Genomic DNA, 72,089 nt, shown 5'->3' on the forward strand with positions numbered 1-72,089 from the left:
GGTGGAGAGCTGGACCTGGGTGTTGTCAGCAGAGATGTGGAGTAGTTGAGGGTGGAGAGACATGGTGGAGAGCTGGAGCTGGGTGTTGTCAGCAGACATGTGGAGCTTTGGAGGGTGGAGAGAGATGGTGGGGTGCTGGAGCTGGGTGTTGTCAGCAGACATGTGGAGTAGTGGAAGGTGTAGAGAGATGGTGGAGAGCTGGAGCTGGGTGTTGTCAGCAGACATGTGGCATAGTGGAGGGTGGAGAGAGATTTTGGAGAGCTGGAGCTGGGTGTTGTGAACAGACATGTGGAGTAGTGGAGGGTGGAGAGAGATGGTGGAGAGCTCGAGCTGGGGGTTGTCAGCAGACATGTGGAGTAGTGGAGGGTGGAGAGAGATGGTGGAGAGCTGGAGCTGGGTGTTGTCAGCAGACATGTGGAGTAGTGGAGGGTGGAGAGAGATGGTGGAGACCTGGAGCTGGGTGTTGTCAGCAGACATGTGGAGTAGTGGAGGGTGGAGAGAGATGGTGGAGAGCTGCAGCTGGGTGTTGTCAGCAGACATGTGGAGTAGTGGAGGGTGGAGAGAGATGGTGGAGAGCTGGAGCTGGGTGTTGTCAGCAGACATGTGGAGTAGTGGAGGGTGGAGAGAGATGGTGGAGAGCTGCAGCTGGGTGTTGTCAGCAGACATTTGGAGTAGTGGAGGGTGGAGAGAGATGGTGGAGCGCTGGAGCTGGGTGTTGTCAGCAGACATGTGGAGTAGTGGAGCGTGGAGAGAGATGGTGGAGAGCCAGAGCTGGGTGTTGTCAGCAGACATGTGGAGTAGTGGATGGTGGAGAGAGATGGTGGAGAGCTGGAGCTGGGTGTTGTCAGCAGACATGTGGAGTAGTGGAGGGTGGAGAGAGATGGTGGAGAGCTGGAGCTGGGTGTTGTCAGCAGATATGTGGAGTAGTGGAGGCTGGAGAGAGATGGTGGAGAGCTGGAGCTGGGTGTTGTCAGCAGACATGTGGAGTAGTGGAGGGTGGAGAGAGATGGTGGAGAGCCTGAGCTGGGTGTTGTCAGCAGACATGTGGAGTAGTGGAGGGTGGAGAGAGATGGTGGAGAGCTGGAGCTGGGTGTTGTCAGCAGACATGTGGTGTAGTGGAGGGTGGAGAGAGATGGTGGAGAGCTGGGGCTGGGTGTTGTGAACAGACATGTGGAGTAGTGGTGGGTGGAGAGAGATGGTGGAGAGCTCGAGCTGGGTGTTGTCAGCAGACATGTGGAGTAGTGGAGGGTGGAGAGAGATGGTGGAGAGCTGGAGCTGGGTGTTGTCAGCAGACATGTGGAGTAGTGGAGGGTGGAGAGAGATGGTGGAGAGCTGGAGCTGGGTGTTGTCAGCAGACATGTGGAGTAGTGGAGGGTGGAGAGAGATGGTGGAGAACTGCAGCTGGGTGTTGTCAGCAGACATGTGGAGTAGTGGAGGGTGGAGAGAGATGGTGGAGAGCTGGAGCTGGGTGTTGTCAGCAGACATGTGGAGTAGTGGAGGGTGGAGAGAGATGGTGGAGAGCTGCAGCTGGGTGTTGTCAGCAGACATTTGGAGTAGTGGAGGGTGGAGAGAGATGGTGGAGCGCTGGAGCTGGGTGTTGTCAGCAGGCATGTGGAGTAGTGGAGCGTGGAGAGAGATGGTGTAGAGCCTGAGCTGGGTTTGTCAGCCTACATGTGGAGTAGTGGATGGTGGAGAGAGATGGTGGAGAGCTGGAGCTGGGTGTTGTCAGCAGACATGTGGAGTAGTGGAGGGTGGAGAGAGATGGTGGAGAGCTGGAGCTGGGTGTTGTCAGCAGACATGTGGAGTAGTGGAGGCTGGAGAGAGATGGTGGAGAGCTGGAGCTGGGTGTTGTCAGCAGACATGTGGAGTAGTGCAGGGTGGAGAGAGATGGTGGAGAGCCTGAGCTGGGTGTTGTCAGCAGACATGTGGAGTAGTGGAGGTTGGAGGGAGATGGTGGAGCGCTGGAGCTGGGTGTTGTCAGCAGACATGTGGAGTAGTGGAGGGTGGAGTGTGATGGTGGAGAGCTGCAGCTGGGTGTTGTCAGCAGACATGTGGAGTAGTGGAGGGAGGAGGGAGATGTTGGAGAGCTGGAGCTGGGTGTTGTCAGCAGACATGTGGAGTAGTGGAGGGTGGAGAGAGATGGTGGAGAGCTGGAGCTGGGTGTTGTGAGCAGACATGTGGAGTAGTGGAGGGTGGAGAGAGATGGTGGAGAGTTGGAGCTGGGTGTTGTCAGCAGACATGTGGAGTAGTGGAGCGTGGAGCGAGATGGTGGAGAGCTGGAGCTGGGTGTTGTCGGCAGACATGTGGAGTAGTGGAGCGTGGAGAGGCATGGTGGAGCGCAGGAGCTGGGTGTTGTCAGCAGACATGTGGAGCAGTGGATGTTGGAGAGAGATGGTGGAGAGCTGGAGCTGGGTGTGGTCAGCAGACATGTGATGTAGTGGAGGGTGGAGAGAGATGGCGAAGAGCTGGAGCTGGGTGTTGTCAGCAGACATTTGGAATAGTGGAGGGTGGAGTGAGATTGTGGAGTGCTGGAGCTGGGTGTTGTCAGCAGACATGTGGAGTAGTGGAGCGTGGAAAGAGATGGTGGAGAGCTGGAGCTGGGTGTTGTCAGCAGACATGTGGCGTAGTGGAGGGTGGAGAGAGATGGTGGAGAGCTGGATCTGGATGCTGTCAGCAGACATGTGGAGTAGTGGATGGTGGAGAGAGATGGTGGAGAGCTGGAGCTGGGTGTTGTCAGCAGGCATGTGGATAAGTGGAGGGTGGAGAGAGATGGTGGAGCGCTGGAGCTGGGTGTTGTCAGCAGACATGTGGAGTCGTGGAGGCTGGAGAGAGATGGCGGAGAGCTGGAGCTGGGTGTTGTCAGCAGACATGTGCAGCAGTGGAGGGTGGAGAGAGATGATGGAGAGCCTGAGCTGGGTGTTGTCAGCAGACATGTGGAGTAGTGGAGGTTGCAGAGAGATATTGGAGCGCTGGAGCTGGATGTTGTCAACAGACATGTGGAGTAGTGGAGGGTGGAGAGAGATGGTGGAGAGCTGCAGATGGGTGTTGTCAGCAGACATGTGGAGTTGTGGAGGGTGGAGAGAGATGGTGGAGAGCTGGAGCTGGGTGTTGTCAGCAGATATGTGGAGTAGTGGAGGGTGGAGAGAGATGGTGGAGAGCTGGAGCTGGGTGTTGTCTACAGACATGTGGAATAGCGGAGCGTGGAGAGAGATGGTGGAGAGCAGGAGCTGGGTGTTGTCAGCAGACATGGGGAGTAGTGGAGGGTGGAGAGAGATGGTGGAGAGCTGGAGCTGGGTGTTGTCAGCAGACATGTTGAGTAGTGGAGGGTGGAGAGAGATGGTGGAGAGCTGGAGCTGGGTGTTGTGAGCAGACATGTGGAGTAGTGGAGGGTGGAGAGAGATGGTGTAGAGCTGGAGGTGGGTGTTGTCAGCAGACATGTGGAGTAGTGGAGCGTGGAGCGAGATGGTGGAGAGCTGGAGCTGGGTGTTGTCGGCAGACATGTGGAGTAGAGCAGCGTGGAGAGGCATGGTGGAGCGCAGGAGCTGGGTGTTGTCAGCAGACATGTGGAGCAGTGGATGTTGGAGAGAGATGGTGGAGAGCTGGAGCTGGGTGTGGTCAGCAGACATGTGGTGTAGTGGAGGATGGAGAGAGATGGCGAAGAGCTGGAGCTGGGTGTTGTCAGCAGACATTTGGAATAGTGGAGGGTGGAGAGAGATTGTGGAATGCTGGAGCTGGGTGTTGTCAGCAGACATGTGGAGTAGTGGAGCGTGGAAAGAGATGGTGGAGAGCTGGAGCTGGGTGTTGTCAGCAGACATGTGGCGTAGTGGAGGGTGGAGAGAGTTGGTGGAGAGCTGGATCTGGATGTTGTCAGCAGACATGTGGAGTAGTGGCTGGTGGAGAGAGATGGTGGAAGCTGGAGCTGGGTGTTGTCAGCAGTCATGTGGATTAGTGGAGGGTGGGGAGAGATGGTGGAGTGCTGGAGCTGGGTGTGGTCAGCAGACATGTGGAGTAGTCGAGGGTGGAGAGAGATGGTGGAGAGCTGGACCTGGGTGTTGTCAGCAGAGATGTGGAGTAGTTGAGGGTGGAGAGACATGGTGGAGAGCTGGAGCTGGGTGTTGTCAGCAGACATGTGGAGCTTTGGAGGGTGGAGAGAGATGGTGGGGTGCTGGATTTGGGTGTTGTCAGCAGACATGTGGAGTAGTGGAAGGTGTAGAGAGATGGTGGAGAGCTGGAGCTGGGTGTTGTCAGCAGACATGTGGCATAGTGGAGGGTGGAGAGAGATTTTGGAGAGCTGGAGCTGGGTGTTGTGAACAGACATGTGGAGTAGTGGAGGGTGGAGAGAGATGGTGGAGAGCTCGAGCTGGGGGTTGTCAGCAGACATGTGGAGTAGTGGAGGGTGGAGAGAGATGGTGGAGAGCTGGAGCTGGGTGTTGTCAGCAGACATGTGGAGTAGTGGAGGGTGGAGAGAGATGGTGGAGACCTGGAGCTGGGTGTTGTCAGCAGACATGTGGAGTAGTGGAGGGTGGAGAGAGATGGTGGAGAGCTGCAGCTGGGTGTTGTCAGCAGACATGTGGAGTAGTGGAGGGTGGAGAGAGATGGTGGAGAGCTGGAGCTGGGTGTTGTCAGCAGACATGTGGAGTAGTGGAGGGTGGAGAGAGATGGTGGAGAGCTGCAGCTGGGTGTTGTCAGCAGACATTTGGAGTAGTGGAGGGTGGAGAGAGATGGTGGAGCGCTGGAGCTGGGTGTTGTCAGCAGACATGTGGAGTAGTGGAGCGTGGAGAGAGATGGTGGAGAGCCAGAGCTGGGTGTTGTCAGCAGACATGTGGAGTAGTGGATGGTGGAGAGAGATGGTGGAGAGCTGGAGCTGGGTGTTGTCAGCAGACATGTGGAGTAGTGGAGGGTGGAGAGAGATGGTGGAGAGCTGGAGCTGGGTGTTGTCAGCAGATATGTGGAGTAGTGGAGGCTGGAGAGAGATGGTGGAGAGCTGGAGCTGGGTGTTGTCAGCAGACATGTGGAGTAGTGGAGGGTGGAGAGAGATGGTGGAGAGCCTGAGCTGGGTGTTGTCAGCAGACATGTGGAGTAGTGGAGGGTGGAGAGAGATGGTGGAGAGCTGGAGCTGGGTGTTGTCAGCAGACATGTGGTGTAGTGGAGGGTGGAGAGAGATGGTGGAGAGCTGGGGCTGGGTGTTGTGAACAGACATGTGGAGTAGTGGTGGGTGGAGAGAGATGGTGGAGAGCTCGAGCTGGGTGTTGTCAGCAGACATGTGGAGTAGTGGAGGGTGGAGAGAGATGGTGGAGAGCTGGAGCTGGGTGTTGTCAGCAGACATGTGGAGTAGTGGAGGGTGGAGAGAGATGGTGGAGAGCTGGAGCTGGGTGTTGTCAGCAGACATGTGGAGTAGTGGAGGGTGGAGAGAGATGGTGGAGAACTGCAGCTGGGTGTTGTCAGCAGACATGTGGAGTAGTGGAGGGTGGAGAGAGATGGTGGAGAGCTGGAGCTGGGTGTTGTCAGCAGACATGTGGAGTAGTGGAGGGTGGAGAGAGATGGTGGAGAGCTGCAGCTGGGTGTTGTCAGCAGACATTTGGAGTAGTGGAGGGTGGAGAGAGATGGTGGAGCGCTGGAGCTGGGTGTTGTCAGCAGGCATGTGGAGTAGTGGAGCGTGGAGAGAGATGGTGGAGAGCCTGAGCTGGGTTTGTCAGCCTACATGTGGAGTAGTGGATGGTGGAGAGAGATGGTGGAGAGCTGGAGCTGGGTGTTGTCAGCAGACATGTGGAGTAGTGGAGGGTGGAGAGAGATGGTGGAGAGCTGGAGCTGGGTGTTGTCAGCAGACATGTGGAGTAGTGGAGGCTGGAGAGAGATGGTGGAGAGCTGGAGCTGGGTGTTGTCAGCAGACATGTGGAGTAGTGCAGGGTGGAGAGAGATGGTGGAGAGCCTGAGCTGGGTGTTGTCAGCAGACATGTGGAGTAGTGGAGGGTGGAGAGAGATGGTGGAGAGCTGGAGCTGGGTGTTGTCAGCAGACATGTGGTGTAGTGGAGGGTGGAGAGAGATGGTGGAGAGCTGGGGCTGGGTGTTGTGAGCAGACATGTGGAGTAGTGGAGGGTGGAGGGAGATGGTCGAGAGCTGGAGCTGGGTGTTGTCAGCAGACATGTGGAGTAGTGCAGGGTGGAGAGAGATGTTGGAGAGCTGGAGCTGGGTGTTGTCTGCAGATATGTGGAAGCTGACCCCATGTCCGTAGATGATGTCACAAAGGGCAGCATGTAGACGAGGAAGAGGAGGAACAAGATTGGAAAGTTCAGAGACTCGAGAAAGAATGGTGCTGGTGTGGGAAGAGAAGTCATTGCTGGAGTTTCTCTGGCTGCCATCAGATCAGTAAGACTGGAACCAAGTGAGGGCAGTCCCACCGAAAGAGGCCAGTGTCAGAGGCGTGGAGAGATCACAGGTGGGTTTACTGCTAGGTTGGAGGAGCGGGTGGAGAGGGCGAGGTGTGAGGCCATGGAGGGATATAACCCAAGGGTAACAATTTTTAATTTAATACTTTGGCAGATTGAGAGACACGGAGGCCCAGTGAGGGCGATGGTGATGGGCGAGCGGGACTTGGGGAGGGCTGGACATGGACAGCAGAGTTTACAATCGGTTGACATTGTTGGAAGTTGGAGGTTGGGTGACCGGCCAGAGTGAACTGGATGAATGGAGTCAGGAGGTGGCACAGTTCTAATGTTACTGGAACCGTTAACCTATGTAGAATAAACAGGTAAATATCTGCAGTAAAATAGCGGAGGAATGTCAATGGGGCACATTCAATGATAGCCCCCTAATGTCACCCACGGTAATTTCTGGGCTCCTCTCCTGAAACATGCCCTTTAACTGTCCCTGTGTCGGAGAAAGCAACACATTTCAACGGGGAAACTGCAGGCACAGAGAGAAACGTGGCTGTTTCTGCTCCTTGATTCAATGTACACTGCGGAGAAATTGGTAAAATGTACAACTCAATTGGCTGGAGTGAACATGGTCGATACAAATACATGAAAACTGTAAATGAAGCCGTTCATTATCGTTGGATCGGTCCTGCATGAGCACAGCTTTCAGTCTTATTCCCGAGAGAGCTCTCATTAAGATAATGTCCTGAACTTTGAGATATTTGTGTTTTATTCAACACATGATTTACATCGGTGTCAAAGGTCCTGAAGTAATGTGTTTGTTCAAGTGACTGGAACTAAGAGCAATGCTCAGAGGTGTAACCTGTCAGTGTCAGTGGAGACTTATCCCCGGTATAAATCAGGGCCCAATGGAAGGGATCAGCTCAGAGTGCCTGCCGGAGCTGTGGTTCCACTTCAACAGAAGTCGCTGCTTCTCACAGAAATGGGCTATCCAGTAGTCTATCAGATAGAAGACATCTACTATCCTGTTATTGCAGCTGTTGGAGTTACTGGTAAGCGGGTATCTCAGCTGTCAATTGCATAAATTTCTGTTAATTGTGCTGTAGAGCTTGGCAATGTTTAACTCGGTGAATGTTTTCCACAGCCGGCTGTTCTGTTCCAGCAGTTGATTGATGGGATGTCCTCAGTCTCTGCCCCTGTGGTCTTGCAGGAGTTTTATTATATCTGTAGTGGTCGTTGTGGATCCAACCCTGACATTGTTACTGGATCATTTTCTGTACTGAATGTACTGGAATCAGGTTTATCAGGAGTCTGCGCTCAGAGCAGTTATCAGACCATCAGGAGCTGTTGTCCAATTTATGTTGTGGTACTCACCTGTCCTCGAATATTTTTTCATAAATGTGCTTTCATTGATTGAAAATGAGACAGCTCACGATCTCGGTGTCCTCCTCCCAGTAACATGGTTCAGATTATCTTGGATTTAAATGTGTGATTGATTATCACTGTTGTAAAATAATATTTCCCTGTGTGCGTATCTGACGCCGCTTCAGAGGTCTGGCGACTGAATTGCATTTGTTGCTGGCTCCTTCACATCTCCTTCTCTACTTCAGTGTGGGTGGATTCACTTGCTGACATTGGTCTTCATTGTAAAATGAAATGTTTTGAGGTTATCTTGTAACAGTTTGCACTGTATCTGTTGGAATCAGGAGCCCTTATGGAGATTATAATTAGCAGCGGTGATTTTGGTGCTCTGTTAATTGAACAATCGCGCCATCTAACGCTGGACATTATAATTACAGCAGAAGGAACTTAAATTATTGTCAGCTCTTTCTGGAAGAGATATTCGGTTCTGCTTATTGTATGCACTGCAGATCAATGTAGGTGATCAGGTGAAGACTTGAGTGATCTGTAGGAACAGCAACCGATTCAAAGAAGCCTAGATGAAGGGACCGATTGCAATGTACCCACGTTTTCTGAAGGTACAAAGCTAGGTGGGACAGTAAGCTGTGAGGAGAATAAAAAGAGTCTGCAAGGGATATAGATAGACAAAGTGAGTCGGCCATAAGGTGGGAGATGGAGTATAGTGTCAGGAAATGTGAGGTTTTCCCACTTTGGTAGCAAGAATAGAAAAACGGAATATTTTTAAATGGTGAGAAACTTTCCAGTGTTGGTGTTCAGAGAGATTTGGGTCTCCTCGTGCAAGAAACACAGAAAGCTAGCACGCAGGTACAGCAAGCAATAAGGAAGGGTAATGGCATATTGTCCTTTATTGCAAGGGGGTTGGAGTATAGGAGTAAGGAAGTCTTGCTACAATTGTACAGGGCCTTGGTGAGACCACACCTGGAGCACTGTGCACAGTTTTGGTCTCCTTATCTAAGGAATGATATACTTTCCTTGGAGGCGGTGCAACGAAGGTTCACTAGATTGATTCCTGGGATGAGAGGGCTGTCCTATGAGGAGATTGTGTAGAATGGGCCGATACTCTCTGGAGTTTAGATGAATGAGAGGTGCTCACATTGAAACATACAAAATTCTGAAGGGGATTGACAGGGTAGATGCTGAGAGTGTTCCCCCTGGCTGGAGTGTCTAAAACCAGGGCGCATATTCTCAGGATAAGGGGTCGGCCATTTAAGACTGAGATGAGGAGGAATTTCTTCACTCAGAGGGTGGTGAATTTTTGGAATTCTCTGCCACAGCGGGTTTTGAATGCTGAGTTTATGAGTATATTCCAGGCTGAGATAGATATATTTTTGGCCGCTAGGGGAATCAAGGGATATGGAGATCGGGCGGGAAAGTGGACTTGACTTCAATGATCAGCGGAGCAGGCTCGAGGGCCATAAGACCTACTCCTGCTCTTACTTCTTATGTTCTTATGTTGAAGAGATCACCAGCCCTGCCCCTAACTGTGGCCATTTTGCTGTTGCAGTGGCCATTATTCATGTGGCTACCAGGCCCGAACCCCCCCCCCCCCCCCACAGCGACCAAATTGATAATGTCACCTCCTGGTAGTGGTGGCCATTTTTCATATGGTACCCAGCCCCACCCACAACTGCCATTTTGATGATGGCACATCCTGGCGGAGGTGGCCATTTTTCAGCTCAGACCCTGTCAAACTGCTAATTTGTCTCCAATCTGACCAGTAATTTCTCTGCTTCCTTTCATTTCTCTTACAGTTAACTTGGTGGCGATTGTGATCCTGTCCCGAGGAAAGTGCGGTCTCTCCAAATGTATCACTCGCTACCTGGTGGGAATGGCAGCGGCTGATCTCCTGGTCGTCATCTCTGATCCCATATTGAGGCAGATTGGTTCGATTTATTTACCAGGTTCATTCCTGAACATTACTCCCGTGTGTAGTCTCGTTTTTTTCCTGCTTTTTGCAACCACAGAGGTTGCTGTCTGGCTCACAGTCGCTTTCACCTTTGACCGATTTGTAGCCATTTGTTGGGAGAAGCTGAAAACAAAATATTGCACCGAGAAAACGGCCACCGTGGTTATCGGAACAGTGAGTGTGCTGGGCTGTTTAGAGTCTGTCCCGTGGCACTTTACACTTGAACATGGATATATAATTGATAATATTCCCTGGTATTGTTTCACTAAACCGAGCTTCGACACTTCCCCCTCGTGGGCCGCGTTTGAGTTGTTTCACCGAATTTTAACCCCTTGTATCCCGTTCTTTCTGATTTTGCTGCTCAATGTTCTGATGGTCAGACGTATTTTAGCGGCCAGTAGAGTACGCAGGGGACTCCGGGGCCGCAGCGCTGGAGAGAATCACAAGGACCCAGAGATGGAGAACCGAAAGAAATGCATCGTTATACTCTTCAGCATAACCGGCAGTTTTATACTGTTATGGGTGACCCAGGTTGTACTTTCCATCTATCAGCGAATTACAGATATTAGTCCTTCCTCCGTCACTGACCCTCTTTATATAACACAACAGACAGCAGCAATGCTTCAGGTTCTCAGTTCCTGCACAAACATGTGTATTTACGCTGTGACCCAGACTAAGTTCAGAGAGGAGCTGAAGAACACGGTGAAATACCCGCTCAATCTAATTGTTAAATTAGTTAAATCATAGAAAGAGCTGAAGAGTTTGCAGCACCAGAACTGCAGCCCATTTCATCCCCCATCTCATGCACTACACACTTGATGGACAGTACATTTGACATTAGCAGCACCGAGCCCTGAGATGATTTATATCTCATTTTGATGTCAGATTTTATTGAAAACCCCACCTATTGGGGCGGGTCACATTTGCAGACAACACATGAATTGTTTCTCCAAAGGGCAGCGCTGAATAGCTCAGCTGGACTTCAACTGAAAAAGCTGCTGTTAACCCGTGGACAGAATGACAGAGGAAGGCCGAGAAAATCCCAAAAGCTGCTGTTAACCCGTGGACAGAATGACAGAGGAAGGCAGAGGAAATACCAAAAGCTGCTGTTAACCCACTGAGAGAATGACAGAGGAAGGCAGAGAAAATACCAAAAGCTGCTGTTAACCCGCGGACAGAATGACAGAGGAAGGCAGAGAAAATACCAAAAGCTGCTGTTAACCCGCTGACAGAATGACAGAGGAAGGCAGAGAAAATACCAAAAGCTGCTGTTAACCCGCGGACAGAATGACATAGGAAGGCAGAGAAAATACCAAAAGCTGCTGTTAACCCACTGACAGAATGACAGAGGAAGGCAGAGAAAATACCAAAAGCTGCTGTTAACCCACTGACAGAATGACAGAGGAAGGCAGAGAAAATACCAAAAGCTGCTGTTAACCCGCGGACTGAATGACAGAGGAAGGCAGAGAAAATACCAAAAGCTGCTGTTAACCTGCAGACAGAATGACAGAGGAAGGCAGAGAAAATACCAAAAGCTGCTGTTAACCCGCGGACAGAATGACAGAGGAAGGCAGAGAAAATACCAAAAGCTGCTGTTAACCCGCGGACTGAATGACAGAGGAAGGCAGAGAAAATAACAAAAGCTGCTGTTAACCTGCGGACAGAATGACAGAGGAAGGCAGAGAAAATACCAAAAGCTGCTGTTAACCCGCTGACAGAATGACAGAGGAAGGCAGAGAAAATACCAAAAGCTGCTGTTAACCCACTGACAGAATGACAGAGGAAGGCAGAGAAATACCAAAAGCTGCTGTTAACCCGCGGACAGAATGACAGAGGAAGGCAGAGAAAATACCAAAAGCTGCTGTTAACCCGCGGACAGAATGACAGAGGAAGGCAGAGAAAATACCAAAAGCTGCTGTTAACCTGCGGACAGAATGACAGAGGAAGGCAGAGAAAATAACAAAAGCTGCTGTTCACCCGCGGACAGAATGACAGAGGAAGGCAGAGAAAATACCAAAAGCTGCTGTTAACCCGCGGACAGAATGACAGAAAAAATACCAAAAGCTGCTGTTAATCCGCTGACAGAATGACAGAGGAAGGCAGAGAAAATACCAAAAGCTGCTGTTAACCCGCGGACAGAATGACAGAGGAAGGCAGAGAAAATACCAAAAGCTGCTGTTAACCCGTGGACAGAATGACAGAGGAAGGCAGAGAAAATACCAAAAGTTGCTCTTAACCCACTGACAGAATGACAGGGGAAGGCAGAGAAAATACCAAAAGCTGCTGTTAACCTGCGGACAGAATGACAGAGGAAGGCAGAGAAAATACCAAAAGCTGCTGTTAACCTGCGGACAGAATGACAGAGGAAGGCAGAGAAAATACCAAAAGCTGGTGTTAACCCGCTGACAGAATGACAGAGGAAGGCAGAGAAAATACCAAAAGCTGGTGTTAACCCGCTGACAGAATGACAGAGGAAGGCAGAGAAAATACCAAAAGCTGCTGTTAACCCGCGGACAGAATGACAGAGGAAGGCAGAGAAAATTCCAAAAGCTGCTGTTCACCCGCGGACAGAATGACAGAGGAAGGCAGATAAAATATCAAAAGCTGCTGTTAACCCGCGGACAGAATGACAGAGAAAATACCAAAAGCTGTTGTTAAACCGCTGACAGAATGACAGAGGAAGGTAGAGAAAATACCAAAAGCTGCTGTTAACCCGCGGACAGAATGACAGAGGAAGGCAGAGAAAATACCAAAAGCTGCTTTTAACCCGCTGACAGAATGAGAGAGGAAGGCAGAGAAAATACCAAAAGCTGCTGTTAACCCGCGGACAGAATGACAGAGGAAGGCAGAGAAAATACCAAAAGCAACATATTTGAAAGTTCTTTATCTGAATGCACGTAGCATTCGTAACAAAATGAATGAGTTAAAGGCACAAATAATGACATTTGGGTATGATCTTGTGGCCATTACAGAAACATGGCTGCAGGGTGACCATGACTGGGAATTAAACATACCAGGTTATTTAACAATCAGGAAGGACAGGCAGGAAGAGAGAGGAGGTGGGGTGGCAATGTTAATAAAGGAAGGAATCACTATAATACAGAGAAATGATATTGGGTCAAAGGAGCACGATAGTGAAACAGTTTGGGTGGAGGTAAGGAATAATAAGGGGAAAAAAACACTAGTGGGTGTAGTCTATAGGCCTCCGAACAGTTGCAACTCTGTTGGACGGAGTATTAACCAGGAAATAGTTGAGGCTTGTAATAAGGGAACAGCTATAATTATGGGGGATTTTAATTATCATATTAACTGGACAAATCAAATTGGGCAGAGCAGCCTTGAGGAAGAGTTCATTGAGTGTATTAGGGATGGGTTTCTTGAGCAGCATGTAACTGAACCGACCAGGGGGCAAGCAACCTTAGATTTGGTCCTGTGTAATGTGACAGGATTAATTAAAAATGTCCTAGTAAAGGATCCCCTTGGAATGAGTGACCATAACATGGTTGAGTTCCATATTCAATTAGAGGGTGAGAAGGTTGGATCTCAAACAAGCGTGCTGAGCTTGAATAAAGGAGACTATGAAGGTATGAGAGCGGAATTAATGAGAGTGGACTGGGAAAATAGATTAAAGGGTAAGACGGTACATGACCAGTGGTGTACATTTAAGGAGTTATTTTACAACTTCCAAAAAAAATATATTCCACTGAGGAAAAAAGGGTGTAAAAGAAAAGATAGCCATCCGTGGCTAAGTAAAGTAATTAAGGATAGTATCCGGCTAAAAACAAGGGCATATAAGGTAGCCAAATCTAGTGGGAGGATGGAAGATTGGGAAGTCTTTAAAAGACAGCAAAAAATAACAAAAAGATTGATTAAGAAAGGGAAGATAGATTATGAAAGTAAATTAGCAAAAAATATAAAAACAGACAGTAAACGTTTCTATAGTTATATAAAAAGAAAAAGGGTGACTAAAGTAAATGTTGGTCCCTTAGAGGATGAGACCGGGAAATTAATGGTGGGAAACATGGAGATGGCAAAAACACTGAACAATTATTTTGTATCAGTCTTTACGGTAGAGGACACTAAGAATATCCCAACACTGGACAAACAGGGGGCTCTAGTGGGGGAGGAACTAAATACAATTAAAATCACTAAGGAAGTGGTACTTGGTAAAATAATGGGACTCAAGGCGGATAAATCCCCTGGACCTGATGGCTTGCATCCCAGGGTCTTGAGGGAAGTACCGGTAGGGATTGTGGATGCATTGGAACTAATTTTCCAAAACTCACTGGACTCAGCAAAGGTCCCGGCAGATTGGAAAACTGCTAATGTAACACCATTATTTAAAAAGGGTAGTAGGCAGAAGGCTGGAAACTATAGACCTGTTAGCCTAACATCTGTGGTTGGTAAAATGTTACAGTCCATTATTAAGGAGACAGTAACGGGACATTTGGATAAACACAATTTAATAGGTATACTCAGCATGGTTTCATGAAGGGGAAGTCATGTTTAACAAATTTGCTTGAGTTTTTTGAGGAAGTAACATACAGGGTGGATAAAGGGGAACCAGTGGACGTAGTGTATTTAGACTTCCAAAAGGCATTTGACAAGGTGCCACACAAAAGATTATTGCTCAAGATAAAAAATCACGGGATTGGGGGTAATATTCTGGCATGGGTGGAGGATTGGCTCTCTAACAGGAAGCAGAGAGTTGGGATAAATGGTTCGTTCTCAGATTGGCAACCAGTAACTAGTGGTGTTCCGCAGGGGTCAGTGCTGGGTCCCCAACTCTTTACAATCTATATTAACGATTTGGAGGAGGGGACCGAGTGTACCGTATCAAAGTTTGCAGATGATACAAAGATGGGACGGAAAGTAGTGAGTGAGGAGGACATAAAAAACCTGCAAAGGGACATAGACAGGCTAAGTAAGTGGGCAGAGATTTGGCAGATGGAATACAATACTGGAAAGTGTGAAGTTATGCACTTTGGCAGGAAAAATCATAGAGCAAGTTATTATCTTAATGGCAAGAAACTGGAAAGTACTGTAGTACAAAGGGATCTGGGGGTCCTGGTGCACGAAACTCAAAAAGTTAGTATGCAGGTGCAGCAAGTGATCAAGAAGGCCAATGGAATGTTGGTTTTTATTGCTAGGGGGTTGGAATATAAAAACAGGGAGGTATTGCTGCAGTTGTACAAGGTATTGGTGAGGCCGCACCTGGAATACTGCATTCAGTTTTGGTGTCCATACTTAAGAAAAGACATACTTGCTCTCGAGTCAGTACAAAGAAGGTTCACTCGGTTAATCCCGGGGATGAGGGGGTGGTCATATGAGGAGAGGTTGAGTAGATTGGGACTCTACTCATTGGAGTTCAGAAGAATGAGAGGCGATCTTATTGAAACATATAATATTGTGAAGGGGCTTGATCGGGTGGATGCGGTGAGGATGTTCCCAATGATGGGTGAAACTAGAACTAGGGGGCATGATCTTAAAATAAGGGGCTGCTCATTCAAAACTGAGATGAGGAGAAACTTCTTCACTCAGAGGGTGGTAAGTTTGTGGAATTTGCTGCCCCAGAAAGCTGTGGAAGCTACATCATTAAATAAGTTTAAAACAGAAATAGATAGTTTCCTAGAAGTAAAGGGAATAAAGGGTTACGGGGAGCGGGCAGGAAATTGGACATGAGTCTAGGTTCGGAATGGTCATGGCCCTGTGGGTAGTGGAGCGGGCCCAGGGGCCGTGCTGCCTTGTTCTGCTCCTACTGTGTTCTAATTCTGTTAGATTTCAGGAGATGGTTTTATTCCTGTTCCTGGCTGGGGTGGAGATCGCCTTTACAGAAGGTAAGTACTGTAGAAAATATAGGGACAGAGTGATCTCCTGGAAGAATTTCGATCGCCTAGATGGGTCGGAGAGGAATTTCCCAGATTTTTTTCTCCCAAATTGGCCATTGGGTCTTTATCTGGTTTTTCGCCTCTCCCGGGAGATCACATGGGTTCGGGTGGATGTAGAGTGATAGAAGATTTGAGGTTAGGATCAGATCAGCCATGATCTTATTGAATGGTGGAGCAGGCTCGAGGGGCCGATTGGCCTACTCCTGCTCCTATTTCTTATGTTCTTATGTTCTTACAGTAGCTGAATAGCAAAAAGGAGCAGGAGCACAGATAGAAATAAGAATATAAAGAGGCACAATAACGTGACAAGCTAATAAATGCACAAAGAAGCAGAGATTGAAACATGCAGAGTCAGAAAAAGACAGAGACATCCATGAAGAGAAAATGGAAAGACAGACAGAGGCAGAAAGTGTGAGAAAGAGAGAAAGAAAGAAAGAAAGAAAAAAGGAAGGAAAGAAAGAAGGAAGGAAGGAACGACAGAAAGACAGCTGCCTTGAACCTAATTATTGGAATATCTACCCTAAACTTCTCTGCATCTCTACCACTCTCTGCTTCTTAAAACCACCCTCTTTCACCCAGCTTTTGGACATCTGTCCTGATAGCTCCTTCTGTGACCCGGTGTTAGAAATTGTTTAATTGAAATCGCTAAGTTAAACTCCTTGGGGCGGTTTACTACGTTAAATGCGCTATATAAATGTAACTTGTTGTTGGGGGAAGGATAGAAACATATACTCATAAAACCAAGAAAGAGGTGGACAAGTTTTGGTCCACAATACAATACTTTCATTAATTTGCATTCATACAGCCTCTTTTATTTCGACATATCGCCAAACACTTCAGACATTGAATGATACAATGAAGTGTGGCGCCAGTTATGTAGCTAATGTCTTAATGGATAAGCAATAGCAATATACTGTGGCTACCAGACATGTCTTCCTTTTTCCTCAACCGAGGATTCCCCTCTACCGTGGTTGACATGGCCCTTGACCATGTCCTTTCTATTTCCCGCACTTCTGCTCTCACCCCTGCCCCTCCCTCCCAGAACCACGATAGAGTTCCCCTTGTCCTCACCTTTCACCCCAGCAGCCTCCACATTCAACGGATCATCCTCCACCATTTCCGCCACCTCCAACGTGATCCCACTACCAAACATATCTTCCCCTCACCTCCACCTTCAGCATTCCGAAGGGACTGCTCCCTCCGTGACACCCTGGTCCAGTCCTCAATCACCCCCAACAGCCCTGCTCCTTCACCTGGCACATTCCCGTGCAAGTGCAGGAGATGCAACACATGCCCTTTTACTTCCTCCCTTCCCACTGTGCAGGGCCCCAAACACCCCTTCCAGGTGAAACAGCGATTTACTTGTACTTCTTGCAATTTAATATACTGTATTCGCTGCTCACGATGCGGTCTCCTCTACATTGGGGAGACCAAACGCAGATTGGTCGACCACTTTGCAGAACGCCTCCGTTCAGTCCGTACGGGTGACCCTGAGCTTCCGGTCGCCTGTCACTTTAATTCACCGCTTCACTCCCACTCTGATCTCTCTGTCCTCGGGCTATTGCATTGTTCCAATGAAGCTTAACGTAAGCTCGAGGAACAGCACCTCATCTTTCGATTGGGCACTTTGCAGCCTTCCAGACTCAACATTGAGATCAACAATTTCAGATAATTATCCCTGCCCCCATTTTTCATGCAGTTTGCCATTCCCATTTGCAACATTTTATCTTTCCTGCCTCTTACAAAAGTACAGGATGTTCTTTCTATTCCGTCCTCCCCTCCTAACCCCACCCCCGCCTCTGCACATGCTTAATATCTGTTACATCTCCAGCTTTTTCTAGTTCTGATGAAGGGTCCCAGACCTGAAACGTTAACTCTGTATCTCTCTCCACGGATGCTGCCTGGCCTGCTGAGTTTTTCCAGCATTTTCTGTTGTTATTTCAGATTTCCAGCATCCGCAGTATTTTGCAATTATGACCTAATCTTGTTGCTGTTTGAAAACCAAGGATATCGAAATGCGACCGATGGTTGTGGTACGGCTTCAAGCGCTCAATCATGAACGAGCTCTGGGGTAGGAGCTAGACTGCTTTAACCATCAACAATCCAAGGCAACGCAGCAGGATTCAGGAAAAAGGAACATACACACGTGTCAGTTGTATTCAATTTGATAGCGGGTTTGGCAGATATCAAGTTACATGGAGTCAATGTGACAGTCGCTGAAGGATCACTGTTCTAATCATACAGTCCTCAATCTTTTACAGGTAGCATAGAAAGTGGGAGTTTGTTGTAAGGAAATTGGACACTTCTCACCTCCAATATAGGCCGAGTCCAAGAAGGAGAGGGCGAAGTAAATAACAGCTTCAAACTTTAACGAAAATGAAGGAGTATTATCTTGGATGTTGTGGTTTGAATATTATGTCCAAAAGCGCACTTGGGCAGGACTTTTTGAGAAGTGTGCAGTCAGCAAATTAATATCATACTTTAGTTTATGTAAGAATATGTAAAATGTAGCACCAGTGTACAGGGTGGACGTAGTGAATTACTTCATACCCTGAGTTCAATGGTAGATAGGTCTGTATTATGTATTTATCCAGCTAAACTCTAAAGACAAATACTGAGATGATGGGAAATTAAACTGCGAAGCCAGCTGCAGAGTCTGGCTTGTGGGAAGATTGGGGAGGTTGCCTATTCGGCCAGGCAGGATAGCATGCATAAAAGATAACATACATAAGAATTGAGTTTTCCTTCAGCGACTGTCACGTTACTTCGCTTGTTTGTGAAGCTACAACATGGTTCTCTAAAAGACAAAATGGCTTAAATCAAAGTCTGGTGGAACTAATTACACATATGCTTGCCCTGCAGAAGTAACATGAGCAGGTTACAAGGTCAGAATCTGTGCATTGCAGTGATGGTTTGGACAAGTAGGCCGATTGAACAAGAACTGTCATCTAATGAAAACATGTTACTGAGCCGCAACATCTGGCAGAGACAATGGACGACTGTGGCTCCAGGCTACAAGAGCAGATAAGAAGAAGGCCACGGTGATAGAGGAGTTGGAATAAGTCAAAAAAGCAACAAACATGATTAACTGCGGGATATGGGGGGAAGAGTAAAAATGTCACGCGGTAGAAGCAATGGAATACCAGAGACTATGATTGATAGATTTGTACCTGCCCCTAGGGCAGGATGTGACTGAAAAGATTATGTATAAGAATGTAACTCACTAAACTTTCGGATCTGAGAAGGGTCTCAGAAGGTTCTCGCCAGGCCTGTGAATAAAGACCATTTTGAACCATGGATCGAATTCTGTCATTTATACTATAGCTAAGCGTCGACCTTGTATATTACTTGGTCCACTTGTAGCTTACATCAATCGGCATAGTCGGCAGGATTGTAGACACTGGCCGATCCCACAGGAACGTTGAGCTAGAAAGGATGAGTACATTTAAATTACCACCCAAAAATTAGAAAGCTCAGAACGTCCTGTGAGAATCGGTAGGTCTGCGATTAAAAGCACATAGGTAGACAGACTCGAGAAAGGGGTGCAGTCTGATAAGCTGGGAAGGTGCAAAATCCACTAAGCCGGGAGGCAGCAAAATCCTCTAAGCCGCGGAGGGGGCAAAATCCTTTAGGTCGGATAGGTGGCTAAATGGCCGGTAAAGTCCTATGAATATTGAATCCTTGGGAGTCATGGGGTGATCGACATTGACAAGGATAGCTGCCTATCCCAAACACCTAGACTGAGCCCGAATTAAGAGGACATAGTCCCACGTGATGGCCAGGATCATGTAGATGTAGGGAACTAAACACACCACAGAATCGTGATACCGTGATGAGTGAGTGCGCAAAATAATTGTGTGTGGGTGAATGATAGAGTAACATAAGAACCATTGAGAAGTAGGTCGGAAGTTATATAGAATGCCTCAAAAGGATGCAGAGATAAAGGAGGAGGGACTGTCCCCTTGGGGAGATCCTGACTCCATCACTCACTATTTAGCGGACAAAGATCAAAAACTTATTGAAACTAAGAAAAAAAAGGGTGGGATCCCGAAGACAGTGCAGAGAGCCAAAGGACATGGTGGAGAAGACAAACCAAAGATAAAGAGGGAAAAGGTTGAAAGTGGAATCTTAGTTTGTTACCAGAAACAATGTAAGGAATTGAAACAGAAGGAAGAGATAAAGAAGTAAAAAGATATAATTTGCAAGCTAACGAATCTGAAAACTCAGCAGAGGAAGTGAAAAAAACAGAGATTTGGAAAGCCAGGCAAAGCTGCTGAGTCACTGATTTAAAAAGGGGGAAAAAAAAGAGCAACTTCAATTTTTACTGACATGGAAGTTATTAACGTCTGTGCTGAGACAAATAAAACCCAAGATTGCTGAGTGAAAGGAATCTTAAACAAATGCTGGAATTTCAGTTTGTATGCAAGTGTGTGTTAAAGTGTGACATTTTTCCTGACTGAATTTTTTAGAAGTTACTGTATTTCATTATCTGAACGTCTGTCCTTAAATGAAAGATTCTGTTATGAGTGTTTTAGCTCCACCCACTTCTCTATTAAAAACGTTTAAAACTTTTGTCTTGTCTTGGATTTTGGAAGTTTTAAGACTGCGTGAATAAGATTGTGCCCCCAGAATTGAAAAAAACTACTACAATTTAAGTTAAGCTGGTGTGTAAAAAACTGAGAAGAACAAAAAAAGTTTGTTTAACAAAAGATTAAATTTCAGTCGAAGATTTAACCTTGGAGTTGCGGTTGCTATGGTGAAAACTTCTAAAGCAGTTTGATTTGCTTAAATGTGAAAAACTAATTTTTCTCCAGTTACATTCAATGTTTTTTTTACAGTATTTTGGAAAGACATCTGAAGAAAGGACAATAAGAAATATGACGTAATTTACTGTTTTCTGCAAGAATGTGCTATTTTGTTTTGTTTTATCTGTTCACTGTTTTACAAAAGATAAGCTTCAGCCTTGAAGTTACAGTTGTCAATGTGCCTGGAAGAAAATGAATTTGAATATTTACAATGCATACATGATTGCTCCTTTGTGAAAAATAGTTTCTTTCTTTCTTTACCAAGTGATACTGATTGGTAAAATAAAATTGACCTGGATCAAATTGGAGTTATGAGGATAATTAAACTATTAATACCAGACTTCACAGTGGCCAGGGTGAAATGCTAGTTGGTATAAATTGGTGTAGTCCGAATTGAATAAGATAACTCCAGTTTGTAAGAACATCCGATAGTGGCAGGTCCCTCTACAATACTTAATTGACTACGGTACTGGAAGCCCTACAGAATGCGGGACTAAAGGTAAACTCTGGAAAGATACAGGTAGGGAAGGATGGAGTAATCTACCTAGGATACATAATATAATAAATTAAAACACACAAGATGATTACTGACCAACACCAACAGGGCAATGCATGGGCAGCCAGGGCAGTCAAGCAGGCAGCTGAGAAAGGGAATCTGACCAATGAAGCCCAAGTGTTCGTGTTTAGTTAAAGTGTGAAAACACAACTGTCTATTTCGATCAGGAAAGTTTTCTTTAATTTATGTGAAGTGACGCAATTGCGTGCAGCTGAAAATGTTTCGCTCCAGCTTCTTAAAAATATGCAAAGGAGTTAACCCTTTCCACAGACAGCTGTTTAAGTTCACCAAGCAACAAATTTAGTATGAACTTTAAAGATATTGGACATTATTAAATTTAAGTTTCTTAATTTTAAGCTGGTATTGCCCCAGTGACAGAAGGAAAATTATGATTTGATAAATTAACCCCTTAGGCTCTAAGAAGAGTCACAATGGATTATCTTCTTTCTATTGTTCTATGGAAGTTATCTTGTAAACTTATTGCTGCAACACCTCAAACGGCAGGAAGGCTGCTTGGGAGGCTGTCCTGTTAGCCAAAGATAAATCTATACAGATAGTTAGACATGAGCCAGAACCCCACATCTATGATGGGAATGGAAGGAGAGGAGCACTGTTGCACCTGTGAAGAGGAACTAGAGTATGCAGACAGGATCAAGGAATTACCTTTGACGGAAACGGACTTACAGCTATATGTGGATGGGTCTCCTAAATATGTTAATGGAACACAACAAACAGGTTGGGCTGTGGTGATGGGAAACGGCACCATCCAGAGGGAAGGTAGACTACCAGGGGATAGTTCAGCACAAGGTGCCGAGTTAATGGCATTGACAGAGGCATTAAAATTAGCAGCAGGAAAACGGGTGAATATCTATACCAATAGTCGCTATGTTAATGGCATAGTACATGCTTATATGGCTGCCTGGAGTAGATGTGGTACATCGCCTGGGGGGCAAACACTCACTGCATGAGGGCTTAGTAAAGAGATTGGTAGCCACCTCGGGGCTGCCCACGGAAACGGCGGTAGTGAAGGTAAAATACCACCAGCGGGGGAATTCCCCCACAGAGAAGGGAAACAGAGCCGCCGATCCTGCAGCCAGAAATGTGGTACAGCAACAGATTGCAGCGGTAAACAAGAGTGAAACAGAACCAGAAATGCAAATAGACATAGCCGCTATTATTGCATTACCAGAGGATATAGACATAATTACATAAGGAAGTCTCCTAGGAGGAGAAGCAGCTGTGGGAACGAAGGGGTGCAAGAGAAAGGGCGGGGGGAATATGGAGGAAAGAGCAGCAAATATGTACACCAAGTTGTATACAACAAGAATGAATGAAAATGTACCATGCTAGACAACACACAGATATATCCAATATGTTAAACAACCTCCAGCGATGAAACAAGCTGTGGACAGATTCTTTAGACACTGCCCCATATGTGCACAGCATAACATAGGGTAACCTGTCAATGTAAAGTGTGCACATCAGCCAAGACCAGGAGGCCCATGGGAGAAGTTGCAGATGGACTTTACTGGACCTCTACCAAAATCAAAGGGAAAAATATACTGCTTGGTAATAATAGATCAATTTAGTAGATGGGTTGAATCATTCGCCACTAGAGATTGTACAGAAACAACAGTAGCACGAATAATGGCAGAGCAGGTAGTACCACGATGGGGGGTCCCGCTGCAGATTGATTCAGAACAGGGAACACACTTTACAGGGAAGGTTATAAAGGAAACATGTGCATTATTAGGTATCAGACAAAGGTTCCACACACCATACCACCCTCAGAGTTCAAGGATGGTGGAAAGGATGAATCGAACTTTCAAATTATCCTTAGATAAAGCAATAGAAGACACAGGACAGGGATGGGCGGAGTTACTCCCGAGTATACTGGTGAGGCTTAGGGCAACCCCGAATAGAACTACGGGGCTGACATCTTTTGAACTAATGACTGGACGAACAATGACACTGCTGGAAGGAGACACAACCGAGTGTGAGGATGTAGGGCCCCTGAAGGATAGAACTAGGAGATTTAATAAACAATTGTGTATGCAATTACACGCTCTCAGACATGAGGCCAGAGACCAACAGATTATATGGGATCTAGAACAGCATACACGGGACGACCAGAAGGAGGTTCCAGCAATAGGTAGCAAGGTAATGGCAAAACTAATACCAGACAAACCAGGGTTAGCACTTAGATGGTCAGGACCCTACGAGGTATTGATGAACAGTGACACATGCGCTTGTATATACGAGTCTGGAACAGGTAAAGGAAGGTGGAAACTTAGAAACATAGAAACATAGAAGATAGGAGCAGGAGTAGGCCATTCGGCCCCTCGAGCCTGCTCCGCCATTCAATGCAATCATGGCTGATCATCCAAATCCCTGCTTTCTCCCCATAACCCTTGATCACTTTAGCCTTAAGAAATATATCTAACTCCTTCTTGAATATATTTAATGAATTGGCCTCTACTGCCTTCTGTGGTAGAGAATTCCACAGGTTCATCACTCTCTGGGTGAAGAAATTCCTCCTCATTTCTGTCATAAATGGCTTACTCCTTATCGTTAGACTATGACCCCTGGTTCTGAACTCCCCGACCATTGGGAACATCCTTCCAGCATCTAGTTTGTCTAGTCCTGTTGGAAATTTATAAGTTTCAATGAGATCCTCTCTCATTCTTCTAAACTCCAGCGAGTATAAGCCCAATCGACCAAATCTCTCCTCATATGTCATTCCTGCCATCCGAGGTACCAGCCTGGTGAATCTTCGCTCAACTCCTTCCATGGCAAGAACATCCTGCCTCAGATAAGGCGACCAAAACTGCACACAATACTCAAGATGTGGTCTCACCAAGGCCCTGTACAACTGCAGCAAGACATCCTTGTTACTGTTCTCAAAACCTCTCGCTACACAGGCCAACATACCAATTGCCTCCTTAAACACCTGCTGCACCTGCATGCTTACCTTCAGCGATTAGTGCACAAGGACACCTAGGTCTCGTTGCACTTCCCCTTCTCCCAATCTATTACCATTCAAATAATAATCTGCCTTCCTGTTTTTGCAACCCAAAGTGGATAACCTCGCATTTATCCACGTTATATTGCATCTGCCATGATTCTGCCCAATCACCCACCCTGTCCAAATCATCCTGGAGTTTCTCTGCATCCTCCTCACAGCACACACGCCCAACCAGCCTTGTGTCATCTGCAAACTTCGAGATATTACATCTAGTGCCCTTGTATAGATCATTAATATATATTGTGAATAGCTGGGGTCCAAGGACCGATCCCTGCAGTACCCCACTAGTCACTGCCTGCCACTCAGAAAAGGACCCGTTTATGCCAACTGTTTGCTTTCTGTCTGCCAACCAGTTCTCTATCCAAGTCAATACCTTGCCCCCAATCCCATGTGCCTTATCTTTACACGCTAATCTCTTATGCGGGACCTTATCCAAAGCCTTCTGAATGTCCAAATACATCACATCCACTGGTTCTCACTTATCTATTTTACCAGTTACATCCTCAAAAAATTCCAATAGATTAGTCAAGCTCGATTTTCCTTTTGTAAATCCATGTTGACTTTGTCCAATCCTGTCACTGTTTTCCAAGTGCTCTTCCATTACATCTTTTATAATGGACCCTAGTATTTTCCCCACTAGCGATGTCAGGCTTACCAGTCTGTAACTCCCCGTTTTCTCCCTACCACTTTTTTGAACAGTGGGGTAAAATTAGCTACCCTCCAATCCATGGGCTCTGTTCCAGAATCTATCGAATGTTGGAAGATGATCAGCAATGCATCTACTATTTCTAGGGCCACTTCCTTAAGTACCCTAGGATGTAGATTATCAGGCCCTGGGGATTTATCGGCCTTCAATCCCGTCAATTTCCCTTACACCATTTCCCTACAAATAATGATTTCTTTCAGTTCCTCCCTTTCATCAGACCCTATGTTCCCCGACATCTCTGGGATGTTATTTTTGTCCTCCTTTGTGAAGACAGAACCAAAATATGTTTTTAATTGGTCTGCCATTTCTTTGTTCCCCATTATAAATTCCCCTGATTCTGACTGCAAGTGACCTACTGGAAGCACTGGACTCAGTTACAGGTATAAAACAAGGACAGTGATTAAGCCAGAGATGGTGCCTTTTGAGGAGAGTGAGGAATATGCTAGAATGTATAAAGAATGGGAAGGGGATTAACTTCATATTTCAATGATAGGGCTGTGCGTGAAGTTAATATTATACACCGTGGTTTGCATCTTGAAGTATATCTGGAAACAGAGCCACAGACCAATAAATGAATAAGATGTAAAACATCTCGAACTAAAAAGCAATTAAGAATGGAATAATTCTAACCAGCTGGTGATGACTGGCCCCTTTGTCTATCATTACAGGAATGATAAACTCGTAAAAGATGAAGTGGAACATCATTTGCGCGCTCATCAGGATTTTATGGCTAATTATAAGCGCTGAGTCTGTTGGGAATAAAGAGGGAGAGAGGCGCTGTCCAGCAGGATTTACAGTATGAAGTAACGAAATCTGTACATAAAATCAGAGTGGTAGGAGGACCAGACGTGGTGATGGTGGATACGGGCTACCACCGGAGTGTTTGGTTAAGATGATCACCGGACAATGGGGCACATGTTTAAACGGCACTTTCTGTGTGAAAAACATCCCGCCATCATCCACAACCCCACTACCTTGCCCGTCAATGGAAAAAGTAGCATGAGGGGGTTCAATAATAAGAAAAACACAAGATGAGGTGTATTTTAGTGTAACACATAGAGTTATTAAGCTTGCCATTAATATGTGTACTTTTCAGATGCCCGTGATATGTAACAAGCATACAAAAGAATTATGGAACTCCCTGTGGGTAAATCAATCAGGGAGTCCACAGGGAAAATCTATCTTACAAATACGTAAGAAACGGGGAATATTTGAAATGGCTGGAGCAGGGTATGCGGCCGCGTTAGCAACAGTTAATAGTTTTGACTTAGAAGGAGTAAACGAAGGAGTAGAGGAACCAGAAGCAAAAATAGATAAGTTACTAAAGCAAACCACCGGAAATAGCCAGCAATGGCACTGGCAGGAAAACAAACGACAACAAAATTGTTCGGGTGGAAGGGATAGCAGCCCACTATGAAAAAACAATTAATAGATTTATTGATCAGATCAGCAATACATCACGCCAAACCCATAAGGAATTGATTTGTGCAATGTATGGCTCATGGATATGGTCGAATGCTCAGCATAACATGAGGCAAATAAATAATGGGCAAATCCCTGACTGGATTACTAATGAGGATCTGGAAACTTGGATTGACACAAATAAAAGCCTATGCAAAGGGCGTAAAATGGGGCAAGTATACAGGGTAGGCAATTGTCTGACCCCATGGACTAAGGTGATTGGCTTTGTAGTAGCCATCCCACAACTCCCAGAAGAGGGACAGCCCCTATGCGACGTGATTAATTTAGGAGAGATACAAAGGGAGAGTTTGGTTAAATATCATGATGTCCCTACCAAGGCAATTTGGAAAAGGGATGAAGATAATAACCAGAAGAATGGAACCTTAAGCGGGTGGTAATGGACGGGTGCCACCATAATGGAAGGACATGGGTGCGTACACACCCCCCCACCGAAGGAGAAACAGCCGAGTGTGGATTTACGAAAACCACCAATTGCACCCTTGAGCTACACCCACGAGGGATACACCGGACAAGTATAGCAACGAGGAACAACGGGACATTTTGTGTCACCACAACTGAACAGAAATATGAATATCAAGATCTGACTTGTCGCATTCCCCAACCAAACTTTTGTTCCTATCCAAAGATATCTACACAGATGGGGCACCAATATATACACCCACCAAGACCACAGAAAGGGAAAACCTGGTCGCTTGATAATATGGGACTTAATAAAGAGGTTAAAACTTATGTCATATCAGAGCCCAAGGCAATTCCTAAGTTAGAGGAAGAAAAAGCTTGGAAGAAATTAGAGCAGGAAATGAAGGAAATTTTAAAGTATTATTATTAAATAGAAGAAGACGTAAAGAAACAACAAAAAGACATTAGTAAAAGGTTAGCAGAGACTCCTTGGTACAATAAGATCTGGGACTGGGGGCTAAATATTGATATACATCCCTGGATAAGGATCATATCACACGTATTAGTAGTTGTGCAAGGCGCCGTATTAATGATCCTTTTCTTATTAATTTGTGGATATTGCCAGTGCAAAAGAACCGAAACTTAGCACAAGCCATAATCTAACAAATAACGAAGGAAGGAGGGAAAGAAAGACTGTTGCTAACCACCAACAAACAAGTGGTAGGGCGTGAGAAGAGTGATTATGAAAACTGTGTTTAGGATTGTGGAAGTATGAGCACTAGACACCCTTGGCGATTCAAGCAGAAAGTAAAACAAGCTCTTCACCCCATTATTACATCACAGCATCACGAGAGGCCTAGGCCACAGGAGAATACTACTTATTTAACGCTCTTGAAACCGTGAAAGCAATTTTAACCATTGGAAATATTTATTTTGCAAACCATTGAAGAAAGTGCACGTCGTCTGTGCAGCCATCTTCCAGTTGATGCTGCTTACTACTGCAATGCTTATTTAATGAACTAAGCCAGACGAGCCACAGTTCTCAACCCCGCCGGCCAAGATCGGTACATGAGAATGTTGTATCTGTGTGTTAATGGAGACACGGAATGCAGGAGTTGGTTTAACAGGTGTTTACTGGACAAAGTCTGGAGGTGAACTAACAGATACATGACATTATACAGGCTTATATAGCCCGAGTGGCCACTACAGACATTACAGTACACAGGGGCTCTTAAAGGCACATACACCACAATTCCTCCCCTTTTAGACAACCAGTACATAACATTTTAAGTAATTGTTATTAACATGCGAACAAGAACAATAATCTAAACATTTGCTGCAGTTAATCAATTATAAGTCAGTCTCTCTGGAGGCTTCCTGACTCGGTCCGGATAATGCCTCGGTGGTGTAGTAATTTTCGGTGGTGTAGAAGGTTCTTTTGGCAAGGTCGATTCGGCTTGAATGCCAGTGTCGGCTTCATCTGGTCCCAGTATCACCGGATCGGAGGTAGATAATATGGGTATCTCTGCTTCATCATTAGCTGTATAGAGTGGTGGTGTAGGATGTCCCTTTTCGGATGACTCTATGATCTGGTCAGCATGGCACCTTATTATGCTTTCTCCAATGTCCACGGTATACATCAGTGGTCCTAGTCGTGTGCAAATAGTTCCAGGCTGCCATTTCTCGGTACGGTAGTCCCGGGTCAAATCTTGTTGACCTATCTGGAAGGTTCTAGTTGGCCTTTCATTCATGCCTTGAAATTGCCGGTTCTCTACGTCCCTTCTGATGTTTGGCTTGATCAAATCCAGCCGGCATCTTAGTCTTCTATTGAAAAACATCATGGCGGGAGTTTGGTTTGTAACCATATGTGTTGCTTTCCTGTCGGCAAACAAGAAGCTATCTACCTTATGCTGTCGATTAATGCCTTCATTACCCATAGCCTTTATGGCGTTCTTGAAGGTCTGGACAAACCTTTCAGCCAATCCATTGGTGGCGGGATGGTATGGGGTGGATGTATAGTGCTTAACCCCATTGTTTTTTAAGAACTTTCTGAATTCTTCGGACACAAATTGTGGTCCATTATCAGAACAGATCTGTTCAGGCAGCCCATTCATGGCAAATATGGTCCTTAATACTGTGATTTTTTTTCCGTGGTGGTGGAGGGCATCTTTATTACCTCTGGCCACTTGGAGTGTGCGTCAACCGCGATTAAGAACATTGAGTCCATAAATGGACCAGCAAAGTCGATGTGTACCCTTTGCCATGGAGATGAGGGCCACTCCCATGGATGTAGAGGGGCTTGTGGTGGGGCGTTTTGGACCTTCTGACATCCTAGACAGCCCTTGGTCATTTCTTCGATGTCTCCATCGATACCTGGCCACCACACAAACGCTCTGGCTAGGTTCTTCATTTTCACTCCACCCAGATGCCCCTCATGAAGCTCCTTTAGCACTTTATCCTGGAGTTTGGGTGGAATCACCATTCTGGATCCACACATCAAAGTTCCTCGGCACACTGACAGCTGTTCCCTTCTTTGCGAGAATGCTGGCAACAGTGGTACGCCATGTGCTGGCCATCCCTTTACCGTTAAATCGTAGACTCGTGAGAGAGTCGGGTCATTTCTCCTTTCCTTTTCAATGGCAGAATTTGTTACTGGTAGATAATCTACTATGGTAAAGTGGAACATTTCCACTGGGACCACTGAAGGTGCTTCTTCTACCGTTGGCAACGGTAGACGCGATAAACCATCAGCATTCCCATGTCATATCGGTGTGCCCCAAGGAAAAGGGACCACCTCTGTTGCCTTTTTGCTGTCATAATGGGAACGCCCTTTTTAGGGTTGAATATGGAGACGAGGGGTTGATCGTCAGTCAACAAGGTAAATTATTGTCCGTGTAGGTAATGGTTGAATTTCTTCACTCCCCATACCAGGCTGAGTGCTTCCTTGCCGATCTGGGCATAGTTACGCACAGCTGAGTTCAATGAGCATGATGCAAAAGCTTTCGGCCGCTCCGAGCCATCAGGGAATCTATGCGATAATACCGCCCCTACGCTGTAAGAGGATGCATTGCACGCCAGTCTGATTGGCAGTGATGGGTTGTAATGAGCCAAAATTTATATTTATGGAAGGCACATTAACAGTCCTCGTTCCATTCCCAAATTATTCCCGTTTGTAGCAGTTCATTGAGAGGGTGCAGAACAGTTGACAAGTTCGGTAAAAATTTATGATAGTAATTTATCAATCCCAGGAACGACTTTAATTGTGAGACATTTTCAGGTGCTGGGGCTTTTATGACCGCTTCAATTATTTCAGGGGACTTATGCAACCCTTCCTCCTTAATTATGTGGCCACAATATGATATTTGTTTCTGGAAAAATTCGCACTTGGGGCAGTTTGCTCGTAGGCCCCGTTCTCTCAACCTAGTGAGCACCTGCTCCAAATTGGCAAGGTGCTCGTTGTTGTTTTCTCCTGTTACAAGGATGTCGTCCAGGTAGCATTGAGTCCCAGGAATCCCTTGCAGGACTTGTTCCATAGCTCTTTGCCAGATAGCTGGAGCTGATGCTACTCCGAAAACCAGTCGATTGTACTGGTACAGGCCTTTGTGTGTGTTTATTGTGAGATACTTTTTAGAGGCCTCCTCAACCTCCATCTGTAGATATGCCTGTTCCAAGTCAATTTTTGAGAAACGTTTCCCTCCAGATAGTGAGGCGAAAATATCTTCTCTCCTCAGAAGAGGATACTGTACCGTGTGAAGGACCGGGTTTACAGTCACCTTGAAGTCCCCACAGATGCGAATTTTTCTTTGTTCATCAGATTTATCATTATTCAAAGTTTTCTTCATGACCGGGATGATGGGTGTTGCCCACTCGCTCCAATCTATCTTGGATAACACGCCTGTCCTTTCCAAATTCTCCAGCTTTGCCTCGACTGCTGGGCGAATTGCGTATGGCACTGGCCTTGCTTTAAAAAACTTGGGAATTGCTGCATCTTCCACCATTATTGAGGCGGTGACGCCTTTCAAGGTTCCTAGTTCCTGTTGGAACACTTCTTTGGCGTTGGCCAAGATGTCTTTCAATCATTCAGGAATGACGTCATCATCATTTTTTTTTTACTGGTCACCGTCAGTGCCTGAATGGAGTGCCAGTCTAAACGTATCCTTCTGATCCATTCACGCCCCAACAGCGGTGGACCACCATTTTGCAGAACGTATAAATACAACTTCTGTATTTCCTTGCCGTTGTATGCAACAGGCACCCTTATTTTCCCTCTGGGGTATACTTTCTGCCTCGTATATGTTTTTAAGATAATGGATGTGTCTTTCAAGGGTATATGCGGAAATAGCCACTCATAATCCTGCCGACTTATGACGGTCAGAGCTGATCCTGTATCTAGCTCCATTTTAACTGGGGACCCTGCTATCGTGAGGGTAATCCAAATTGTCTGGTAATCTTCTTTGGCAATTAAATTATATAATTTGAGACAGCTTAGTCTCTTGTTTTCGGAGTCGCTATCGATCTTCTGGTCTTCGGAGCTACTGTCCGTCATCATTTGTACCTTTTTGTACTTTTCTTTTTTGATTTTTTTTTGTCAGTGGATTTTTTGTTTCCAGATCGGCATACACGTGCAATGTGTCCCATCTTTCCGCATTGCCTGCATGCTTTGTCCTTGAACCAGCAGTCCCTCTGGTCATGGGTGGACCTGCTGCACCGATAACATCTCTCGAAACCCTGTGTCATTTCATGCGTGCCAAAATCCTCTGGCTTTTGCTGTATCTCTGCAGCTCTTCTCGCTGCTGCTTTGTATGATACAGACATACTGAAAGCCTTGTCCAGTATTAAATCTTTCTCAGAAAGTAGCCTTTTCTGTGTTCCTTCACTTAGGAGACCGCAGACGAGTTTGTCTCGAAGAGAATCTGCCAGTCCTGCTCCGAATTGGCAGTGCTTTGATAGCTTCCTTAATTCGGTGAGGTAATCAACGTTACTTTCATTCTTGTGCTGATTCCTCCTGAAGAATTTGAACCGTTCCGCTATCAGCAGCGGTGTTGGGTTTAAGAGCTCCTGTAGGGTATCAACAATTTCCTTAAAATTCTTGTCCATCGGTTTGGCTGGAGTGATTAAGTTTCGTTACAGCCCATATGTCTTTGCGCCCATTAGATTTAGGAGTATCGATGCCTTTTTATCATCCTCTATTTCATTTGCTGTGCAATATATCTCCACTCTTTCCACATATGTGGTCCAATCCTCTACATAACTATCGAAAGTAGTAATATCGCCAGTCTAAGGCATCCTGGAAAAAAAAGGCTCCTCCCGCACTTTCCTTTCTTCCTTGCTGAGAAAAAAAATGGCACCTCCCAAGCTTTCCCGCCACTGTTGCTGCTGACAACGCTGTGCTCCGCGGTTTTTATTTATACAAATATTTTTAATACTCGGAGATTTGTTCCCGCCGGACTCTCTGGGACTTTCCCCTCCCTTTGTGTGGTCTGAACGCCGACCTGCTTTGCAGAGCATGCCATTTCCCGAGTGCTCCACCCTTCGTCTCTGTTTGCCTGCGCCTTCATTGCTTGGCCCCGCTGTAGAGCCAGCCGATCGAGCCCCAGCCTGCCGCCCAGGAAGGGTTATTGCAGTACCTGCCACCAGCCCAGCTAGCTGGTGAAACCAGTTTTTTCTTTTTCTTTTTTCTTTTATTCTTCTTCCTTCATCTGAGGAATCGATCTCCTTGAGCTGCTGCCGAATTGCAGGTAAGTCCGTTTCCAATTCGTTGCCACTGTTGTATCTGTGTGTTAATGGAGACACGGAATGCAGGAGTTGGTTTACAGGTGTTTACTGGACAAACTCTGGAGGTGAACTAACAGATACAAGACACTATACAGGCTTATATAGCCCGAGTGGCCACTACTGGCATTACAGTACACAGGGGCTCTTAAAGGCACATACACCACAGAGAACATAAGAAATAGGAGCAAGATTTCGCCATGTGGCCCTCGAGCCTGCTCCACCATTCATTAAGATCACGGCTGATCCTCTACCTCAACTGAAGCTTCCAGACCTAGCCCCATATACCTTGTTACCCGTAATGTCCAAATCCATCTCAGTTAGGAATGTACTCAATGATTAAACAGCCACTGCCCTCTGCAGTAGAGAATTCCAAAGATCATCATCTCTATCCAAATTGGCGGGCCCCTTATTCTGAAACACTGAATGCTAGCTCTGGGCTCCACAGCCAGGGTAAAAAGGCTCTCATTATCCGCCCAGTCAAGCCCTGTAAGAATTTATATGTTCTTCCTTCGTACAATCTGCTGATTTCATTTCACCACAGAAAACAATGTTTAACTGAATGGACACGCAGCAGGAAATAGAATGCAGCTGCAGATTTATTCTCCAACCACTTTTTCTGACACGCAAGTGACGGTATAAAGCGAAAAAAGCAGCACACGAGAGAAAAGGCGATTTCAAACCCTTTCGTAGTGTCGAATTGCCTCAATTTGGCCGAACACCATATGAAGCAGCAACTTGAATCAGACATTGCACTTCGTTTCAGTCTCAAAACTTTAAGCGATCACTCACTGAAAACTGCACGGAAAAACAAAAGCACACAGCCCATGCGAGTCAGTAAACCGCATTCAAATACAGCAACCAAATCAGCTTGCGACAAAGATTTTGTGATTAGAAATTCATATCTCTAGCATTTGGCTGAAAACAAGAGATTGCGGGGGCTGCTCGCTTCTCGGCCGTGGCGCCAGCGACAGGAACAAATCATCCAATGTACTGGAGCTGCTTGTGATGGAGCAGCTCAATCCTCAGGCCCTGATTGGGCACATTCAATTGGGGCATTCTGGCGCTGCTGTATGTGATTGGTTGGTTATTGCCACGTGATCAGGGTACGGGCGATGCCAGCAAGCTAAAATTGTCTTCACCCAGAGAGTGGTGAACCTGTGGAATTCTCTACCACAGAAGGCAGTAGAGGCCAATACATCAAATATATTCAAGAAGGAGTTGGATATATTTCTTCAGGCTAAAGTGATAAAGGGGTATGCGGAGAAAGCAGGGACCGTGTACTGAATTTGGATGATCAGCCATGATTGCATTGAATGGCAAAGCTGGCTCGAGTGGCCGAATGGCCTACTGCTGCTCCTATCTTCTATGTTTCTATGTTTCCGTTCTTATCCATGTAAGTGTAAAACTAATGAAAGTGTAGGAAAGGGTTTTCAGAATGGGTTATCTGAAGATGCAGGTGAGGATTTAAATGAATATTTTGCATCTGTGTTAAATATGGAGAAGGACGATGTAGGCATAGAAATCAGGCAGAGGTATTTTGATATACTTGAACAAATTAGTATTGAGAAGGAGGAGGTACTAGCAGTTTTAGCCGGCTTAAATGTGGTTAATCCCCAGTCCCAGACGAGTAGTATCCCAGTTTGCTGTTTGAGGCTAGGGAGCAGATTGCATGGGTTCGGAAACCAATTTGCAGAAACTCTCTGGCCACAAGGGAGGTGCCAGAGGACTGCAGGACAGGTAACATTGTACCATTATGCAAGAAGGGTAGTAGGGTTAAACCAGGGAATTAGAGGCCAGTGAGTCTAACACCAGTGGTAGGGAAAATATTGGAAAACATTCTGAGGGACAGAATTAGTCTCCACTTTAAGAGGCAACGATTAATCAAGGATAGTCAGCATGGCTTTGTCAGGGGGAGATCATATCTAACCAATTTGATAGAATTTTTCGAGGGGTTGTCGAGGTGTGTGGATGAGTGTAGTGTAGTTGATGTAGTCTACATGGACTTCAGTAAGGCTTTTGACAAAGTCCCACATGGGAGACTGGTCAAGAAGTTAAGAGCCCCTATGATCCAGGGCAATTTGGCACATTGGATCCAAAATTGGTTTAGTGGCAGCAGGCAGAGTGTGATGGCCGAAAATTGCTTTTGTGACTGGAAGTCTGTGTCCATTGGTGTACCGCAAGGGTCTGTGTAAGTTGCTTTGCTGTTGTAGTGTACATTAATGATTTAGATATGAAGGTAGGAGGTATGATCATTAAGTTTACAGATGAGACGAAACTTGTTGGAGTGGTACATAGCGAGAAGGGAAGCCGTTGGCTACAGGACGATATAGATGGGATGTTTGGATGGGCAATACAGTGGCAAATTGAATTTAACCCTGAAAATTGCAAGGTGATGCATTTTGGGAGGACTAACAAGGCAAGGGAATACACAATGAATGGTAGGACCCTAGGAAGGACAGACGATCAGAAGGACGATGCATGCCATCCACCACTGAGCTACATCCACAACTGCTGCTTTGCTGTAATGTAGTACAGAAGACCTGGCAGCCTTTTCTTTCTAATCACCCTTTGCTTTCTAAGTCTGTGCTGAAGAAGGAGCACCTGATGCAACTGTGGGTGAAGAGAAGAGTTTTTTGGCCTCGTCACTCCAGGAACAGAGGAAGGAGAAATGAGAAGGAAGTCTTCGGGAACTATTTGTCCTCTTCCCTCTAGGAAAAAAGTAGACTGAGAGGAGAGCTGACGTAGGCCTTTAACATTATGGAGGAGTTAAAGTCATAGAATGTTACATTACAACAGGGGCCCTTTGGCCTGTCGTGCCTGTGCCGGCTCTTTGAAAGAGCTGTCCCATTTCGTCCCACACCCCAGCGTTTTCCCCACAAGCCTGCAGACTAGTTCTCTTCAAAAACATGTCCAATTGCCTTTTGAAGTTGCTTCGAATCTGAATACCTTTTGAGGTAATGCATTCCTGCACATAACAACCGTCTGTGCGCCAATATATATTACATCTTTGACCTCTGGTTACCATTCTAATTGTCAGGAAATAGTTTTCCTGCTTGACCTATCAAACCACCTCAAGTTTTTGAATATATCTATTCAGCCTCCCCTTTACCGTCTCTGCTTTAAGGAGAACAATCCCAGGTTCGCCAAACTCTCCACAAAACTAAATCTTTTAACCCTGGTACCATTCTAATAAATCTCCTCTGCACCACCTCCAAGGTTTGCCATCCTTCCCAATGTGTATGCCCATAATTAAGCATAATACTCCCGCTGAGGCTAACCAGTGTTTTAGGAAGATTTAGCATAACTTATTTACTTTTCTTCTCTATTTCTCTATTGTTAAAGCCAAGCATCCCGTATGCTTTTTAACAGCCGTGTCCTGCCACCTTCAAAGGTTTGTGCACATACACCTCCAGGTCTTTCTGTTCATGCACCCTTTAAAATTCTACTATTTCCTTCATATTGCCTCTCCTCATTCACCCTAACAAAATATATCACGTCACACTTCTCTGCATTAACTTCCATCTGCCATGTGTTTTCCCATCCTTCTTGAAGGCGACCAGAGAGTCAGCACCCACAAAACCGGAGTGCAACGCATTACTGCTCTCTGGAAAAGTATCACCGCCTAAAATACAGTCTATTCCTCCCGCTGCGTCAGCCTGAGAATATATTCTTGATATATTAATCGGAGTGGAGCACAGGAGCAGATGGGAGGTGCTGTTCAACCGGTAAATTTGAAAGGGCGAACAGGGAGGCCGTGGTGAGTTGGTGGCAGCAAGGAGCAACAAAATTGTAAAAGTGGTGGAATCAGAGTTAGTGAGATAGAGCCCGCGTGGAGCTGTGTGAGTCAATAAATAGATGAATGTTTGAACACACCAATTGCAAATTTAATTCATTATTTATCCCTAAAGCAACATTATGAAGGAAAAGAGAGATATCTGGTCATTATCACATTGCTGCTTATGGGAGCCTGCTGTGCACAAAATGACTGCGGCATTTCCTACATCACAACAGGAACTACACTTTAAAGAACTGCATTGGCTGTACAGCGCTTTGGGCCACTTCCAGATAAGAGAATTTAGTTCATGAATTCGAGCCAGTAGTGCTTCTCTGCCATGCGTTAGTGCCTCAGCAGGGATTCCATCTGCTCCTGAGGCCTTGCTGTTCTTCAGTTGTCAGATGGCCTTTTCAATCACATGCCGGTCTGGGCTTGAGTGGAAATGTTGGCAGGTAGCATGCTGCAGGACGGAGTTGAGCACACTCGCGTCAAAGAGTGTCTCGGTTAAGGAGATCTTCGAAGTGTTCCTTCCAGCGGGCACTGACTGCATCCCTGCCTTTGATGAGTACCTCTTTATTCTTGGTCCGCAGTGGGATAGGACCTTGGGTGCTTGGGCCATAAGTGGTCTTGACTGCGCTAAAGAATCCACGCACGTCATGATTGTAAGAAATGGAAGAAACAAAAATGTGTAAGTGTTGGATATCTGAATAAGTGAGCCACAGCGGCTGTGGAGATGAGTGAGTGAACGGTCTGAATTCAGTTGGTTGGATGACGGTGTTTGTCGTGTCCGGTGCTGGATTCAGGCCAATTATGGACCACAGGAAATTCTGCAAATCTTTTCAGCCTGTCAGTAACAACTGAATGGAAAGGATAGCATGGACATCCATGAGCAAATGGTGAAGAAGTGATATGATAATTTGCAGAACCGCTCACCCTGCACGGTTTACTGCTGTTGGTGAAGCGACGAAATTTATGACTGTTCAATTATGGGTGTACACCTTGGGAATGATGGCAAGGCCCTGGCGTGGGCGCAGAGGAGATCTACTAGAATGGTACCAGGGTTATTGGATTTATGTTATGTGGTTAATCCTACCGCTGCCAGATATTGTGGCTTTTGTAAATTTCGTCGCTAAAAGCATTAAACTGTGCAGGCTGGCCAGCTTTGACAGTATTTATGCCACTCTTTAACTTTCAATGCTGACATTTCAATTCACTCACACATCTCCACACACGCTGTGTCTCACGTCCTCAGAGATTCCACCACTTGTACAATTTTGTTGCTTACATTTCTTAAAACCCATCGACCACACCCTCCTTGCTGCCACTCTCACGCCCACCATCTCACCGCCACTTCCCCGCTCACCCTTCCAAACTTACCGGTGGAACAGCACCTCCCACTTTCGCCTGCACTCGAATCCAATCAATATAAAAAGAATATATTCTCAGCGTGACACAGAGGGAGGAATAGACTGGATTTTAGGTGGTGTTACTTTTCCCAGAGAGCGTTGAGCCTCAGGAATGCTTTGCCAGTCGGTGTTGTGGGTGCTGAATCTCTGATCGCCTTCAAGAAGGATGGGAAAACACATGGCAGATGGAAGTTAATGCAAAGAAGTGTGACGTGATATATTTTGGAAGGACGAATGTGGAGAGGCAATATGAAAGAAATAGTACAATTTTAAACGGGTGCATGAACAGAGAGACCTGGATGTGCATGTGCACAAATCTTTGCTGGTGGCAGGATACGATCAGAGGACTGTTAAAAAGCATATGGGATGCTTGGCTTTTTCAATAGAGCAATAGAGAAGAAAAGTAAAGAAGTTATGCTAAACCTTCTTAAAACACTAGTTAGTCTCAGCTGGAGTATTGTTTTCAGTTATGGATATACACTTTGGCCAGGATGGCAAGGCCTTGAAGGGGGCGCAGAGAAGATTTACTAGGATGGTACCAGGGTTAAGGGATTTCAGTTATGTGGAGAGATTGGAGAAGCTCGGATTGTTCTCCTGGAGCAGAGACGTTTAAGTGGAGGCTTAATAGAGATATTCAATAACATGAGGGGGTATGATAGAGCATGTGGGGATACTCTGACAAGTGGAATGGTAACCAAAGGTAATGGATGTAATATATATTGGCGCACAGGCGGTTGTTAAGAACAGGAACTCATTAGCTAAAACGGTAGTTGAGTCAGATTCGACAGAAACTTCAAAAGGCAATTGACATTTACTTGAAGATAACTCGCAGGGTGGTGGGAAGAATGCTGGGTTATTGGATGAAATTGGACAGCTCTTTCAAAGAGCTGACGCAGGCACGACAGGCCGAATGGCCGCTGTTGTGATGTAATATTCTATTACTTTAACCCCTCCATAATGTTAAAGTCCTATATGAGGTCTCCTCTCAGTCTACTTTTTCCTTGAGGGAAGGTGCACATTAATGCCGCAAGTCTTCCTTCTCATTTCCCCTTTCTCTGTTCCTGGAGTGATGAGGCCAGAATTCTTCTCTTCACCCACAGTTGCGTCAGGTGAACAAACTTCAGCACAGACTTGGAACACAAAGGGAGATTAGAAAGATAATACTGCCGGTCCTTCTTTCCTACATCACAGCATAACATCCGCTGGGGATGTAACTCAGTGATAGAGTGCATGCATGTATGAATTCTTGGGTTCAATCCCCCGCATTTCCAAATATGGTTTTTAACACCGTCATTTTCAGCAAAACGTTATTTTATGAGTTCCAGCGTCTCAGGCCTCGGTTAAACATTTCTTCCATTATTTACAATCTATCGACCATGCCATGCTTGCTGCCACTCTCAAACCCACCATCTCTCAGCCACTTCCCCGTTCGCCCTACCAAACTTCCCGGTTGAACAGCGGATCCCATGTGCTCCTGCACTCCAATCGGTTCAATATTACAAGAATATATTCTCAACCTGACCTAGCAAGACAGTGAACTTTACATTAAGACAAGGTTAAGGGAATATTCATTCTCTATAAACAGGTGGTGAGCTGGTCTCCATGATCAGGATGAGGGTCAGATGTTGTTTAAATTCCATTAGCCTGAGGAACTTTTGATTAGGAGGGCAAATATCCCCTAATATTCTCTCCTCTTATACTAATGGTAAATTTCAATCTCAATGCGGCAGGAATAGTTCAGTTGTGAGAGCAGTAGAAGGAAGATCAAATGTGCCAGCTATGCTCTGAATTTTATTAAAACAATTGGCAACATTCTGCAATATGTCCCTATGGAAATGAATATATTTCTTTCTACCATTTTTGATTTCTTCCCTCAAACACGATATCTTTCCTCTCACTGACATTCTGCCGACGGTTGTCATGATATTATTTGTTGTCAACTTGCAATGTTTCCCCTCATGCTCGCACGCTCTGATCAGACTTGCATTGCCTTAGTGCCTTTCAGCTCCTCAGGATGTCCCAGAGCGCTTTACAACCAATGAAGTATATTGAAGTGTAGTTATTGTTGTAATGTTGGAAAGGCTGCAGCCTAGTTGCGCATAAAATGTCCCACAAGCAACAATGTGTTAATGATCAGCTCATCAGTTTTATTCGTGCTGTTGATTTTGGGATAAATTATTAATTACATTTACAATCGGTGTGTTCCAAGAAACATCGGTCTCCAGCTTATTCCAGTTCTGTCGAAGGGTCTTCAAACTGAAACCTTAACTCTGTTTCTCTCTCCACAGATTCTGCCTGAACTGCTGAGTATTTCCAGCATTTTCTTTTTTTATTTCAGATTTGCATCATCCGCAGTATTTTCCTTTTGTATCTATTTATTAATGTTCAAACACAGTAACCAAACCAGCTCGCATCCAAGATTTTGTGACAAGCACGGGGCCGTACAAAAGGACAAAAGCAGCACACGAGAGAAAAGGCGATTTGAATCCCATTCGTAGTGTCGAATTTCCACAATTTGACTGAACGCCATATGAAACAATAATTTGAATCAGACATTGCATTTAATTTCAGTCTCAAAATGTTAAGCAATCACACACTGCAAACCGTACGCAAAAAGAAAACCACAAGGCCCATGCGAGGCACTAAACCACATTCAAATACAGCAAACAAATCAGTTAGCGTCAAAGATTTTGTGATTAGAAATTCATAGCTCCAGCATTTGGCTGAAAACAAGAGATTGCAGGGGCTGCTTGCTTCTCGGCCATGGTGCCAGCGACAGGAACAAGTCATCCGCTCACAGCTGAGTCCTCCAACGTACTGGAACTGCTTGTGACGGAGCAGCTCAATCCTCAGGCCCTGATTGGACACATTCAATGTGGGCGTTCTCGCACCGCTCTATGTGATTGGTTGGTTGTTGTCACGTGATCAGGGTGCAGAGCGATGCAAGGAAGCTGAAGTTCTCTGGCAATTGTTATAGTTTCAAGCTTTCCATTCTAATCCATGTATGTGTAAAACTGAGGAAAGTGCAAAAAGGGTTTTCAGAATGGATTATCCACTGTGGCCGATTTTCCTGCTGGATTTTAATGCAAGAACGCTGCACTTGGTATATTGGTATATAAGGGAAGCAGAATATCCAGGCTGCCTGGCAGAAGACTGATCGATGAAGCGATTGTTCTCATTGGAAGCAGGAAGGCAGCAGCAGCATGCTCACCACTGTTCATTTCAAGGAATCAAAGATTCCATTTTTAAACAATAGATAAGTTTGCAAAAATTAAAAGCTACTCACGTTCCTGGATGGGCGCGAACCATTAACTGTTCAATTAACAGCCGAACACGCTGGCCCATTGCGCCACGAAGACAGACAAAACAATGTTTGCAATTGCAATTATTCCACATGAACCCATGTGATTATGTGCCAGAGCGTTCACAGCAGAGGCACCGATTTCGCAGCAAATGAGAAGCTGCGTGGGTTCAACCCACCATCCAGGTAGTCGTGGCTGAGTGGTTAAGGCGAAGGACTAGAAATTTATTGGGGTTTCCCCGCACAGGTTTGAATCCGGCCTACAACGATAACGAGAATGTCGTCCCAAATGATCCATTTTTATTCATTTAAACTGCTGCCTATCGGTTCCTGTGCCGAGATTCAGCTGCAATCTAACAACAATTGAAGCAGAAAGTATAACAAGCACTTCACCCCATTATTAAATCACGACATTACGAGAGGCCGAGGCCACAGGAGAAAACTACATTATTTAACGCTCTTGAAACCGTGAAATCAATTTTAACCGTCGAAAATATTTTATTTTGCAACCCATTGAAGAAAATGCACGTCTTCCGTGCAACCATCTTCCAGTTGATGCTGCTTCCTACTGCGATGCTTATTTAATGAACTAAGCCAGAGGAGCCACAGTTCTCAGCACCGCCGGCCAAGATCGGTACATTAGATCATAAGAAATAGCTGCAGGACTTGGCTTTGTGGACCTCGATCCTGCTCCGCCATTCTATAAGATCATGGCTGATCCTCCACCTCAACTGAAAATTACCGACCTACCCCCATATACCTTGATTTCCGTAATGTACCAATCCATCTCCGTTAGGAATGTACTCAATGACTGAACCACCACAGCCCTCTGCATTAGAAAACTCCAAAGATACACAACCCTTACAATGAAGCAATTTCTCCTGATCTCAATCTTAAATGGCCGGCCCCCTATTCTGAAACTTTGACCCTTAGTTCGGGTTCCACAGCCAGGGTAAACAACATCTCAGCATCCGCCCAGTCAAGCCCTGAAAAAATTTATATGTTCTTCCTTCGTAGAGTCTGCTGAATTCATTCCACCACAGATAGCTATTTTTAGCTGGATGAACAACCAGCAGGAAAAGCAATGCAGCCAAAGATATATTCTCCAACCACATTCATTGAGTGTATTAGGGATGGGTTTCTTGAGCAGTATGTAACTGAACCGACCAAGGGGCAAGCAACCTTAGATCTGGTCCTGTGTAACGAGACAGGATTAATTAAAAATGTCCTTGTAAAGGATCCCCTTGGAATGAGTGACCATAACATGGTTGAATTCCATATTCAATTAGAGGGTGAGAAGGTTTGATCTCAAACAAGCGTGCTAAGCTTGAATAAAGGACACTATGAAGGTATGAGAGCAGAATTGAGTAGAGTGGATTGGGAAAATAGATTAAAGGGTAAGAAGATACATGATCAGTGGTGTACATTTAAGGAGTTATTTTACAACTTCCAAAAAATATATATTCCACTGAGAAGAAAAGGGTGTAAAAGAAAAGACAGCCATCCGTGGCTCAGTAAAGAAATTAAGGATAGTATTCGAATAAAAACAAGGGCATATAAGGTAGCCAAATCTAGTGGGAGGATAGAGGATTGGGAAAACTTTAAAAGACAGCAAAAAATAACAAAAAGATTGATTAAGAAAGGGAAGATAGATTATGAAAGTAAATTAGCATAAAATATAAAAACAGAAAGTAAGAGTTTTTATAGTTATATAAAAAGAAAAAGGGTGGCTAAAGTAAATGTTGGTCCCTTAGAGGATGAGACCGGGAAATTAATGGTGGGAAATATGGAAATGGCAAAAACGCTGAATGAATATTTTATATCAGTCTTTACAGTAGAGGACACTAAGAATATCCCAACACTGGACAAACAGGGGGCTAAAGGGGGGGAGGAGCTAAACACGATCAAAATCACTGAGGAAGTGGTACTCGGTAAAATAATGGGACTCAAGGCGGATAAATCACCGGAACCTGATGGATTACATCCTAGGGTCTTGAGGGAAGTGGCGGTAGGGATTGTGGATGCATTGGTAATAATTTTCGAAAACTCCCTGGACTCAGCAAAGGTCCCAGCAGACTGGAAAACTGCTAATGTAACACCCTTATTTAAAAAGGGCAGTAGACAGAAGGCTGGAAACTATAGACCGGTTAGCCTAACATCTGTGGTAGGTAAAATTTTGGAGTCCATTATTAAGGAGACAGTAACTGGACATTTGGATAATCATAATTTAATAGGACAAAGTCAGCATGGTTTTATGAAGGGGATGTCATGTTTGACAAATTTGCTGGAGTTCTTTGAGGAAGTAACATATAGGGTGGATAAAGGGGAACCAGTGGACGTAGTGTATTTAGACTTCCAAAAGGCATTTGACAAGGTGCCACACAAAAGATTATTCTTTTCGATAAAAAATCACGGTATTGGGGGTAATATTCTGGCATGGATAGAGGATTGGCTATCTAACAGAAGGCAGAGAGTTGGATAAATGGTTCATTCTCAGACTGGCAATCAGTAACTAGTGGTGTTCTGCAGGTGTCAGTGCTGGGTCCCCAACTCTTTACAATCTATATTAACGATTTGGAGGAGGGGACTGAGTGTAACATATCAAAGTTTGCAGATGATACTAAGATGGGAGGGAAAGTACTGAGTGAGGAGGACATAACAAACTTGCAAGGGGACATAGGCAGGCTAAGTAAGTGGGCAGAGATTTGGCAGATGGAATACAATACTGGAAAGTGTGAGGTTATGCACTTTGGCAGGAAAAATCGTAGAGCAAGTTATTATCTTAATGGCAAGAAACTGGAAAGTACTGAAGTACAAAGGGATCTGGGGGTCCTGGTGCACGAAACTCAAAAGGTTAGTATGCAGGTGCAGCAAGTGATTAAGAAGGCCAATGGAATGTTGGCTTTCATTGCTAGGAGGATAGAATATAAAAATAGTGAGGTATTGCTTCAGTTGTACAAGGTATTGGTGAGACCGCTCCTGGAATACAGCATACAGTTTTGGCGTCCATACTTAAGAAAGGACATACTTGCTCTCGAGTCAGTACAAAGAAGGTTCACTCGGTTAATCCCGGGGATAAGAGGATGGACATATGAAGAGAGGTTGAGTAGATTGGGTCTCTACTCATTGGAGTTCAGAAGAATGAGAGGCGATCTTATTGAAACATATAAGATTGTGAAGGGGTTGGATCAGGTGGATGCGGGGAAGATGTTCCCGATGATGGGTAAAACTAGAACTAGGGGGCATAGTCTTAGAATAAGGGGCTGCTCTTTCAAAACTGAGAGGAGGAGGAGCTACTTAACTCAGAGGGTGATAGGTCCATGGAATATGCTGCCCCAAAAAGCTGTAGATGCTACATCATTACATAAATTTAAAACAGAAATAGACAGTTTCCTAGAAGTAATGGGAATTAAGGGTTACGGGGAGCGGGCATGAATTTGAACATGAATCTAGCTTCGGATCGGTCATGGCCCTGTGGGTAGCGGAGCGGGCCCAGGGGCCATGTAGCCTAATCCTGCTCCTATTTCGTGTGTCTAATTCTGTTAGATTCAGGAGATGGTTCTGTGAGAGTGGATTGACGGTCAGGATCAGATCAGCCATGATCTTATTGAATGGCGGAGCAGGCTCGAGGGGCCGATTGGCCTACTCCAGCTCCTATTTCTTATGTTCTTATGTTCTTATTCCCTAACGCACGCGGCCGTACAAAGGGACAAAAGCAGCACACGAGAGAAAAGACGATTTGAATCCCGTTGGTAGAGTCGAATTACCTCAATTTGACCGAACGCCATATGATGCAACAATTTGAATCAGATATTGCTTTTAATTTCAGTCTCAAAATGTTACGCGACCACACACTGCAAACCGTACACAAAAAGAAAATCACAAGGCCCGTGTGAGGCACTTAACCGCAATCAAATATAGCAACCAAATCAGTTAGCGTCAAAGATTTTGTGATCAGAAATTCATACCTCTAGCATTTGGCTGAAAACAAGAGATTGCAGGGGCTGCTCGCTTTTCGGCCGCGGCGCCAGCGACAGGACAAGTCATCCGCTCACAGCTGAGTCCTCCAACGTACTGGAGCTGCTTGTGACGGAGCAGTTCAATCCTCAGGCCCTGATTGGACACATTCAATGGGGGCGTTCTCGCGCCGCTCTATGTGATTGTTTGGTTGTTTCACGTGACCAGGGTGCAGAGCAATGCAAGGAAGCTGCAGTTTTCTGACAATTGTTATAGTTTCAAGCTTTCCATTCTAATCCATGTACGTGTAAAATTGAGGAAATGTAGAAAAAGGTTTCCAGAATGGATTATCCACTGTGGCCGATTTTCCTGCAGGATTTTAATGCAAAAACGCTGCACTTCGAATATTGGTATAAGGGAAATAGAATATCCTTGCTGCCTGGCAGAAGACTGATCGATGAAGCGATTGTTCCCATTGGAAGCAGGAAGGCAGCAGCAGTATGCTCACCACTGTTCATTTCACGGAATCAAAGACTCCATTTTTAAGCAATAGATAAGTTTGTAAAAATGAAAAGCTACTCACGTCCATGGCTGGGCTCGAATCACCAACTTTTCCAGTTAGCAGCCGAACGCGCTGGCCCATTGCGCCACAGAGACAGGCAAGAACATGTTTGCAATTGCAATTATTCCACATGAACCCATGTGATTATGTGCCAGAGCGTTCACAGCAGAGGCACCAATTTCGCAGCAAATGAGAAGCTGCGTGGGTCCAATCCATCTTCGGGGTAGTCGTGGCCGAGTGGTTCAGGCGATGAACTAACAATCTATTGGGGTTTCCCCATGTTGGTTCGAATCTTGCCAACTACGGAAACGAGGACGTCGTCCCATATGATCCGTTTTTACTTAATTTGAACTGTTGCCTTTCGCTTCCTCTGCCGAGATTCAAAGTTGCAATCAAACAACGATTCAAGCAGAAAGTATAACAAGCACTTCACCCCATTATTACATCACGACATTATGAGAAGCCGAAGCCAGAGGAGAATACAATGTTATTTAACGCTCTTGAAACCGTGAAAGCAATTTTAACCGTCGAAAATATTTAATTTTGTAATCCATTGAAGAAAATGCACGTCTTCCGTGCAGCCATCTTCCAGTTGATGCTGCTTCCTGCTGCGATGCTTATTTAATGAACTAAGCCAGACGAGCCACAGTTCTCAACATCGCAGGCCAAGTTCGGTACATTAGATCATAAGAAGTAGGAGCAGGAGTTGGCCATGCGGCCCTCAATCCTGCTCCGCCATTCAATAAGATCATGGCTGACCCTGTACCTCCACTGAAAATTACCAACCAAGCCCCATATACCTTGATTTCCATAATGTACAAATCCATCTCCGTTAGGAATGTACTCAACGACTGAATCGCCACAGCCCTCTGCGGTAGAAAATTCCAAAGATGCACAACCCTTACAATGAAGCAATTTCTCCTGATCTCAATCTTAAATGTCCGGCCCATTATCCTGAAACTTTGACACCTAGTTCGGGCTCCACAGCCAGGGAAAACAACCTCTCAGCATCCGCCCAGTCAAGCCCCGAAAGAATTTATATGTTCTTCCTTCGTAGAGTTTGCTGAATTAATTTCACCACAGTAAACTATGTTTAGCTGGATGGACAACCAGCAGGAAAAACAATGCAGCCAAAGATCTTTTCTCCCACCACATTCCCAGATGCACGCGGCCGTCTAACGGACAAAAGCAGCACACGAGAGAAAAGGCGATTTGAATTCCGTTCGTAGTGTCGAATTTCCTCAATTTGACCGAACGCCATATGAAGCAACAATTTGAATCAGACATTGCATTTAATTTCAGTCTCAAAACGTTAAGCGATCACACACTGCAACCCATACGTAAAAAGAAAAGCACAAGGCCTGTGCGAGGCACTAAACTGCATTCAAACACAGCAACCAAACCAGTTCGCGTCAAAGATTTTGTGATTAGAAATTCATACCTCTAGCATTTGGCTGAAAACAAGAGATTGCAGGAGCTGCTCGCTTCTCGGCCGCGGCGCTAGCGACAGCAACAAGTCATCCGCTCACAGCTGAGTCCTCCAACGTACTGGAGCTGATTGTGACGGAGCAGTTCAATCCTCAGGCCCTGATTGGACACATTCAATGTGGTCATTCTCGCGCCGCTCTATATGATTGGTTGGTTGTTGTCACTAGATCAGGGTGTGGAGCGATGCAAGGAAGCTGAAGTTCTCTGGCAATTGTAATAGTTTCAAGCTTTCTATTCTAATCCATGAATGTGTACACCTGAGGAAAGTGTAGAAAAGGGTTTTCAGAATGGATTATCTACTGTGGCCGATTTTCCTGCTGGATTTTCATGCAAGAACGCTGCACTTGGAATATTGGTATAAGGGAAGTAGAATATCCATGCTGCCTGGCAGAAGACTGATCGATGAAGCGATTGTTCCCATTGGAAGCAGGAAGGCAGCAGCAGTATGCTCACCACTGTTCATTTCACGGAATCAAAGACTCCATTTTTAAACAATAGATAAGTTTGCAAAAATTATAAGCTACTCACGTTGCTGGGTGGGCTCGAACCAGTTAACAGCCGAACGCGCTGGCCCATAGCGCCACAGAGACATACAAGAAACTTTTTGCAATTGCAATTATTCCACACGAACGCATGTGATTATGTAGCAGAGCGTTCACAGCAGAGGCACCGATTTTGCTGCAAATGAGAAGCTGCGTGGGTCCAATTCATCGTCGTGGTCGGGTGGTTAAGGCGATGGATTAAAAATCCATTGGGGTTTTCGCTGCGCAGGTTCGAATCCTGCCGACTACAGCAACAAGGACATTATCTCAATTAACCTGTTTTTACTTCATTTTAACTGCTGCCTTTCGGTTCCTGTGCCGAGATACAAAGCTACAACAACGATTCAAGTAGAAAGTAAAACAAGCACTTCAGCCGATTATGGCATCACGAGAGGCCTAGGCCACAGGAGAATACTACATTGTTTCATGCTCTTGAAAACGTGAAAGAAATTTTAACCGTCGAAAATATTTATTTTGCAACCCATTGAAGAAGATGCACATCATTTGTGCAGCCATTTTCCAGTTTATGCTGAATCCTACTGCGATGCTTATTTAATGAACTAAGACAGATGATCGACATTTCTTAACCCAACCAGCCAAGATCGGTACATTAGAACAGAAGAAATAGGAGCAGGATTTGGCCATGCGGCCCTCGAGCCTGTTGCGCCATACATTAAGATCAAGGCTAATCAGATGTTCGACTCAACGCCACTTTCCTGCCAGCTCCTCATAACACTTGACTCCCCTGCAGCTCAAATATATGTCGATCTCCGCCTTGAATATAATCAATGACTCTGCCTCCACAGCTCTCTGGGGTAGAGGATTCCAAAGATTCATGACACTCTGAGAGAAGAAATTCCTCCTCATCTCCGTCTTAAATGGGCGACACATTATCCTGAAACTTTGCCCCCTTGTTCTACATTCCCCCAGGAGGGGAAACATCCACCCTGCATCTACACTGTCAAGCCCCCTTAGAATCAAAAACAGAGACAAAGAGGGAGACAGAGACAAAGATAGGCATACAGAGCGAGAGCCTCAGTTTGACGTCTTACAGAGTGGTCCGTGGGATAAGGGACTTCAGTTATGTTGAGAGTGCGGAGAAGCTGGGATTGTTTTCCTCAGACGATTAACAGGATATTTAACAGAGGCTTTCAAAATTAAAGGGGTTTTGACAGAGGAACTAAGGAGAAACGCTTGCCACTGGCAGGAGGGACGGTAACCAGAGGACACTGATTGTAGATAACCGGCAAAAAGAACAAGTATGGGGAGAATTGTCTTACGCAGGAAGGGCTCAGGCCTAATGAATATCGTAATGCTCAGGATAAGTTATCACGGCCCAGGCTGTCTCTCATTCCAATATTGCACACGTTGTTAACTTTCAAATGTTGCATTTTTCACACTGGCAATGAGTTGATTGATAGCCATGCTGTGATAAGCTAAGTTTGTTAGGGAGATGCAGTCGGCAAGAAAATACATGGAAGACTGATAATAACCGTGACTGTTCTGACACTTTGAGCTGCGGTTAAATGTGGGCATGTAAATATTTAAAATTGTCTCGTTCCAAATGTCATTTGCTGCTGACTTTGAAACAGCAGGCATTTTACAGAAGCATTTTGCACCTGTTGAGGCAGCAGCAGCGGTGTGGAAATTTGAAAGGTGGATCAGGAGCAAGCATTGCTTCGCACGGGTGCTTTGATTGGTAGCATTTCAAACAGCCCCTTTTGCACAGACCGGGAATCGAACACCCGCCTCGGGCAAAAAAGCGCCGAATCCTAACCACTAGACCATCAGGGAAGCTGGAGGCAGTTGTCTGCCAGCAAGCAAAGCAATGCAGTCTTACCTCCTTGCTGCTTTGAAATTCCGAACACATTCACGCCAGGCAAGCTCTTCCAACAAGATGAAATCTTTTCGGCGAGAACACAAAGGACATGTTCGCGAAACCTCAGCACCAATTGCGGGTAGGCGTCCATTTGACATCTATTTCCATCTGTACCTTTCACCGAGACAGAGACACGCAGCCAGAGCAGGAGCCGTCGGGGAATTGAATACTCACCATTATAATGTCCAGGACATTCTGGAGGAAATGGTTATGCAGTGCTTGAGACAAAGCACCAAACACACACAAAGTACCCGTGTGTGCTCTATTTTTCTGGTTATGTCTCAGATATCCATCTCAGTGTCATGGATTCATGGAGGCTGGCAGCACAGTGGGAGGCCATTCGGTCAATCGTGCCTGTGCTCTCTCTTCAAAAGAGCAGTCGTGATTACTCCCGCTGTCATCTCATTTTCTCTGTGCTCTCTCCCTCCTGAGTGCCCCACACAAAAGGCAAACACAAGGAGAACACTTTACTAACGGGGAACTTGTGCAGGGAGTTGTTATAATGTTCTTCATATATCAGTATATATATTTAAATTATTTTAGTTCATTTTGTTCTGTTCAACTTTTCCTAGGGGCATTTTAAGGAGCTGCCCAAAGGTTTAAAATTGGGGATGTTAAAAATCCACCCCATCGGCGAATTGAACCCCAGCTCCCGCCTGACAGGCGGGGATAATCACCACTATACTAACGAGGAACTGAAAGATGCAGAATCCGTCAGAGCAAAAATCGACTTGTGGGCAGAGGGACAAAGAGGCAGAAGGGACAGAAATAAGAATAAGAACAGAAGAAATAAGCGCAGGTGTGTGCCACTCCGCCCCTCGAGCCTGCCGCGCCATTCAATAACATCATGGCTGATCAGATCTTTGACTCAACGCCAATTTCCTGCCCGCTCCTCATAACCTTTGACTCCCTCAACCTTGGCTAACAAGGGAAATTAAGGATAGCATTAGATCCAAGGGAAGGACATATAAACTGGCCAGAAAAAGCAGCAAACCTGACCATTGGGAGCAGTTTATCAGACTGATACCTGGGATGGCAGGAATGACGTATGAGGAGAGATTGGGTCGATTGGGCTTATACTCGCTGGAGTTTAGAAGAATGAGAGGGGAGCTCATTGAAACTTATGAAATTCTAACAGGACTAGACAGCTTAGCTGCAGGAAGGATGTTCCAGATGGCCAGGGAGTCCAGAACCAGGGCTCGCAGTCTAAGAATAAGGGGTAAGCCAGAGTGTGGTGAACCTGTGGAATTCTGTACACCAGAAGGCAGTGGAGGCAAATTCATTAAATATATTCAAGAAGGAGTTAGATGTATTCCTTCAGGCTAAAGGGATCAAGGGATATGGGGAGAAGGCAGGGACATGGTACTCAATTTGGATGATCAGCCATGATTTCATTGAATGGCAGAGCAGGCTCGAGGGGCTGAATGGCCTACTCCTGCTCCTATCTTCTATGTTTCTATGTTTCTATGTTTAGGATACAGCAAAGGAGGACAAAGGTATTAATTAAGAGGGGGAATATAGTGTATGATAGTAAGCTAGCATGGAACATAAAAACTGACTGTAAAAGCTTCTATAGATATGTGAGGAGAAAAAGATTGGTAACATCAAGCGCAGGTCCCTTGCAGTCAGAATCAGGGGAATTTATAATGGGGAACAAAGGCATGGCAGACCAATTAAAGACATGCTTTGGTTCTGTCTTCAAAAAGGAGGATACAAATTAACTCCCAGAGATCTCGGGGAACATAGGGTTTAATGAAAGGGAGGAACTGAATGAAATCAGTATTTGTAGGGAAATGTTGTTAGGGAAATTGACGGGATTGAGGGCCGATAAATACCCAGGGCCTGACAATCTACATCCTAGGGTATTTAAGGAAGTGGCCCTAGAAATAGCTGATGCAATGCTTGTTATCTTTCTAAATTCTATAACTTCTGGAACAATTCCCATCCATTGGAGGGTAGCTAATGTAACCCCACTATTTAAAAAAGGTGCTAGAGAAAAAACGGGGAATTATAGACCGGTAAGCATGACATCGGTAGTGGGGAAATGCTAGAGTCCATTATAAAAGATGTAATAGCACAGCACTTGGAAAACAGTGACAGGATCGGACAAACAGAAAAGCAAAATACTGCAGATGCTGGAAATCAGAAATAACAACAGGAAATGCTGGAAAAACTCAGCAGGCTAGGCAACATCTGTGGAGAGAAAATAGAGTGAAAGTTTCGGGTCTATTTTCAACGTTGGCTCCGGCTACCGACCATAGAGCACATATACCAGAAACGCTGTTTACGGAGGTCACGGTCCATCATCAAAGACCGTACCCACCCCAGCCACAGTCTGTTCACCCTCCTGCCATCTGGGAGACGCTACAGATGCATTTGCACCCGTACGACCAGATTTAGGAACAGCTTCTTTCGCAGGGCTGTCATCTTACTGAACTCCACAAATAAACTCTAAAGCCTGCACATCTGCCAATGCACTTTATTATGGTTATGTTTATGTTAATGTATTACAAGCCAAATGTATGTTGAATGTTTAAATGTCTTAATCCAAATGTACACTCTCGGGAGCTGCAAGCCTACATTTCGTTGTACTGCACTTGTGCACTAACAATGACAATAAAAGTTGATTTGATTTGATTTTGATTTGGCCTGCTGAGTTTTTCCAGCAATTTCTGTTGTTATTTCGGACAAAGTCAGCATGGATTTACAAAAGGTAAATCGTGCTTTACTAATCTACTGGAATTTTTTGAGGATGTAACTGGTAGAATAGAAAAGGGAGAACCAGTGGATGTAGTGTATTTGGACTTTCAGAACGCTTTCGATAAGGTCCCGCATAAGAGACTTGCGTGAAAAGTTATATCACGTGGGATTGGGGGTAAGGTACTGAATTGGATAGAAAACTGGTTGGCAGCCAGGAAGCAAAGAGTTGGAATAAACGAGTCTTTTTCCGAGTGGAAGGCAGTGACTCGTGGAGTACCACAGGGATTGGTCCTAGGACCCCAGTTATTCACAATATATACTAATGATCTAGACGAGGGAGCTGGATGTAAAATCACCAAGTAAGAAGATGACACAAAGCTGGGTGGGTGTGTACGATTTGGATAGTTTGGGCGATTGAGCAGATGCATGGCAGATGCAGTATAATGTAGATAAATGCGAGGTTATCCACTTTGGTGGCAAAAAAAGGAAGGCAAATTATTAACTGAATGGCAATAGATTGGGAAAAGGGGAAGTGCAACGAGACGTGGGTGTCCTTGTGCACCAGTCGCTGAAGGTAAGCAAGCAGGTGCAGTGGGCGGTTAAGAAGCCAAATGATCTGTTGGCCTTCATAGCGAGAGGATTCGATTACAGGAGCAAGGATGTGTTGATGCAGTTCTACAGGGCCTTGCTGAAACCACACCTTGAGTATTGTGTGCAGTTTTGATCGCCTTATCTGAAGAAGGATGTTGTTGCCATAGGGGGAGTGCAGCGAAGATTCACCAGGCTGATACCTGGAATGGCAGGAATGACGTATGAACAGAGATTGGGTCGATTAGGCTTATATTCGCTAGTGTTTATAAGAATGAGAGGGGATCTCATTGAAACTTATAAAATTCTAACAGGACTAGACAGACTAGATGCAGGAAGGCTGTTCCCGATAGTGGGGGAGTCCAGAACCAGGGGTCACTGTCTAAGGATAATCTATATTAACGATTTGGAGGAAGGGACCGAGTGCAACATATCCAAGTTTGCCGATGATACAAAGATGGGAGGGAAAGCAGTTCGTGAGGAGGACATAAACAACCTGCAAAAGGACATAGACAGGCTAAGTGAGTGGGCAAAGATTTGGCAGACGCAATATCATGTTGGAAAGTGTGAGGTTATGCACTTTGGCAGATAAAATGAAAGAGCAAGTTATTATCTAAATGGAGAGAAACTGCAAAGTGCTACATTACAAAGGGATCTGGGGGTCCTGGTGCATGAAACACAAAAAGTTAGTATGCAGGTGCAGCAGGTGATCAGGAAGGCCAATGGAATCTTGGCTTTTATTGCAAGAGGGATGGAGTATAAAAACAGGGAGTCTTGCTGCAGTTATACAGGGTATTGGTGAGGCAACACCTGGAATACTGCGTGTGGTTTTGGTTTCCATATTTAAGAAAAGATATACTTGCTCTCGAGGCGGTTCAGAGAAGGTTCACTCGGTTGATTCCGGAGATGAGGGGGTTGACGTATGAGGAAAGGTTGAGTAGATTGGGACTCTACTCATTGGAGTTCAGAAGAATGAGAGGCGATCTTATCGAAACATATAAGATTGTGAGGGGGCTTGATCGGGTGGTTGTGGTGAGGATATTCCCACTGATGGGTGAGACCAAAACTAGGGGGCGTAATCTTAGAGTAAGGGGCTGCCCTTTCAAAACTGAGATGATGAGAAACTTCTTCACTCAGAGGGTAGTGAATCTATGGAATTTGCTACCCCACAGATCTGTGGAAGCTGCAACATTAAATAAATTTAGAATGGAGATAGACAGTTTCCTAGCAGATAAGGGAATTAGGGGTTACGGGGAGAGGGTAGGGAAGTGGACGTGAGTATAGATTCGGATCTGCCAAGATCCTATTGAATGGCGGAGCAGGCCCGAGGGGCCATGTGGCCTACTCCTGCTCCTACTCCTACTTCTTATGTAAGCCATTTAGGACTGAGATGAGGAGGAATTTCTTCACCCAGAGTGGTGAACCTGTGGAATTCTCTACCACAGAAGACAGTTGAGGCCAATTCATTAAATACATTCAAGAAGGCGTTAGAAATATTTCTTAAGGGTAAGGGGATCAAGGGATATGGGGAGAAAGCAGGGACAGGGTACTAAATCTGGATGATCAGCCATGACGGCATTGAATGGTGGAGCAGGCTCGAGGGGCCGACTGGACTACTCCTGCTCCTAACTTCTATGTTTCTATGTTTCTATGCAGCTCAAAAATTTGTCAATCTCCGTCTTGAATATTTCCAATGACTCCGCCTCCACAGCTCTCTGGTGCAGAGAATTCCAAAGATTCACGACCCTCTGAGAGAATAATTTTCTCCGTTTTTAATGGGCGACCCCTTATCCTGAATCTTTGCCCCCTAGTTCTAGATTCACCCAAGAGGGGAAACATCCTCCCTGCATCTTCCCTGTCAATCCCCTCAGAATCTTATACAGATACAAAGAGGAAGACAGAGACAAAGATAGAGAGAGACACACACAGAGCGACAGCCTCGGTTTCACGTCTCACAGAGTGTTGCGAGGGATGAAGGACTTCAGTTATGTTGAGAGACTGGAGAAGCTGAGATTGCTTTCCTCAGGAGTTAAAGAGGAAATTTAATAGAGTTTTTCAAAATTACAAGGGGCATTGAAAGAGTAAATAAGGAGAGACCGGTTGCAGTGGCAGGAGGGTCGGAAACCAAAGGAAATAACCGGCAAAATGCCCAGAGGGGAGATGAGAAGAATTTTATTATGCAGCAAGGGCTCAGGCCTAATGAATATCTTAATGCTCAGGATAAGTTATTCCTATCCACGGCCCAGGCACTCTCTCATTTCAGTCTTGCACACGTTGCTATGTTTCAAGCGTTGCATTTTTCACACTGGCAATGAATTCATTGGTAGCCGTGTTGTGATCAGCTAAGATTGTTAGGGAGTCATAGAGTCACAGAGTTTTACAGCACAGAACGAGGCCCTTCGGCCCATCGTGTCTGCGCCGCCCATCCATCCCTGTCCAGTCTAATCCCATTTTCCAGCATTTGGTCCATAGCCTTGTGTGCAATGGCATTTCAAGTGCTCATCCAAATGCTTCTTGAATGTTGTGAGGATTCCTGCCTCTACCACCCTTTCAGGCATTGAGTTCCACATTCCAACCACCCTCTGGGTGAAAAAGTTCCTCCTCAAATCCCCTCTAAATCTCCTGCCCCTTACACTGAATCTATGCCCCCTTGTTATTGACCCCCCTACTAAGGGGAAACGTTCCTCTTTATCTACGTTATCTATGCCCCTCATCAATTTGTACACCTCAATCAGGTCCCCCCTCAGCCTTCTTTGCTCCAACGAAAACAACCCCAGCGTGTCCAGCCTCTCTTCAGAGCTGAGGCGCTCCATCCCAGGTAACATCCTGGTGAATCTTCTCTGCACCCTCTCCAAAGCAATCACATCCTTCCTATAGTGAGGCGACCAGAACTGCACATAGTACTCCAGCTGTGGCCTCACCAGCGTTTTGTACAGCTCCATCATAACCTCCCTGCTCTTATATTCTATGCCTCGGCTAATGAAGGCAAGTATCCCATATGCCTTTTTAACCACCTTATCTACCTGTTCCGCTGCCTTCAGGGATCTATGTACATGTACACCAAGGTCCCTCTGACCCTCTGTACTTCCTAGGGTCCTACCACTCATTGTGTATTCCCTTGCCTTATTTGTCCATCCAAAATGCATCACCTCGCACTTTTCAGGGTTAAATTCCATTTGCCACTTTTCCACCCATCTGACCAACCCGTTTATATCGTCCTGTAGCCTGAGGCTTTCCTCCTCACAATTTACCACCCCACCAATTTTCGTGTCATCTGCGAACTTACTGATCATACCTTTTACATTCTCATCCAAATCATTTATGTAGATCACAAACAACAAGGGACCCAGCACCGATCCCTGAGGTACCCCACTGGACACAGGCTTCCAGTCACAAAAGCAACCTTCGACCATCACCCTCTGCCTCCTGCCACTCAGCCAGTTTAGGATCCAATGCGCCAAGGCACCCTGGATCCCATGGGCTCTTACCTTCTTGACCAGTCTCCTATGCGGGACTTTGTCAAAAGCTTTACTGAAGTCCATGTAAACCACATCCACAGCATTTCCCTCATCCACCCCACTAGTCACCCCCTCGAAAAATTCAATCAGATTTGTCAGACATGATTTACCCTTGACAAAGCCATGCTGACTATCCCCGATTAATCCTTGCCTCTCCAAGTGGAGACTAATTTTGTCCCTCAGAATTTTTTCCAATAATTTCCCTACCAGAGATGTTAGGCTCACTGGCCTGTAATTCCCTGGTTTATCCCTGCTACCCTTCTTGAATAATGGTACTACGTTAGCTGTTCTCCAGTCCTCTGGTACATCCCCTGTGGCCAGAGAGGTTCTGAAAATTTGTGTCAGAGCCCCTGCAATCTCCTCCTTTGCCTCCCACAGCAGCCTGGGATACATCTCGTCCGGGCCTGGGGATTTATCCACTTTTTGGCCTGCTAAAACCGCTAGCACCTCCTCCCTCTCGATGCTAATATGTTCAAGTATGTCACAGCCCCCTTGCCCGATTTCTATGTCTGCATCGTCTTTCTCCATAGTGAACACAGATGCAAAAAATTCATTTAAAACCCCGCCTACATCATCTGGCTCTACACACAGATTGCCACTTTGGTCCCTAATGGGCCCTACCCTTTCCCTGGTTATCCTCTTGCCCTTAATATACTTATAAAACATCTTAGGATTTTCCTTTATTTTGCTCGCCAGTGTTATTTCATGGCCCCTCCTCGCCCTCCTAATTTCTTTTTTAAGTATGCCCCTGCATTTTTTATACTCCTCTAGGGCTTCTTCCGTCTTTAGTCTTTAGATGCAGTTCAAGAAGATGCCTCGAAGACTAATGATATGCTGACTGTTCTGACACTGTGAGCTGCAGTTAAATGTGGGCATGTAAACATTTAAAGTGTCTAGTTCCAAATGTAATTTCCTGCTGACTGCAGGCATTTTACAGAAGTGTATATTGTACCTCTGTACCGAATGATGTGCTGCTGATTGTTGAGGCAGTCGCAGCGATGTGGAAAGTTGAAAGTTTGATCGGGAGCCAGCATTGATTCGCGCAGGTGTGCAGAAGGCGACCATTCAGCACAGCGTTCCCGTATTGTGGTGGTCAGCACGTTCGCTCAACATGTGAACGTTTCCTGGTTCGAGACTGAGCGGAAACATTTTGAAATCATGTTCAATTGAATAGTAGCAAAATGGAAAAATTCTCATTAGTGTTTCAATGTATAAAGGCCTTTTACATTTGCTGTTTCTCTGTGCAGTTTTCTAAACACTCAGCCTCTACAGTGTCTCTCGCTCCTTTCCTTTCCAGCCCTGACTGTGCAGAAAGTCCCTCTCAAAGTTACACATTCCGGCTGCTTTCAGTTGAGTTCTGAGAGATTAATAAAGGATCATGCAGCGTTCACAACAGCAGATCTAGGCCGCGTTTCTGCAAACTACGAGCCATCTTCTCCAGAATTTCAAGGTGTATAAGGAAATCAAACATCAAAATCCCTTTCATTAACCACAGGTGCTCAGGGAATTTTCTGATCGCAAAGCGCTTTAGTTCTTGTCAATATTTCTTGTCGATCTCCTGGTGTTTCCCAATTCTGTCTGTCTGTCTGGTTCTGTTTATTTAGTGCGTGGCCACCTGCGGGTTGATTTTGTATGAACACCTGTGTTTTTGTCTGCTTATTACTTTAAACAAATGAGGGCATCAGGCGCTTCCTACATTAGCACAGTATGTTCCTTCAATACATTCCTCCCACCCACCCACCCGCTCCCCGTTCCTGCACCTGCTTAATATCTGTTACATCTCCAGCTTTCTCCAGTTCTGATGAAGGGTCCCATCCTGAAACGTTAACTCTGCTTCACTCTCCACGGATGCTGCCTGGCCTGCTGAGTATTTCCAGCCTTTGTAAGATGTCCAATATCCGCAGTATTTTGCTATTAAATTCACTATAAGCCTACTGATTCCGACAGCTATCTGGGCTACACTTCCTCCCACCCCGCATCCTGTAAGAATTTTATTCCATTCTCCCAGTTTCTCCATCTCTGCCGCATCTGGTCTGACAATGCCACATTCCATACCATTCATTCCAACATGTCTTCCTCTTTCCTCAAACCTAGGATTCCCTATACCGTGGTTGACACGGCTCTTGACCGTGTCCATTCTGTTTCCTGCACTTCTGCTCTCACCTTTTCCCATCCAGCCCAGAACCACGATAGGGTTCCCCTTGTCCTCACCTTTCACCCCACCAGCTTCCACATTCAAAGGATCATCTTCCACATTTTCCGCCACCTCTAGCCCACCACCAAATGCATCTTCCCCTCACCTCCCATTTCAGCATTCTGAAGGGACCGCTCCCTCCGCGACACACTGGTCCACTCCGCTATCACCCCAACATTCCTTCCTGTTCGCCCAGCACATTCCTGTGCAAGTGCAGGAGAAGCAACACATGACCTTTTACTTCCTCCCTTCCCACTGTCCAGAGCCTGAAGCACCCCTTCCAGGTTAAACAGCGATTTACTTGTAATTCTTGCAATTTAGTATACTGTAGTCGCTACTCATGATGCAGTCTCCTCTACATTGGTGAGACCAAAAGCAGATTGGGAGAGCACTTTGCGGAACACCTCCATTCAGTCTTTAACGGTGATCTCGAGCTTCCAGTCGCCTGTCACTTTAATTCTCCACTCTACTCCAACTCAGACCACTCTGTCCTCAGCCTCTGACACTGGTCCAAATCAAGCTCAAAGCAAGCTCACGGAATAACACCTCATCTTTCGATTAGGCACTTTACAGCCTTCTGGACTCAACACTGAGTTCAACAATTTCAGACTATAACCCCTGACCCTAATTTTTCAGGCGGCAGCTGTTCATCATTTTGCCATCCCCATTTGCAACAATTCATCTCTCCTGCCTTCAATCCTAGCACAGACTGTCTCTTTAGTTCCTTCCTCCCCTCCCCCACTTTCCCTGCCTTTACACCTGCTTAAAGCCTGTTACATCTCCAAAGTTTTCCAGCTCTGATGATGGTTCACAGACCTGAAACCTCTGTTTCTCCCTCCAGGGATGGTGCCTGGCCTGATGAGTGTTTCCAGCATTTTCTGTTGCTATGTCAGATTTCCAGCTTCTGCAGTATTTTGCTATTGTACTGGGGAGAGGTACCCTCACCTCTTAGGAAGTTTAACCACATTCTTCGCTTTCTTCCTACAGCTCCGTTTGGAATTAGAGTTTACTTTATTTTATTGTTGCATGTTTAACGACAGCATTCAAGAGGGAAAGAGAAACTTGGAGCAACTTCTTTTGTAATAACTGCAATGAGACGAGAAATATTTTAAAGATTGTTAATGAACTTTATTATTTTAAGCAGGCTCTGAATTGTTTGTGTGACGCTACTCAATCCAGTCGATCGTTGAAAATCAAATGGAAATTTCTCAATATTTGACTTTCAACGATCGACTGGATTGAGTAGCATCACACAAACATGCACCCATGCAGTTGAAGTCGAAGGGCAGGGGAAGATTTAGAGGAGTTACTTATTACATTTTATTGATTTATGAAAGTATCATTAAGACGTTTAGGAAGAAAACCAAAAACGGAAAAAACGCAAACAATTTTATTTTACATAATATAAAAAGAGAAAATGCTGGAAATACTCACCAGGCCAGGCAGCATCTGCGGAGAGAGAGAAAAACAGATTTAACGTTTCAGGTCTGTGACCTTTCTTCAGAACTGGAAAATGTTACAGTTGTTCCAGATTTTACCAGGTGCAGAGGCAGCGAAAGGTGGGAGGGGAGGAAGGAACAACGGGGATGGCCTGTGATAGGGTGGAAGGAAGCAGTGGTTAAATCCGGCCTCTGCACCGGGTAAATCTCGAACTTTATCCAAGGGATGGTCTGTGATGTGGGGGAAGGCAGCAGTGGTTAAATCCGGCCTCTGCACCGGGTTAAACCTCTAACTTTATCCAAGGGATGGTCTGTGATAGGGTGGAAGGCAGCACTGGTTAAATCCCACATCTGCACTGGGTTAAAATCTGTCACATCTCTAACATTTTCCAGTTCTGACACAAGGTCACAGACCTGAAACGGTAACTTTGTTCCTCACTCTCTCTCCACAGATGCTGCTTGGCCTGCTGAGAATTCCCACCATTTTCTGTTTAGAGTCATAGAGTCACAGAGTTTTACAGCACAGAAAGAGGCCCTTCGGCCCATCGTGTCTGCGCCGCCCATCCATCCCTGTCCAGTCTAATCCCATTTTCCAGCATTTGGTCCATAGCCTTGTATGCAATGGCATTTCAAGTGCTCATCCAAATGCTTCTTGAATGTTGTGAGGATTCCTGCCTCTACCACCCTTTCAGGCATTGAGTTCCACATTCCAACCACCCTCTGGGTGAAAGCGTTCCTCCTCAAATCCCCTCTAAATCTCCTGCCCCTTACCCTGAATCTATGCCCCCTTGTTATTGACCCCCCCAGTAAGGGGAAAAGTTCCTCTTTATCTACCCTATCTATGCCCCTCATCATTTTGTACACCTCAATCAGGTCCCCCCTCAGCCTTCTCTGCTCCAAGGAAAACAACCCCAGCCTGTCCAGCCTCTCTTCATAGCTGAGGCGCTCCATCCCAGGTAACATCCTGGTGAATCTTCTCTGCACCCTCTCCAAAGCAATCACATCCTTCCTATAGTGAGGCGACCAGAACTGCACACAGTACTCCAGCTGTGGCCTTACCAGCGTTTTGTACAGCTCCATCATAACCTCCCTGCTCTTATATTCTATGCCTCGGCTAATGAAGGCAAGTATCCCATATGCCTTTTTAACCACCTTATCTACCTGCTCCGCTGCCTTCAGGGATCTATGTACATGTACACCAAGGTCCCTCTGACCCTCTGTACTTCCTAGGGTCCTACCACTCATTGTGTATTCCCTTGCCTTTTTGTCCGTCCAAAATGCATCACCTCGCACTTTTCAGGGTTAAATTACATTTGCCACTTTTCCACCCATCTGACCAACCCGTTTATATCGTCCTGTAGCCGGAGGCTTTCCTCCTTGCAATTTACCACCCCACCAATTTTCGTGTCATCTGCGAACTTACTGATCATACCTTTTACATTCTCATCCAAATCATTTATGTAGATCACGAACAACAAGGGACCCAGCACCGATCCCTGAGGTACCCCACTGAACACAGGCTTCCAGACACAAAAGCAACCTTCAACCATCACCCTCTGCCTCCTGCCACTCAGCCAGTTTAGGATCCAACGCGCCAAGGCACCCTGGATCCCATGGGCTCTTACCTTCTTAACCAGTCTCCTATGTGGGACTTTGTCAAAAGCTTTACTGAAGTCCATGTAAACCACATCCACAGCATTTCCCTCATCCACCCCACTCGTCACCCCCTCGAAAAATTCGATCAGATTTGTCAGACATGATTTACCCTTGACAAAGCCATGCTGACTATCTCCGATTAATCCTTGCCTCTCCAAGTGGAGATTAATTTTGTCCCTCAGAATTTTTTCCAATAATTTCCCCACCACAGATGTTAGACTCACTGGCCTGTAATTCCCTGGTTTATCCCTGCTACCCTTCTTGAATAATGGTACTACGTTAGCTGTTCTCCAGTCCTCTGGTACATCCCCTGTGGCCAGAGAGGTTCTGAAAATTATATTTCAGATTCCAGCATCGGCTGTATTTTGTTGATGTGAACGATTTTATTTTGCCTGTCATTCTATAATCTGAACAAGTCCCAGGAATAAAGTAATTACAGATTTTTGCTTAAATGTTTAGTGGAGTGTTAATAGAAACAAGAACTCTGTATTGATGTATGAAAAATGCAGCAAGTTACTTTAGAAGAAACTATTATTTGTTTATTGAGAAAGACACACAAAATACATTGATTAAACTGAAAATCTATCATTTGGATTAGGTTTAAATGTTTGAATTAGGAGATTGAAAATTGAGAGCACAATGACGTTTGTTTCCTGCTGTTTAATTGGGAAGTACCTAAAATATTTCAACACTTTTCGTGATAAGAGCAGGGATTAATATTGTGGAGAATGTTTGAGAGAAAAAACATTGGAAGCAAAAGTTGTAAATTAACATATTTACATCAACATATTAGCAAATAGTTCCAAGCCAGTCTGATTGGTTCTCTTGTTCAGGAAGAATTATGAATATTTATTTGTGATAAGTCATAGCCTCTCCTGCTTTTGGTTTTTAATTCAGTGACGCAAATTGTTTATGTGTTTTTTCTGCACTAGTGAATAAGTGCTGCATTTCTGACAGATTACATGGGGGGCGGGGTGCTGATTCAATAAGACCACGTTTATTAATGGAAGTGATTGAAGTAGGAAATACGGATCCCCGTTGCTGTTCAATTCTTTTTAATTCTGTGAACTAAAGAACTACAGCACTTTATATTTGTTGGTTGTCTGGGTGCATTGTAATTAATATTCTGATCACATATCTGGAAGTACAGCACGTAAGCACCATAGGAAAGCCTCTGCACCTGCTGCTTTGCAACCATTGCTATAGTGACACGAGGGAAGGGGTAATAAGTTGAAAACCATAAAACTAATACAAATTGCACGAATAGATATGTCTCATTCAGCTCACCTTGAGCTTTTGCATTGTTTGTCGATGTGTAACTGAGTGACGTTTCTGAAGTGTTAATCTATTATTCTGCTGTTCTTTTATATCCCAGTCATCTCTGCCAAGTATTTATTTAAATATAGTTTGTACATAACGAACAAAAAGCTTTTAATTAATTATACCGTAAATAAAACTTGCAGAATGGGCATTTAAATGAAAAATGAATTTCAATACAGGTAAGTGTGAGCTGGTGAATTTTGGCAGCAGGAATAAGGACCCGAGCTACTCCTTTGAAAATTTGATTCTAAAATGGGTAGAGGTGCAAAGGGATCTCGGGGTATAGATTCACAAATCATCAGAAGTAGCAACGCAGGTTAAAAAGCCATAGAAGTGCAAATAAAGCACGGGTTCATTTCTAGAGCAATAGATTTCAAAAGCAGGGAAGATATGTTAAACTTGCAGAACCTTGTCTGATTGTCTCATGATTGGAGATAATAGGGTGGCAGTATCTCATTACTGTATATATGAGTTTAACTGGTTGTTGTGGCTGTCGTTGTTGTAAAAGTTGCTTTTCTAAAAGTTGCTCTAAAATCTGTTGTTGCAAAATTTCCCACAGACGAAAAGGTCGCGTTCAAAGGAGTTTGTGGCCATGCAGTACAAAAAGATTCGATGGAACATTGGTGGAGAGGAGCTGAGGATATTAGGTGGGGTGAGGAGGAGCTGAGGATATTAGCTTGGGTAGGGAGGTGCTCAGGATATTAGATGGGGTGGGGGTGCTGAGGGTATTAGGTCGCTTGGTCAGGAGCTGAGGATATTAGGTGGGGTGGGGAGGAGCTGAGGATATTAAATGTGGTGGGGGGATGCTGAGGATATTGGGTCGCTTGGTCAGGAGCTGAGGATATTTGGTGGGGCGGGGAGGAGCTGAGGATATTAGATGGCGTGTGGGGGTGCTGAGGATATTAGGTCGCTTCGTCAGGAGCTGAGGATATTAGGTGGGGTGGGGAGGAGCTGAGGATATTAGGTGGGGTGGGGAGGAGCTGATGATATTAGGTGGGATGGAGAGAAGCTGAGGATAGTAGGTGGGGTGAGGAGGAGCTGAGGATATTAGGTGGGGTGGGGAGGAGCTGAGGATGATAGGTGGGGTGGGGAGGAGCTGAGGGTATTAGTTGGGTTGCGGAGGAGCTGAGGATATTAGGTGAGGTGGGGAGTGTTGTGTATGTGTCTTTAAGAGGCCCCTGTGTACTGTAATGCTGGTAATGGCCACTCGGGCTATATAAGCCTGTATAGTGTCTTGTATCTTTTAGTTCACCTCCAGACTTTGTTCAGTAAACACCTGTGAAACCAACTCCTGCATTCCATGTCTCCATTAACACATGGACACAACAGTGGTGACGAATTGGAAACAGACTGAACTGCAATTCGGCAGCACCTCAAGGAGATCGATTCCTCAGACGGAAGTCGAAGAAAAACAAGAAAGAAAAAAAACTGTGGTTTCACCAGCTAGCCGAGCTGGTGGCAGGTACTGCAATAATCCTTCCTGGGCGGCGGGCTGGGGCTCGATCGGCTGGCTCTGCAGCGGGGCCGAGCAGCGAAGGGGGAGGCAAAAAGAGACGGAGGGTGGAGCACTCGGGAGACGGCCGGTGCTGCAAAGCAGGTCGGCGTTCAGACCAAGCAGAGGGAGGGAAAACACCCAGAGAGTCCGGCGAGAACGAGTCTCCACCTATTAAAAATAGCTGTGTAAATAAAATCCGCGGAGAACAGCGTTGTCAGCAGCAGCAGCAGTGGGAAATCGCGGGAGGCGCCATTTTTTTTCTGCGGGGCAGAAATCAAAGCGCGGGAGGTGCCATTTTCTTTTCAGGATGCCTAAGACTGGCACTATTACTGCTTTTGACAGCGATATAGAGGATTGGACCATATATGTGGAAAGAGTGGAGGTATATTGCACAGCAAATGAAATAGAGAATGATAAAAAGGCATCAGTACTTCTAAATCTAATGGGCGCAAGGACATACGGGCTGTTATGAAACTTAATCAATCCAGCCAAACCGAGGGACAAGAGTTTTAAGGAGATTGTTGATACCCTACAGGAGCACTTAAACCCAACACCGCTGCTGATAGCGGAATGATTCAAATTCTTCAGCAGGAATCAGCACAAGAATGAATGTAATGCTGTTTACCTCACCGAATTAAGGAAGCTGTCAAACCACTGCGAATTCGGGGCAGGACTGGCAGATTCTCTTCGAGACAAATTCGTCTGCAGTCTCCAAAGTGAAGGAACACAGAAAAGGCTACTTTCTGAGAAAGATTTGACACTGGACAAGGCTTTCAGTGTGGCTGTATCATACGAAGCAGCCGCAAGAGGAGCTGCAGAGATACAGCAAAAGCCACAGGACTTCGGCACCCATGACATGACAAAGGGTTTCGTGAGATGTTATCGCTGCGGCAGATCCACCCATGACCAGAGGGTCTGCCGGCTCAAGGACAAAGCATGCAGGCAATGCGGAAAGATTGGACACATTGCACGTGTATGCCGATCTGGAAACAAAAAATCCACGGACAGGAAAAAAATCAATAAGGAAAAGTACAGAAAGGTACAAATGATGACGGACAGTAGCTCCGAAGACCAGAAGAGCGATAGCGACTCCAGAAACAAGAGACTAAGCTGCCTCAAATTACATAATGTAATTGCCAAAGAAGATTACCAGACCATTTGGGTTACCCTCACAATAGCAGTGTCCCCAGTTAAAATGGAGCTAGATACCGGATCAGCTCTGATCGTCATAAGTCGATGGGATTACGAGCGGCTATTTCCGCATATACCTTTGAAAGACACATCCATTATCTTGAAAACATATACGGGGCAGAAAGTATACCCAAAGGGAAAATAAGGGTGCCTGTTGTATACTGCGGCAAGGAAATACAGAAGTTGTATTTATACATTCTGCAAGATGGTGGTCCACCGCTGTTGGGACGTGAATGTATCAGGAAGATACGTTTAGACTGGCACTCCATTCAGGCACTGACGGTGACCAGTAAGAAAAAAAATGATGATGACATCATACCTGAACAACTAAAAGACATCTTGGCCAACGCCAAGGAAGTGTTTCAAGAGGAACTAAGAACATTGAAAGGCGTCACTGCCTCAATAAAAGTGGAAGATGCGGCAATTCCCAAGTTTTTTAAGGCAAGGCCAGTGCCATACACAATTCGTCCAGCAGTCGAGGCAGAGCTGGAGAATTTGGAAAAGGCAGGCGTATTATCCACGATAGATTGGAGCGAGTGGGCAACACCCATCATCCCGGTCATGAAGAAAACGTTGATTAAAGTTAAATCTGAAGAACAGAGAAAAATTCGCATCTGTGGGGACTTCAAGGTGACTGTAAACCCGGTCCTTCACACAGTACAGTAACCTCTTCCGAGAATAGAATATATTTTCGCCTCACTATACGGAGGGAAACGTTTCACCAAAATTGACTTGGCACAGGCATATCTACAGATGGAGGTTGAAGAGGCCACTAAAAATTATCTCACGATAAACACACACAAAGGCCTGTACCAGTACAATGGTGTGGTTTTCGGAGTAGCATCAGCTCCAGCTATCTGGCAAAGAGCTAGGGAGCAAGTCCTGCAAGGGATTTCGGGGACTCAATGCTACCTAGACGACATCCTTGTAACAGGAGAAAACGACAACGAGCACCTTGCCAATTTGGAGCAGGTGCTCACAAGGCTGAGAGAACGGGGCCTACGAGCAAATCGCCACAAGTGCAAATTTTTCCAGAAAAAATATCATATTGTGGCCACATAATTAACGAGGAAGGTTTGCATAAGTCACCTGAAAAAACTAAAGCGGTCATAAAAGCCCCAGCACCTGAAAATGTCTCACAATTAAGGTCGTTCCTGGGATTGATAAATTACTATCATGAAATTTACCGAACTTGTCAACTGTTCTGCACCCTCTTAACGAACTGCTACAAACGGGAGTAATTTGGAAATGGAGCGAAGACTGTAAACGTGCCTTCCATAAATGCAAAGGCTTGATCACGTCCAAGGAAGCTTTGGCTCATTACAACCAATCACTGCCAATCAGACTGGCATGCGATGCATCCCCTTATGGCGTAGGAGCGGTATTACCGCATAGATTTCCTGATGGCTCGGAGCAGCCGATAGCTTTTGCGTCACGCTCATTGAACTCCGCTGAGTGTAACTATGCCCAGATCGACAGGGAAGCACTCAGCCTGGTATGGGGAGTGAAGAAATTCAACCATTACCAACACGGACAAAAATTTACCTTGTTGGTTGACCATCAACCCCTCGTCTCCATATTCAACCCTAAAAGTGTGTTCCCATTATGACAGCGCAAAGGCAACAGAGGTGGTCCCTTTTCCTAGGGGCACACCAATACGACATAGAATACAAAGGATCAAAACAGCATGGGAATGCTGACGGTTTATCGCGCCTACCATTGCCAACGTTAGAAGAGGCACCTACAGTGGACCCAGTGGAGATGTTCCACTCATCCATCGTGGAATGTCTACCAGTAACAAATTCTGCCATTGAAAAGGAAACGAGAAATGATCGGACTCTCTCACGAGTCTATGATTTAACAGCGAAGGGATGGCCAGCACATGGTGAACCACTGTTGGCAGCATTCGCGCAAAGAAGAGAACAGCTGTCTGTATGCCGAGGAATCTTGATGTGTGGGTCCAGAGTGGTAATTCCACCCAAACTCCAGGATAAAGTGCTAAAGGAGCTTCACGAGGGGCTTGTGGGTGGAGTGAAAATGAAGAACCTAGCCAGAGCGTTTGTGTGGTGGCCAGGTATAGATGGAGACATCGAAGAAATGACCAAGAGCTGCCTAGGAATCCAGAATGTCTAAAACGCCCCACCACAAGCCCCTCTACATCCATGGAAGTGGCCCTCATCTCCATTGCAAAGGGTACACATCGACTTTGCTGGTCTATTTATGGACTCAATGTTCTTAATCGCGGTTGATGCACACTCCAAGTGGCCGGAGGTAATGAAGATGTCCTCCACCACCACGGAAAAAACCATCACTGTGATGGGGTGGGGAGCCACAGGGCCGTGTAGATACGGGGCCGTGCTCTCTGGGCAAGGTAGGTTCTGGACCCAAGTGCAGAAACCAGGCTAGAGGCAGGTATACAATCTTTAATGTACTTTACTAGATTCACACATAACTAGATTCACACAAGGAACACAACAATATACATGGAACTCAAGACAAGTCACAAAACGGCTAGTCAAAATAGGAACTCAGGACAGCTTCCATGAGGCAACCTACTTGTCCATACTGAGCTGGGATAAGCTTACCACAAGCGCAACCAGCTTGCCGAGACGAGACTCGAGACAAGCTATCACGAGGGGCTGCCAGGGGTAACAGGCTTATCAATACAGAGCTCAAGACAAGCGCCACCATGGCAACACGCTAGTCCAGCCCAGCACCTTATCAAGACTAAGAACAACAAGAACACAGACTTAGATACATCTTAAATACAGAGCTCGAGAGAACCATGGCAGCCAGCTAGTCAAAGCCAGCAGCCACAGAGCGAAGGCTAGTCCCCGGTTCCCCGGTTAGGACTGAGCACAGAGGAAAGCAACCACAGAGTTTATATACCAAGAAAACCAGGTGAAACCCATGAACAGCTAACAGGCCATTAAGACTTAACACAGGAAGCTAGGAACAATTAACAAAGGGCTAGAAACAAACAAGTGAATGTGCCATCTAGAGGTTACAGAAGGAACTGACTGGCACCTCACAGGACCCCCTCCCCTAGGTACGGCTCCTGACGTTCCCTCTGGACAATCAGGATGGCGATAGCGAAAATCCCTGAGGAGTTCAGGGGCTCGAATACACAGGGCTCGAATAAACAGGGCTCGAATACACAGGGCTCGAATCTTCTTAGCTTTTCAAGCAATGATATTTCCCATTCCAACTGTTCACAAACTGCAGATGTTCAGAAATCTCAAGACTGAATCATCCTCCTCATCCACTAGCGGCAAGGACATGTCGTAGCAATCATATGACCAAAATCTTTGTAAGCAACGAAGCCATCGTTTTCCAAAGTTAGCACACTCAATGGATTATATTTGTCCAGGAGAACTCGAAGGTATCCAATCCAGGAGAGCTCAAAAGTTGTCTTGTCCAGGACAGCTCTAAAATTCAACTTATCCAGGAGAACTCGAGAGTCTATACGATCCAGAAGAACTCGAAAGTTTAACCTGTCCAGGAGAGCTTGAGAGTTTAATTTGTCCAGGAGAGCTTGAAAACTTAATTGCCCAGAAGAACTTGAAAGTCTCTCTTTTGTAGGAGAATTTGAAAGCTTAACACAATAAAGGGCCAAAAGACTTGAAAGTTCACTTGAATTTAACATAGGAGACTTGAAAATTTACTCAAAAAATCTAACACAGTAGAGGCCCAGGAAGCTTGAGAATTTACTTGGGGTTTTACACAGTAGAGGCCCAGGAAGCTTGAGAATTTACTTAGTGTTTAACACAGTAGAGGCCCAGGAAGCCTGAGAATTTGACTTGAAAATATAACACAACAAAGGCCAAGGAAACTTGAAAGTTCACTCGAAATCTTAACACAGAAGACTTGAAAGTACACTTGAAAACTTAACACAGTGGGGGTCTTCTTCCTAGGAGACTCAAAATTAAACACCGACACAGCGGGGAGTCTACGTCCTAGGAGACCAAATATTTGCCCAAAACAGCTCAAAAAATTAACTCGAGAGTTTCAAACCTTAGCCGGTTGTTTTCTACTGGGTCCATGTATGGCTCAGTCCTGCTGTCACGGGTGTGGGGCGCCACAGGGCCGTGTAGATACGGGGCCGTGCTCTCCGGGCAAGGTAGGTTCTGGACCCAAGTGCAGAAACCAGGCTAGAGGCAGGTATACAATCTTTAAGGAACTTTACTAGATTCACACATAAATAGATTCATACAAGGAACACAACAATATACATAGAACTCAAGACAAGTTACAAAACGACGAGTCAAGATAGGAACTCAGGACAGCTTCCATGAGGCAACCTACTTGTCCATACTGAGTTGGGATAAGCTTACCACAAGCGCAACCACCTTGCCGAGATGAGACTCGAGACAAGCTATCACGAGGGGCTGCCAGGGGTAACAGGCTTATCAATACAGAGCTCAAGACAAGCGCCACCATGGCAACACGCTAGTCCAGCCCAGCACCTTATCAAGACTAAGAACAACAAGAACACAGACTTAGATACATCTTAAATACAGAGCTCGAGAGAACCATGGCAGCCAGCTAGTCAAAGCCAGTAGCCACAGAGCGAAGGCTAGTCCCCGGTACCCCGGTTAGGAATGAGCACAGAGGAAAGCAACCACAGAACTTATATACCAAGAAAACCAGGTGAAACCCATGAACAGCTAACAGGCCGTTAAGACTTAACACAGGAAGCTAGGAACAATTAACAAAGGGCTAGAAACAAACAAGTGAAGGTGCCATCTAGAGGTTACAGAAGGAACTGACTGGCACGCTCACAATCACAGTATTAAGGACCATATTTGCCAGGAATGGGCTGCCTGAACAGATCTGTTCTGATAATGGACCGCAATTTGTGTCCGAAGAATTCAGGAAGTTCTTAAAAAACAATGGGGTTAAGCAGTACTCGTCCGCCACATACCATCCCGCCACCAATGGATTGGCTGAAAGGTTTGTCCAGACCTTCAAGAAAGCCATAAAGGCCATGGGTAATGAAGACATAAATCTACAGCATAAGGTAGATAAATTCTTGTTTGCATACAGGAATGCAACACATGTGGTTACAAACCAAACTCCCGCCATGATGTTCTTCAATAGAAGCCTAAGATGCCGGAAGGATTTGATCAAGCCAAACATCAGAAGGGACGTGGAGAACTGGCAATTTCAAGGCATGAATGAAAGGCCAACTAGAACCTTCCAGATAGGTCAACAAGTTTTGGCCCGGGATTACCGTACCGAGAAATTGCAGCCTGGAACTATTTGCACACGACTAGGACCACTGATGTATATCGTGGGCATTGGAGAAAGCATAATAAGGCGCCATGCTGACCAGATCATAGAGTCATCCGAAAAGGGACAACCTACACCACAACTCTATATGCGTAATGATGAAGCAGAGATACCCATGATATCTACCTCCGATCCGGTGACACAGGAACCAGATGAACCTGACACTAGCGTTCAAGCCGAATCGACCTTGCCAAAAGAACCTACTACACCACCAAAAAGTACTACACCACTGAGGCGTTATCCGGACCGAGTCAGGAAGCCTCCAGAGAGACTGACTTATAATTGATTAACTGCAGCTAATGTGTAGATTATTGTTCTTGTAACATGTTAATATATGATTACTTAAAATGTTATGTACTGGTTGTCTAAAAGGGGTAGAATTGTGGTGTATGTGCCTTTAAGAGCCCCCTGTGTACTGTAATGCCGGTAATGGCCACTCGGGCTATATAAGCCTGTATAGTGTCTTGTATCTTTTAGTTCACCTCCAGATTTTGTTCAGTAAACACCTGTGAAACCAACTCCTGCATTCCGTGTCTCCATTAACACACGGACACAGCAGGGAGGAGCTGATGATATTAGGTAGGATGGAGAGGAGCTGAGGACATTAGGTGGGGTGAGGAGGAGCGGAGGACATTAGGTGGGGTGAGGAGGAGCTGAGGATATCAGGTGGGGTGAGGAGGAGCTGAGGATATTAGGTGGGGTGGGGAGGAGCTGCGGATAATAGGTTGGGTGGGGAGGAGCTGATGATATTAGTTGGGGTGGGGAGGAGCTGAGGATTTTAGGTGGGGTGGGGAGGAGGAAAGGATATTAGGTGGGGTGGGGAGGAGCTGATGATATTAGTTGGGGTGGGGAGGAGCTGAAGATATTAGGTGGGGTGGGGAGGAGCTGAGGATATTAGGTGGGGTGGGGAGGAGCTGAGGATATTAGGCGGCGTGGGAAGCAGCTGAGGATATTAGGTGGGGTGGGGAGGAGCTGAGGATATTAGATGGGGTGGGGAGGAGCTGAGGATATTAGGTGGGGTGGGGAGGAGCTGAGGAAATTAGGTGGGGTGGGCTGGAGCTGAGGATATTAGGTGGGGTGGGGCGGAGCTGAGGATATTATGTGGGGTGGGGCAGAGCTGAGGATATTAGGTGGGGTGGGGAGGAGCTGAGGATATTAGGTGGTGTGGGGAGGAGCTGAGAATATTAGGTTTGGTGGGGCGGAGCTGAGGATATTAGGTGGGGTGGGGAGGAGCTGAATGTATTATTTAGGGTGGAGAGGAGCTGAGGACATTAGTTGGGGTGCGGAGGAGCTGAAGATATTAGGTGGGGTGGGGAGGAGCTGAGGATATTAGGTGGGCTGGGGAGGAGCTGAGGATATTAGGTGGGGTGGGGCGGAGCTGAGGATATTAGTTGGGGTGGGGAGGAGCTGAGGTTATTAGGTGGGGTGGGGCGGAGCTGAGGATATTA

At 45.6% G+C, this 72,089-nt stretch overlaps 1 protein-coding gene across 1 annotated transcript; it reads left to right on the forward strand.

The window, feature by feature from the left end:
• Positions 1-6,607: 6,607 nt before the first annotated feature.
• LOC147084479 (putative G protein-coupled receptor 139) lies at positions 6,608-10,449 on the forward strand. Its single transcript, XM_085979329.1, has 3 exons — positions 6,608-6,689; positions 7,202-7,426; positions 9,548-10,449. Exons 1-3 carry the CDS (start codon positions 6,608-6,610, stop codon positions 10,447-10,449), a joined length of 1,209 nt encoding a protein of 402 aa, XP_085835455.1.
• The last annotated feature ends 61,640 nt before the right edge of the window (positions 10,450-72,089 follow it).

Source organism: Somniosus microcephalus, unplaced genomic scaffold (assembly GCF_052327205.1).
Source record: "Somniosus microcephalus isolate GS21.2 unplaced genomic scaffold, FLI_Smic_1.0 unresolved_chr9, whole genome shotgun sequence".
Taxonomy (NCBI): Eukaryota; Metazoa; Chordata; class Chondrichthyes; order Squaliformes; family Somniosidae; genus Somniosus; species Somniosus microcephalus.

What these genes read in the sequence shown, in the direction of transcription:
- LOC147084479 (XM_085979329.1), top strand. Translation starts at nt 6,608, where the DNA reads ATGGACAGCAGAGTTTACAATCGGTTGACATTGTTGGAAGTTGGAGGT. An exon ending in GAGTGAACTGGATGAATGGA is followed by an intron (nt 6,690 to 7,201) that starts GTCAGGAGGTGG and finishes TGTTTGTTCAAG; the next exon opens with TGACTGGAACTAAGAGCAAT. An exon ending in TGCAGCTGTTGGAGTTACTG is followed by an intron (nt 7,427 to 9,547) that starts GTAAGCGGGTAT and finishes TTTCTCTTACAG; the next exon opens with TTAACTTGGTGGCGATTGTG.